Source organism: Lissotriton helveticus, chromosome 6 (genome assembly GCF_964261635.1).
Source record: "Lissotriton helveticus chromosome 6, aLisHel1.1, whole genome shotgun sequence".
NCBI classification, from domain to species: domain Eukaryota; kingdom Metazoa; phylum Chordata; class Amphibia; order Caudata; family Salamandridae; genus Lissotriton; species Lissotriton helveticus.
Genome location: NC_136067.1, coordinates 1306771684 through 1306843772, shown reverse-complemented (window position 1 = coordinate 1306843772; position 72089 = coordinate 1306771684).

Below are 72089 nucleotides of genomic sequence, written 5' to 3'. Positions count from 1 at the left end.
GTGTCAGCCCTCCCGCCTGCCGCCGCCTGACTCCCTTGACACCCTCGAGTTGGCGGTTGGACGGAGCGCGGTTCGAGGGCAAAAAACTACCTGACCCAGCATCCCTAGCGGCGAACGCCGCGTCACTTGCGCGCCAGGAGGCGCAGAAATAGAGCGTCACCCCGGTCGAGAGGGGGAGACCTATGCTAGTGGAAAACGCTTGCTGAAGGAACCTTGGCCGTTACTTGCATGATTGAGAACTTTCTTTATTGCGAGTGTCAGCCCTCCCGCCTGCCGCCACCTGACTCCCTTGACACCCTCGAGTAGGCGGTTGGACGGAGCGCGGTTCGAGGGCAAAAAACTACCTGACCCAGCATCCCTAGCGGCGAACGCCGCGTCACTTGCGCGCCAGGAGGCGCAGAAATAGAGCGTCACCCCGGTCGAGAGGGGGAGACCTATGCTAGTGGAAAACGCTTGCTGAAGGAACCTTGGCCGTTACTTGCCTGATTGAGAACTTTCTTTATTGCGAGTGTCAGCCCTCCCGCCTGCCGCCGCCTGACTCCCTTGACACCCTCGAGTTGGCGGTTGGACGGAGCGCGGTTCGAGGGCAAAAAACGACCTGACCCAGCATCCCTAGCGGCGAACGCCGCGTCACTTGCGCGCCAGGAGGCGCAGAAATAGAGCGTCACCCCCGTCTCGCGGGACGCCCGGAGCGAAGCCCGGGCAAAGGGCGGGCCCTCTGTGGCCCTCAGTGGCCGAGGTAGGCCGGGCCGGGCTCCGGTATTTTTAATTTTTTCTTTTTTTATTTCTTTTTTGTACTTTAAGTAAGTTTGTATAATATTTGCAGATTTGTAATCTGCGAGGAAATAAATCTGTCGCCTATACGAGCATTTACCTTCTCTCCCTGTGGAATCATATTTTATTGACTGTTTGTTAATACATTCTGGTTTTATAAGCCTGCTGCTGTGCTAGATTTTTTCTTGACATCATGACTGCAAAGAAATTACGTTCTGGGAGAGTCCTAGGGGGGAGGTCATGTGTCAAAACAAGATCTAACCCCCTGAGGAACAAATATGAAAATAGCGTACAACTTAAAGGACAAATGCAGTTACTGCAAATCTGGGAAAAAACTGTGAATAAACCCATCGAAGCTCCAACAACAACTGATGTTGAGATGATACCTCAGTCGAAATTGCAGTCCGATGTGGTGAAAGATCTTAATCTTGATCTAACGACGGAAATAAATAAGCCTCCTCTGACTCAGTCTAATGATGTACTTCTCCTAGCTTGTTCATCAAACGGAGCTGACTCTGATCTCATGTTAACAAATTTGAAAGTACTTCAGCATAATATTCATAAGGGATTACAAAATGCGGAGGAAGACATAGGAGAAGTATCTATTTCGTCCAGTATCGATCTCGAACTCTGTGGTCGCTACATGGACAAGAGAATTTTGAATCAGCCTGAGCTTAGTAAAACTCCTAATGGAGCAACGCCATCTGGATTACTGCTATATAGTAGCACTCCTTCTATCAAATCTAATGACATCCCCTCAATGCAGAGCGATTTGAAATTTCCACAACTTAACCTATCGGAGATCTGCCCTTTTACTGCATCCGGCTTTCCAAAAAATGAAAAAACGATTTCTGATTCTCTGATAGCACTCAAACAATTACTGTCTTCTATATTACTTTTACTAGGCAAATTTGCAGTTAGTTCTGATGGCATTTTGGTCTCAGTTACTGAGATATTGAAAGCATTGCTGGTTAAAAACGCAGAGAATGGGACTATTCCTTCTACTGAATCTGTTATCCAAAAAGTCGTAGACAACACTAACTCATTGAGGAAAAATGCTCCGTTGGGGATGACTTTAAAGGTTGACATTCATGAGCCCTCCAAGACCCCTACCCTATCTTCCTTAGAACAGAGGAAAGAATTAGAACCTACCTTGAAGGAAGAGAGCTTGGTAGAGGCTAATCAAACTGCTGGAAATGAACTCTTTCCCATCTTTAATCAGGAGAAAAAAGAACCTCAAGGAACTATGGAGACTAATAAAACAGTAAAAGTAAAAAGTAAAGGAAAAAATAGGAAGCTGGTTCGTAAGTATAAGAAGAAAAGACAGAGGCAAATTGTTTTCCAAAAACACATAATTACCGAAGTGCCTGATGTTATAGAAAGAGCAGATAGTTTAATATTGGATACTCCCAATAAAGAGGTAGTGGGTTGTATCACTAACAATGTAGTGGAAGGTACCCCCGCTGAAGGCACTATGAAAGGGATAGTTCCACGCTCTGAGGTAAATGTATTAGAACCCCAAACATCAGTTGATGAGGACATAAGAAATATGCCTATAGTAACACGGGTACTTAATCCAACTGCACCTATCTTTAGGCTCCAATCTGAAGTGGCTAAGAGTCCAACAATTCAGCCATTGAAAGCTCCTGTCACATGTGTGGATACTTTGACATTGGATTTTCTTCCCTTATTCGACTTAGATTTAAAATTGAATAGATCTTGGTTGCTTAACTGCTTTAAAGAAATTGAAAGCCTAAAACTTATTTTGTCAAATGATATTGATTTGGTCTCACCAATAAGATCTGAAAAGGGGCAACGAGCAAGGGTAAAGTTTTACTCTAAAATAATTGCTAACCTGGTATTCCAACAAGCGGAAGTATTTCAACGTAGAGGGATTGATGTGTTACCTGTTTTTAATAATGGACTGTGTATTTCCTCTAGAGAAAGAAATACAAAGTTGGGTTTTAGGCAGGAAGACCCGTCTAATTGTAATAAAGATCTAAAAATCTGGGTCTCTAGAGGTAAACGCATGGTCTCTCAGGTACTCCCTCTTCCTGAGAACATAGATACTCCTCTAACAGAAGACAATCAGATGTGGAATTGGTTACCAGGAGTTTTATCGAATAACACAACGAACAACTCACGACTATTTCAACATCTTTAACAGACAATTAAAAATTGTCTCTTGGAATGCTGCTGGCCTTTATAATTGCCCAGAGAAACTTGATTTTTTACTTTCTTTGAACGCAGATGTGCTATGTATTCAGGAAACATGGTGTAAAAATCTCCTATATGGGGGGAAAGATTATTTTGTTTTGGAGGCCCCCGCTACACCTTCTAAAAAAGGCCATGCAAAAGGTGGAATTGCCTGTCTGTTAACTCATTCTTTACAATGGCAATTTTCCCACTATACGGACACTAGTAATCTTTTCCAATCAATAACTATCAATAATCTAGCATCAGTGGGTAGGCGGTCTTCATTTATAATTATAAATGCTTATATTCCACCTGAGGACATTTTTAATACTGTTTTAAAGCGAATGTTTTCTTATGTAAAACAATTATTAGAGCTTGATGAGCCCCCCTATATCCTACTCGTGGGTGACTTAAATTGCAAAGTGTCTAACTTAAGTTTAAACATGTTTAGAAACAAACCTAAGGAAGAAGCATATAATATACCTCAAGCAATCTTCCCTACCAAAATAAAAACTAAGGAAAGATATTGCTTGAGGAACTTAGCTACCTAGAGGGGCTTATCGTAAATGGTAGGATGCCTTCTGACACTCCTGCTAATTTTACTCATGGGTCATTCAGGGGTGAATCCATTTTAGATTATGCAATTACGGACTATGATACGTTCTCTTTCATTCGAGATATAGTGATCTCTCACTCTTCCCTGAGTGATCACAATATGATCAACATAACTATCTCAATAAAACCTCCAGAAACTAACTCTTGGTCCCTAGTGAATAAAGGAGTTTCTATTAACTGTAAGTCTGGAAGATGTTTCTGGGACTCTAACACTATGAAGGATGTACAAAATATTCTTGCCCAAACTTTACTAGAATTAGATAAATAGCAGGGTATGGAATTTTTTCATCTCGAAAATTTTATGAAGACACTTACCATGATAGCTAAGAAAATTAGAAATCCTAAAAAGTTGCACTTTTCTCCTAGTACACTATTAATGTTAAATAAGGAGATAAACAAAATCGTGAGGCAACAATACCTGAATAGATCTAGGGAAAATGAGCATAAGTTAGCCTTATTAAAAAGAAGGAGGGTCAGACTGAGGGCTAAGTTAAAAAGAGAAAAAGAAGATTCTCTCTCTGGATTGGGTTAAGAGAGGCTTCGGCCTTTAACAAATCTAGAGAATTCTGGTCCATAATAGGGAAGGGATGTGGAGCAATAACAACTCCCATTCCTATCTCTATTGCAGAAGATGTCTGGATATTATTCATATCTAGTTTATATGCATCTAACGGAGCAGAGGGGGACAACTGGGAGCCAGCCCCAAGTAGAGAGCTTAACATAGATCTCCCGACCGAGAAATCCATAGCTTCCGTGATAAAGAGTATGCGCTCCTCCGGAGCAATGGGTCCGGACGAATTGCCCATGTCAATAATAAAGCAAGACGTCACCTCTTGGAGTAGAATTCTTCTCCCAGTGTTTCGTACATGTTTTATATCTAGATCAGTCCCCAACTCCTGGAGGGGAAGTATATTAATCCCCATATTTAAAAAGGGAGAGCGTGATAAGCCTACGAATTATCGTCTAATAGCTCTATTGGATTCAATAGGAAAAATATTCGCCAAATGTCTTTTAATGTTAATAACTGAATGGGTAGAACTAAATGGTATTTTACCCATGGAACAAACGGGATTTCGCAAAGAGCATGGAACTTTAGATAATTTGACATTATTACTGGTGATTGTGGACAAATATGTACGTGTTCGAGGTGGTGGCATATACGCAGCATTTATAGATTTCTCCACAGCGTTTGACAAGGTGGACCGTCCAACGCTGTGGAGAAAGCTGGCTGTATTGGGTATGCCAGTGTATTTACTCGAATTGGTAAAGTCTCTTCACTCGAACACGTGGTGTAAGGTGCTACAAGGCGGAGAAAGGGGTCTTTCTCAACCTATCCCCTCTCAGAACGGGTTAAAACAAGGGTGTATACTGGCCCCTATATTGTTTTCACTATATACGGCAGACCTACCAGCTTCCATTGCAGTTTGTGGGGGTTTAGCCCCGATAATTGGAGGGTCATCTATATCGGTTTTAATGTATGCGGACGACATACTTGTTCTAGATTTAACCCCGAAAGGTCTGTCCAATCGCCTGCATGCATTGAATCAATTTGCAGAAGCACATCATATGAAAATTAATATATCGAAAAGTAAAATCATGTGCATTTTTGGAAAGAAAAAATGTAGGTCTGGAAGTTATAGCTGGGCTATAGGTGGACAGAAACTAGAGGTGGTCAAAACCTACACCATCTTAGGTAAAATTATTTCAGCAAACCTAAGTGAGAAGCCCCATATTGAACACAATTCACGCAAAGCATTGGCCCATGGCATGGGGTTATGCTCCTTGTACAATGCTACAGGGAAGAGACACTTTTCACTATTTTTGGATGTATTTAGAGCAAAGATACCTGCAACTCTACTATACGGAATTGAACTAGTGGAGTTAAAACAATGGGGATTCTTGCAAAAAATGGAAGGAAAGGTACTAAGAAAAATTTCTTCCCTTAATACAGCGTGCTCTGTATCTTCATGCGGGCTGGAATTCGGACTCCGAAGTTGTTGGGTACAGGGGTTGGTATCCCTCGTAAGATGGGTAGCCTGTTTGGCCAGAGGTAAATCGGGTTCCTTACGGGAAGCCATTAAAAGGGAACTCTTGGGCAACTTTAACGAGTTTTCTTTGCTAGTAAAAAACTTTAGAAAAGCAGTATTTCTGTTAGAATTGGATGAAAGCACTTTATTCTTACTTACTCCCCTCGAGCTAAAGTCTAAATTAAAATGTGCATCTTGGGAACTCTGTTATAAACTGGATATGCTTGCCCAACCAAGACAAAAAGAAAGGGAATTACTGTTAAATACTTATATACCAAAGCTGGCCCAACAATATCTTATTTGGAATATTCCTCATAGAGTCCGTAGGTTATGGTGCCTTTTAAGGCATGATTTGCTTCCACTAAATCTCCTCTTAGCAAAGTGGTATGGTGTATCGCCAATATGTAATCTCTGTACAGGATCGTAATCATGTCTTGTTCATTTGTCCTGCACTGCGCCCTTTGCGCTATACATGGTTAAAACCAATTTGTCTCCAACTAGGAATTCTAAATGTAAAAACCTTTTTCCATGCACTTTACTGTCCTCCCAATGAAATGTTTTGTTTCAGAATTTTTACGTTTTTTAAAGGGTTTTTAGATATTTATTAATGATATACAGGGAGATGTTTGATGATTGCTTGACCGGTAGATAAGAAGTGTTTCCTTCTGTCTCGTTTTGTGACTTAATTGTAATTTTCGTTGCATAACTGTGTGTTTATTTTTATGTGGCCCTCATTGAGAGCCAAAATCATAATACACTTTTTGACTTTGACTTTGTTAAAACAAAAACTGGCAAAGCTAGAACTAAGGGCTGGTTTGATAGCTCTTGCACCAAAGCCTATCAGTACCTAAACGTAGCCTTAAATAAAAAGGACAGAAACACCAAGGAAATTGCAGCTCTCAGGAAGAACTATAACCAGGCCTTAAAATGTAGGAAGAACACCCTGAAAAAAGACCTCTGGGATCAATTGTATAGATCATGTACTCTTAGGGACAGCGCCGCCTTCTGGAAGGTTGTGAAGTCCCCATTCCTATCTGATACAACGGCTAATCCCAGTATTGATGTTGCGATTGACGAACAGCTCTGGGTTGACTATTTTGAGCGGATATTCAGCCTTCCACCCACCGCAACACAGTCAATTGCAATGGGGTCCAATTCAACACCTTTTCAGTTGCCGATTCATATTTCCCATGAGGAGGTGGAGCTTGCCCTGATGGCCGACGGGGTTCCAGTTGATCTTTTTACATTTAATAAGGATCTATGGTAGCCAATTCTAACTAGGGTCCTTCAAGCGTCCTGTGCCTTGGGACTTAATCACTCGTGGTCTCAATCAATTCTTGTGCCCATCTTCAAAAAAGAGGACCACCAATCACCATCTTGCTACCGGCCTATTTCCCTGTTGGATTCACTGGGGATAGTGGCTGGCCGCGTTATTTTAGAGCGCCTCCAAGAGTGGGCATTAGATAACAAAGTTCTATCCGATCTGCAATTTGGGTTTCGTGAGAACTTGGGTACAACAGAGAAAGCCCTTAATTTATCCTTAATAATAGGCAAATATGTAAATGCTAAAGGAGGGGCACTGTATATGGCATACGTTGATCTCTCAGCTGCCTTTGACTGTGTCAACCACAACAAGCTGTGGAGTACCTTAGCGGACATGGGAATAGAGAAGCCACTTATAACTTTCTTACGTGAACTCTACTCAAGCGCCACAGCTAGAGTCAGATACGGCCTGGGGGGTGGAGCTCACAAAGTCGTTCAGAGTGGAGCGCGGGGTAAGGCAGGGCTGCGTCCTGGCCCCTTTTCTATTCAATCTATATACTAACGGCCTGGAAAAAGCCATGATAGAAGGGTCCCAGGATCTGACCAAGATAAACAATCGCCCTATACTAGTTTTACTCTATGCAGACGACGCTGTAATTCTAGCCCGTACTCCCATGGAACTACAGCGTGCTCTCGTGAAATATTACACCTTCATGGCCAACCCCGACCTGAGGATTAACATTAAAAAAACTTTTGTTATGTCCGCAGGTTCGAGGATTAACAACAAGAACAGCAAGGCCATGTACATTGAAAATCAAAAACTAGAGAGCACAACCACGTATCCTTACTTGACATCGTATTTGACCATAAATGTTCCTGGAAGTATGCTGTTAAATCCAGAAAACTCACATTTTCGAGGACAACAGCTGCTTTAGCTTACTTTGCCAATAAATTGTGTAGACGTCCAACGTTAGAACTTTTGGAAATTTACAGGGCAAAATGTATATCCAGTGTGACGTACGGGGCTGGCATTTGGGGATACGCCAAGGTCGAGAAGGTGCAAAGGGTAGAAAACATCTTCCTGAGATTTCTATTGGCCCTCCGGCGGGGCACTTCGACCTATGCATGCCATTTGGAAGTGGGTCTGTGTTAGAACCGGGGTCTCTAGTTGGCAGGGGTATGCACCCTAGTCCAAGTAGGGAACACCGCTTCCGACCTGGTAGCTTGGCGCAGAGCAGCGAAGGCGTAACTTCAGAGGCAATGTGTAAAGTATTTGTGCAACACACAACGGCGATGACACAGTTAAAACACTCACAAAAGGAACACCACATCAGTTTTGTATAAGAATAAGAATTTCTTTATCTAAAAGATATGCGAGAACCAAAAGTAGGTAAATCCAGCTCCAGGCAAGATCAATAATAAAAAGGATTCCAGTTTCCAAGCAAGATCAATAATCAATAGGAATGAATCCAGTTCCCAGGCCTGATCAAATCACCAAAAGCTCAGGTGTGCCAAGGGCTCCTGCTGGTAATGTCTTTCTCACAGTGTCCCTGGATGGCAAAAGTTCACTTGAGGTAGGTTCGTATGGTCAAAATTAACTGGGGGAAGGTTCTTAGGCCAAAGTTCCCTTGTAGCGTAATAAGTGTGCCTCTCATAGAAATGATGCTCCCAGCGTAGGAAGTGCGGCTGCCCAGGCGCTGCTGGTAATGCTAAAAAATGCCCCAGTGTTAATTACCAAGTAATTATGCCCCCGTAGGCCAGTCAGTGAAGGACGGTTCCCAGCCAAGGACAAAGCTCACACTCCAGGTACCCGGCCAACCCGCACCCCGCCCCCTCGCAGCAGCCTGGTTGCACCGAGGCGTTACCTGGGGTGGTGGTTGCGGGCGCGGGTGCGAGGCTCCTCTCCCCCTGGGGCCTCGGGCTCAGCAGGCGCTGCACGGGTGGGGGTCACGGCCACACAGCGCTCCTTTAGCACAGCGCTTAACAGTGCCTCCAAGTCCGGGGCAACGACGGAGCCTCCTGCCACACAGTGCTTCGCTTCTCAGCGCTACACAGCACGCTCCGGTCCCAGTGGCAGTGACCTCAGGGCCAGTTTCAGACGGCTTGCGCCAGAAGCAGAGGCAATCACAGAGCCCTCGGGAGGATCACGGGGCAAGCAGTGCTGAGGGCAGGCACAGCGTTGCAGGGCAAATCTTGAGAGTGTTGTTGCTGTTCCAAAGGGCAGTCTTTAAAACGCTGTGGTCCAAGGACAGGTAGTTTCCTTTAGCTTAAAAAGGTTGCAGTCCCAAAAAGGCAATCTTTAAAAAGGTTGAAGACTCTTTAAAATGTGGTTCAAAGAAAAGTAGTTCCTTTGGGATGTTGTGGAGACACTCTGGTGGTGTTTTCTTCAGTCTCCTCTTGCAGGGCAGGATCAGCAGGCAGTAGGGCAGCTCAGCAGGTTGTGGGGCAGCAGTTCCTTGGAGCAGTCAGCCTCCTTCCCAGTGGCAATCCTCCTGCACAGCAGTCCTTACTCCAGCAGGGATTCTTCCAGGTCCAGCAGTGTAACAAGAATGTGAGGCCAGGACCCTCCCTTATATATCTTTCAGTCTAAGGGCTAGAAAGTGGTGGAAGTCTCTGGAAGGGTCTGGGGGCAGGGGCTTCTGGAAGAGTCCAGGGAGTTCTGGTATGTTCCCTGCCTTCCCTGACCTAGCTGTCACAGTGACGAGAGACAGGCCGTTAAGGCTACAGTGGGCAGCCCATCACAGCTCATCCCAGGGAAGAAGGTGTGAATCACCACTCCCACCTCCCAACCCAGGCAGGCTATCAGTATGCAGAGGGGAGGGGGGAGTCTGCAGAGCCTAATCTAAGTGTAGGCAGGAAAAGGTCCCCTTTATAAAAGTGGGATCCCTAGCGTAGTAATGTCCAAACCCTATAGATCATTGGAAAGGGTTCCCCCCCCCCCCGAGTCCAACAAGACCAAACATGACAGACTTATTAGGTCCCTGTCAGAAGTTATCCCATAAGGAGAGGTTCCCAATATTATCCTATGGAGGATTAGCCTCACTTCAGTAGCAGGGGCTTGTGGCAGATATGCCAGCCTCACAATGTTTATGGGGAGAACACCTGCACCTCAGCACTGTTTAGCAGTGGTGAGGCGCCCAGAGTCCTAAGTCCAACAAAATGTAAGGTAAAAATGGGAGGCAAAAAGGGCAAAAATGTAGGGGAGACCACCCTAAGGCTGACAGGTCTAACACGAGTCCCCCCCAGCTGAAAGTGGGGAGAACTACCCAACCTCTAGGGAGTTCTCATCACTAAGGCGGAAAAACCTAGAGAGACAGTCAGCATTGGCGTGGTCTACTCCAGGTCTGTGTTCCACCCTAAAGTCCATCCCCTGTAGAGAAATGGACCACCTCAACAATTTGGGATTCTCGCCCCTCATTTGCATGAGCCACCTGAGGGGCCTGTAGTCAGTCTGAATCAGGAAGTGGGAGCCAAACAAGTATGGCCTCAGCTTCTTCACAGCCCAGACCACCACGAAGGCTTCTCTCTCTATCGCACTCCACCGCTGTTCTCGGGGGAGCAGCCTCCTGGAGATGAAGGCTACTGGTTGGTCCCTTCCCTCCTCATTGAGTTGCGAAAGTACCGCCCCTATGCCATGTTCTGAGGCGTCCGTTTGGACAATGAACTCTTTGGAGAAGTCAGGGGCCCTGAGCACAGGAGCGGTGCACATGGCCTGCTTTAGAGAGTCAAAGGCTTTTTGGCAAGCCTCCGTCCAGATCACTTTCCTAGGGTATTTCTTAGAGGTTAGCTCAGTCAAGGGGGCCACAATGGTGCCATAGCCCTTGACAAATCTGCGGTAGTAACCTGTGAGGCCCAGGAATGCCCTGACCTCAGTATGTGTTTTGGGAGGCTCCCAGGCCAGGATGGTTTCTATCTTGGCCTGTAGGGGCTGCACCTTGCCCCCGCCTACCAAGTGTCCTAGGTAGACTACCGACCCCTGCCCTATCTGGCATTTGCTAGCTTTGATAGTCAGGCCTGCCTGCTGCAGAGCCTGAAGCACTTCCTGGAGGTGACCCAAATGGTCCTCCCAGCTGCTACTGAAGACAGCTATGTCGTCCAGGTAGGCAGCAGAGAAGGCCTCTAAACCGGAGAGGACCCGGTTCACCAGCCGCTGGAACGTGGCAGGAGCATTTTTCAGTCCAAAGGGCATCACTCTAAACTGGTAGTGGCCCTCTGGGGTGGCAAAGGCGGACCTCTCTTTAGCTCCATCTGTTAGGGCGATCTGCCAGTACCCTGACGTGAGGTCAAAGGTACTCAGGTATCGGGCAGCCCCCAGCCTGTCAATGAGCTCATCCGCCCTCGGGATAGGATGAGCGTCAGTCTTGGTCACAGAGTTCAGTCCCCTGTAATCCACACAGAACCTAAGTTCTGGTGTGGTGCCCGGTGGGGCAGCTTTTGGTACCAGAACCACCGGACTGGACCAAGGGCTGTTGGAGGGCTCTATCACCCCCAACTCCAGCATCTTAGTGACCTCACTCTGGATGCTGGCCTTCACCTTATCTGACAACCTGTAAGACTTGGACTTGACAGGGGGGCTGTCTCCTATGTCCACATTATGGATACACAGGTGGGTAACCCCGGGGATAAGGGAGAACACTGAGGCGAACTGCCCCAGGACCTGGCGGCAGTCCCTCTGTTGCTCAGGAGTCAAGGATGGTGAGAGGACCACTCCCTCCACCGATCCATCCTTCTCTTTGGAAGCAAAGAGGTCCGGGAGAGGTTCACTTTCCTCTTCCTCTGCCCCATCAGTCACCATCAGTAAGGTGAGCTCAGACCTCTCATGGTGGGGTTTGAGGCGGTTGGCGTGTAGCACCCTGTGGGGCTGCCTGGGGGTCTTAAGGTCCACTAGGTAAGTGGCCTTGCCCTTCTTCTCCAATATCTCATAAGGGCCTGTCCAGCGATCCTGGAGGGCACTAAGCTCTCCAGGCTCCATGACCCACACCTTCTGTCCAGTTTCTAGCTCCACAGGGTGAGAGTTCTGGTTGTACCATTCCTTCATTACCGCCTGGCTGGCCTCTAAGTTGTCAGAAGCTTGTTTCCACAACTTAGCCATTTGGCTACGAAAAGCCAGCATGTAGCTCACTACATCCTGGGGAAGCCTCCTTGGAGTCTTCTCCCACCCCTCCTTCACTAAACTGAGAGGTCCCCTAACAGGGTGACCGTACAAGAGCTCGAAGGGGCTGAAACCCACCCCCTTCTGCGGTACCTCCCTGTAGGAAAACAGCAAACAGGGCAAGAGGATGTCCCACTTTTTCCTCAGGCCCTCAGGCAGACTCCTGATCATGCCCTTTAAGGTCTTGTTAAATCTCTCCACGAGACCATTGGTCTGTGGGTGGTAAGGGGTGGAGAACTTATAAGTAACCCCACACTCCTTCCACATGGCTTGCATGTAGGCAGACATAAAATTGGTACCCCTGTCGGACACCACCTCTTTGGGAAAACCCACTCTGGTAAAAATCCCCATCAGGGCCCGTGCCACTGCAGGTGCAGTGATGGTTCTCAGAGGAATAGCCTCTGGGTACCGGGTGGCGTGGTCCACCAGAACCAGGATAAACCTGTGACCAGAAGAAGTCGGTGGATCCATAGGCCCAACAATGTCGATGCCCACCCTCTCAAAGGGGGTGCTAACGACAGGCAGAGGTTCCAGGGGAGCCTTCAGCTTAGTCCCTGTTTTCCCACTAGCTTGGCAGGTCAGACAGGTCCTGCAGAATGTATCTGAGGAGATCCTCATCTGCGGCCAATAAAAATGTGGGACAAGATTAGTAAAGGTCTTGTCTTGGCCCAAGTGTCCTGCCAATGGGATCTCATGAGCCAATTCCAAAAGAAAGGCCCTGTAGCACTGGGGGACCACTAAGGCCCTTGATGACCCATGCACAGGAGCCTTGGGCTCACTGTAAAGGAGCCCATCCTCCCAGTAAATATGATACTTCGCGGAGGCATTGCCTGCTGCTTGGGCTTCGGCCTGTCGCCTCATGCCCTCAAGGGAAGGACACTCCTTCTGTGCCCGGCAAAACTCCTCCCTGGTGGGCCCTCCTTCCACCTGCCACCCTGCAGGGGTAGGTAGGTCCCCCAAGGGAGCAACGCCCCTTCTCCGTGGACTCCGGTGCAACCTCCTCAGGTGCCCCATCCATCTCACGGGGTGACTGCCCCGGGGCGAGCTTCCCACGCCCGCGGGCTCCTCCCTTCTTAGCAGCTGGCTGGGCCATTTTTCCAGGCTCCAGCCCTGGCTGACTCCCTTTCCGGGCAGCCATAGACCGTGTGGTAGCACAAATCCACTCCGGCAACCCCAGCCTCTCCACATGCGCTTTGAGCTCTACCTCCTTCCAGGCAGTATGCTCTAGGTTATTCCCTAACAGACAGTCCACTGACATGGCAGGGCTCACAGCAACTCTTAAAAGGCCTGAAACCCCTCCCCACTCAAATGGAACCTGTGCTATGGGATAGTGACCCCCCCGGTTGTTAGCCATCACAACTGGATGGACTGCATCGGGAATTATTTGCTCTGGGGACACCAGCTGACTCCTTACCATAGTCATGCTGGCACCTGTGTCCCTCAGGGCCTCCACCCCCGACCATTGAGGGTGACCCACTGCCTATACTTAGTAGTATTGGAGGGCACGTGGACCTTAGGAACCATCTCACTGTCTCCCAGAGACACTAGGACAAGCCCGGCCCCCTCACTCCCATCATCTAGGGACAGCTCCTCCCCAAGCGCTACACTAGCTACCCCGGGGGTTTTACCTCCAGAGGCCTGTGGTGCTCTCTTGCGACACTTGGGATCCCCCTTGTAGTGTCCAAGTTCACCACACTCATAGCACTGGACAATTCTGGGCTGCTGACTTTTGTCAGGATAAGTGGGCTTCTGGTGGCCAGATTGGGGCTGGGACCCAGACCCTTTCCCTTGTGAATTATTTTGGGGGCCTTTGGAGAAATCTTTCTTTTTATCTCCCCCCTCTTTCTTCTGGTGGGAACCCTGACCACCCCTTTGGGAGTCCCCCCCAGAACCCTTGTTGGACACCCTGGTACTGACCCAGGTGTCTGCCTCCTCCGCAAGCTTCCTAGGATTGGTCAACTTGCGGTCAACCAGGTGTTGGCGCAGCTCTGGAAAACATTTCTCTAGAAGGTGCTGTCTTAAAAACAAGTTATACAATCCTTCATAGTCATGCACATTGCTGCCCCGCACCCAGCCCTCTAAAGCTTTACTAGCGTAGTCCAGGAAATCTACCCAGTTCTGTGTGGGAAGTTTGTGGCTATTCCTAAACCTCTGCCTATACCTCTCAGGGGTAAGACCGAACCTCTTAAGCAGTGCTTCTTTCATAACAGAATAGTTGGTCTGGTCTTCCTTTTCTAGGCTAAGGAGTGTGTCCCTAACTTCCGGAGGTATGTACTTGTACAGACCACCCCCCCAGTGACTCTCTGGGACCCCATGGGCTCTTAGTGACACCTCATAGGCAGCTAACCACTTATCAATATTATCCCCCACCTTAAAACTGGCCATCACATCTTTAGGCATAAAGACCCTGGACTCACTTGAAGCTTCCGTAGGTATGCTGCCACCACTCTTGATGCTGTTCGTCCCTGCTTGTAGGGCTCGAATTTCCAGTTCCTTCAGGTTGAGCTCATGGGTAAGTTTCCTCTCCTCCATGGCCCACCTTTCTTTCTCACGCTCCCTTTCCAATTTGGCGAGTTCCAATTTAAACTGTCTCTCCTCTCTCCTGTCCTCCAATTCCTCTGAGGACAGGGTCCTTACTGACACACTACTGCCTGCCCTGGAAGGTACCCTTGTACCTGGTAACAAGTTGCCATTTTCCACCAAGGGCAGTAGGTCAAGTTCTCCTGTGGCCCCTTGCTCCGCTCCCTGCCCGTCCCCTTCTCCATCTCCTTCTGGGTGGGCCGTTACCCATGCCCTCAAGGCTTTCTGAAGCTCTGTCTTCTTAGCGCCTCGCTTAAAGGGCACCCCTTTCTCCTCGCAGAATTCCTTGAGTTGTGCCACTGTGTAAACTTCCAGATTGGCCAGCTCGAATTCCATCTTGCTAGGTAGGGCCTCAGGCGTTTGTAGAGAAAACCAAATAGGACTTAGGCAAAAGGACTTTTAAAAAGAGCAGCCAGTCAGGGAGAATTAAAAAAAAATTCAAAAATGCCAATTGGAGAGGGTAGACAAAAATTCAGTAGAGTCAGGTGTAGGGTTGCGGTATACACTGCGTCGCTGCGTGGTGTTACACAAGCACAAGTCCTATCCCACCGCTCGATCGCCAATGTTAGAACCGGGGTCTCTAGTTGGCAGGGGTATGCACCCTAGTCCAAGTAGGGACCACCGCTTCCGACCTGGTAGCTTGGCGCAGAGCAGCGAAGGCGTAACTTCAGAGGCAATGTGTAAAGTATTTGTGCAACACACAACGGCGATGACACAGTTAAAACACTCACAAAAGGAACACCACACCAGTTTTGTATAAGAATAAGAATTTCTTTATCTAAAAGATATGCGAGAACCAAAAGCAGGTAAATCCAGCTCCAGGCAAGATCAATAATAAAAAGGATTCCAGTTTCCAAGCAAGATCAATAATCAATAAGAATGAATCCAGTTCCCAGGCCTGATCAAATCACCAAAAGCTCAGGTGTGCCAAGGGCTCCTGCTGGTAATGTCTTTCTCACAGTGTCCCTGGATGGCAAAAGTTCACTTGAGGTAGGTTCGTATGGTCAAAATTAACTGGGGGAAGGTTCTTAGGCCAAAGTTCCCTTGTAGCGTAATAAGTGTGCCTCTCATAGAAATGATGCTCCCAGCGTAGGAAGTGCGGCTGCCCAGGCGCTGCTGGTAATGCTAAAAAATGCCCCAGTGTCAATTACCAAGTAATTATGCCCCCGTAGGCCAGTCAGTGAAGGACGGTTCCCAGCCAAGCACAAAGCTCACACTCCAGGTGCCCGGCCAACCCGCACCCCGCCCCCTCGCAGCAGCCTGGTTGCACCGAGGCGTTACCTGGGGTGGTGGTTGCGGGCGCGGGTGCGAGGCTCCTCTCCCCCTGGGGCCTCGGGCTCAGCAGGCGCTGCACGGGTGGGGGTCACGGCCACACAGCGCTCCTTTAGCACAGCGCTTAACAGTGCCTCCAAGTCCGGGGCAACGACGGAGCCTCCTGCCACACAGTGCTTCGCTTCTCAGCGCTACACAGCACGCTCCAGTCCCAGTGGCAGTGACCTCAGGGCCAGTTTCAGACGGCTTGCGCCAGAAGCAGAGGCAATCACAGAGCCCTCGGGAGGATCACGGGGCAAGCAGTGCTGAGGGCAGGCACAGCGTTGCAGGGCAAATCTTGAGAGTGTTGTTGCTGTTCCAAAGGGCAGTCTTTAAAACGCTGTGGTCCAAGGACAGGTAGTTTCCTTTAGCTGAAAAAGGTTGCAGTCCCAAAAAGGCAATCTTTAAAAAGGTTGAAGACTCTTTAAAATGTGGTTCAAAGAAAAGTAGTTCCTTTGGGATGTTGTGGAGACACTCTGGTGGTGTTTTCTTCAGTCTCCTCTTGCAGGGCAGGATCAGCAGGCAGTAGGGCAGCTCAGCAGGTTGTGGGGCAGCAGTTCCTTGGAGCAGTCAGCCTCCTTCCCAGTGGCAATCCTCCTGCACAGCAGTCCTTACTCCAGCAGGGATTCTTCCAGGTCCAGCAGTGTAACAAGAATGTGAGGCCAGGACCCTCCCTTATATATCTTTCAGTCTAAGGGCTAGAAAGTGGTGGAAGTCTCTGGAAGGGTCTGGGGGCAGGGGCTTCTGGAAGAGTCCAGGGAGTTCTGGTATGTTCCCTGCCTTCCCTGACCTAGCTGTCACAGTGACGAGAGACAGGCCGTTAAGGCTACAGTGGGCAGCCCATCACAGCTCATCCCAGGGAAGAAGGTGTGAATCACCACTCCCACCTCCCAACCCAGGCAGGCTATCAGTATGCAGAGGGGAGGGGGGAGTCTGCAGAGCCTAATCTAAGTGTAGGCAGGAAAAGGTCCCCTTTATAAAAGTGGGATCCCTAGCGTAGTAATGTCCAAACCCTATATATCATTGGAAAGGGTTCCCCCCCCCCCCCCCCCCGAGTCCAACAAGACCAAACATGACAGACTTATTAGGTCCCTGTCAGAAGTTATCCCATAAGGAGAGGTTCCCAATATTATCCTATGGAGGATTAGCCTCACTGCAGTAGCAGGGGCTTGTGGCAGATATGCCAGCCTCACAATGTTTATGGGGAGAACACCTGCACCTCAGCACTGTTTAGCAGTGGTGAGGCGCCCAGAGTCCTAAGTCCAACAAAATGTAAGGTAAAAATGGGAGGCAAAAAGGGCAAAAATGTAGGGGAGACCACCCTAAGGCTGACAGGTCTAACAGTCTGCCTTACATAACAGACTTGATCAGGATCCAACCCCTTCTCCTATGGCATCGCATTTGGTCATCTAGTGAAACCACTCTGTGCCAGGGGTTCATAGAGGATTGTATTTCCCTAGATAAGGCCCAAAAAATTGCTTGGATCGCTCATATTAAGAAATTCCTTGGCGAACTTGGCATGTCACAATATTATCCTTCCCCTATTTTAATTACCGTAATACCGAGAAAACAATTTAAAAAGATCTGCCTGGCTCACTTAGAATCTCTTAGACTGTCCAGAGAGGTTAACAAAGTTACAGTGCAACACTCGCTACAAATTCAAACAACTTTGGTGGTCCAGCCCTATCTAACTTACAATCTATCAGGTTACGATAGATTCTTGCTAACTAGGTTCAGACTAAACATCTTTCACCACCTGGTCACTTTCCCGAAAATTAACACCTGGGAAAAATCGTTAAAATTGTGTCCTTGTGATAAAGGTTCCTCTGAAACGACGATCCACACAACACTGTTTTGTAAATTCTATCAGGATCTGAGGAAACAATGGTTATTACCGCTTTTAAAAATCTTTGGCCTACGCAGGTGCCGTTCGGCACTCCTTGCCCTCCAATTTTTAGATGCTGAACCTTTTGCCAAACAGATAGCAAAATTCCTGAAGCTGGTTGTTTAACACAGGAAGAACCTGGAGTAATTGACAATTAGCATGGGCTGTTCCTCTTCTATCTGGAGATTCTTTGTAACTGATAAATTTAAGTCCTGGTTGTGTGTTCTACTAATACCGGTGTACGGAATTTTAACTTGTATTTAACTTGCTGTTTTTAAGAACAATGTTATTTTTTTGTGTACGCACTTAGCACTTTATACATCTTATATTGCAAGTCTCTTGTTAGGAGTCATACCCTAAGAAAATAATTGTTTGCTCTTTAAATTATGGAAGCTTAAGAGAACTGTATGCTGCTAATCTTGAATTTTTTATCCTTGTGATATTTTACCATGTTGACCATATTCTTTTTTTTTACTCTTTTTTATGTATTTGTTAATATATTGTGCTTTTATGGCTGTCTTTTTACAACCGAATAAAGCTCTTTTGAATTTGAACTAGAAGAAATGAAATGTTGCTCCCTTGTTTCACCTTATGCGGAGAGGAACACGGTTTGGACACATTCCAAGATTTATACCGTGTTGTATATCTGGGAATGTGTCAAAATCTATGGGCGTTGTGTGGGAACATCTACAGCAAAGCCCATGGAACACCTATTTGACTGCGATTAAGGCAAGGTAATGACTTGTGCTGCTTTGCTTTACCCCATGTCTACGAGGCCATGAAAAACCACACACAAAGGCTTTGTGTGAACTTGTAAATAAGGGTTTGCACACTGCACCTCCAGAGTATTACTAAAGAGATACTTCAGCAGGGCAAATGTGCCACAAGGGGCTTGTAAATAAGCCCCTAAGAAGAAGAGAAGTCTGTAACTGCAGCATGCCAATCTGAGTTGACATTTTATGGATGTGTCTACATCAGCCTAATGAGCTGCCTCCAATGAGCCTAGAGAATCAGTCATGCAACCATACAGTCTATGTCATGGCTTTAATCTGAGATTCACCATGCCGTGATCCAATAAAGAAGAGGTTTAAGCTTTGCTAAAGAAGGTATTTTCTCAATGACAAGGCCCACATCAAGAGGACTATAGTTATACTAGAAGGCTGACACAGTTATATGTGCAACATCCACCCCCCCTGAACAAGACACAGATGTCTGACATTTCCAAACAGAGTAGGTAAATCAGCCCATCCTACTTTACTCCTCAAGCAACATCTCTCGCAAGCACAACTTAAGTACATCCCTGTGTACAGCAATTGCATCTTTTATTGTCTTTTCCCCTCTGCCTGAGTGCTGAAAAACAGGATTCCTAACTTTAAATAGTAGTGCAAAGAACAGCAAAAAATAAATTCTTTTTTGTGTGGATTCTCATGCAACATGTGGAGCAGGTCCATATAGTTCTGCCTACTGAGGATTTCCATGTTCCAGTGGGAATGCACTGTATATGCTATGTAGTTTGTGGTGTTCTTGCAACCCTCACACAGCATGTAAAGTGCTGTTTGACCTGCTGAACGGTAAAGAGATTGTGATAAAAATTTTTGGGACGGGGTGGAAATTGCTACCATATTCTTATTTTTGCTCACAAGTTTTAGTTTGAGTTGCTGAAAGCTTGGTCACTGTGTCACCACCTCCTTCTCATATAATTCAGCACCTATGTGAGTACTGCTGACAAACGGTTGAATGCAGAAAGTGGTGTTTTGACTCTCGACAAGCACCATTGATAACGTCTGCTGCCTTGCATCGAAGGTGAAGAGGAATGAACAGGTCATTCAAAAAGTGGCAAAGAATGAGTGAGATCACATCGGAAAATCAGTAATGCTACCACCCACAAAACTGATCCGGTATAGAGATAGGGACACTACTGCTGAGTTTCCTTTTGCAGAATCTCAGTCAGCTCCACTAGCAGAAACCCTTGACCTGGTACCTATCTGCCACTGGGCACCCAGGTAATAGCATTGGTCTCCGCTTTCTATTCGAGTGTGGCAACCTTTATTGGATTTCGGTGCCTGGCTTGGCTGAGCTGGTCATGATTTGGCAGAGGAGCTTTACCGGGGGACTTGAGGCCAGAACTTCTGCTGACCTAGCAGATAGGTAGGTCATGTTAGTGACCCTTTTAGAGTGTTATCATGTCTATAGGTCTTTGATTACGCTATTGTTTCAAAAGTCAAAGGTAATGTCAACTTTTCTGCAGGCTGAAACAATCATTATTATCATGAAATAAAACCCCATACTACAAGCCTGCCTCTTTATTTGGACAGACTTGCAGTTATGTTAACAACATTATTATAATTAAATGCAAAGAACTGTCCTCACTAATACATATCACTAATACATATATTTCCTTAACCAAACCGCCCTCCCTTAAAATCCAAACATTGCAACATTCCTAACACAAATGCCTTTGCCATGTGACAGCATTTTCTTATTCCTTTCTCTCTTCCCTTGCTTTCCTCAATCTCTCTATCTTTCACACACCTACAAATCATATCTAAGTGATATCCCCTTTATGTTGCTCCAAATCCTCAAACGATTCTTTCCCTCCTTTGGGTCTCCCCTCAACCCACGAGGGGTGGATACATGCGCACCCCTAAACCCCCTCAAAAGGCCGCTTAAGAGGCAGGTAGAAGACCAAAAGCAGATTGAATGTCACTTTGTTACCAATTTAGCTCCAAAACCATCACATCTTACCAATGATAATACATCATCCATTGGGTGCATATGGCACCTTAAAATCTTCTTCTGCAATGTAAATGTGACTGAGTCGCCTTCAAGCTTTGAAAGATGGTGTACGTTCTGCTATTCACCATTAGTCTTTTTGGGAACTACATACACAGGAGAATTCCTTAAATCTGACAATGGGCAATTCCAAAATGGTCCCTTCCTTCAATTCCTTAGTCAGTTTCTGTGTCACAATATGTGGAAATTCCATAGCTGAGTTGAGGGTTTCTGCCCACCTCTTAAACCTGGATCCTTGATAACCCAAATGAAATCCTTCCTTATAATCCCACTCGAATTTTACGACAGAATCTCTGTTAGGGTAAAATTGAAGTCACTAACTCAGCCTATCCACCTTAACCAGAATTAGAGACTTTTGGCAAAGGTAGTTGCTGAAAGACTCTCTCTCTTGCCGGTTTCCACTGTTTGCCATTGTTAAAAGCTACAAAACACTTTGTGAGTGAATGTCTTTCCCCACATCTGTAACACTCACGTCTGTACCAGCAAAACTGTCTGGCGCAAAAACGTTGGTTAAAACCTGAACATGCTCGTGAGTTAAAACCCCGACCTCCCCCACTGAATCCCGCCACTTGCTGAGCAGGCCTAGCCAGAAAGGGCTGAGAAGTAATAGGTAACCCACTTGCAGTATGTGTTGTTGCCGGGGTATTCTTTTAAGACATCTATTGCAACCATAATTCTGAGTCAATATCACCCATGATTTATCATTGTTCAAGCTGAACCACACCCAAATTCCTCATTATACTTTACCAATGCATATCCACCAAAATACATTAGAGCCTTTCTGATGAAGGACGTGGCCCTTAGGGGACACGCGAGCTACTTAAAACCACCTGCTATGCCTTCCCAAGAATGAAGAGTCGGTCAGACAGTAGAGAATACAAACTTCCGCGTTGATTGGCAATACTCTGCAGAGGAGTCGAATCAGACCTGCACACTAAGATGTCTGCCAAGGGACTGGCCCCCTAACAGCTTGCAGCACATAATCCTTCCTCCAAGAAAAGCCAATCAACAGTGGAAAACCTCCGTCCTGGGCCGAACATGAACAAAGAGGCACAGTAGGATGAGCTAACATCTGCCAGAGGGCTACACACTATCAGGAATCCAAGGCCACAGTGCTGGGTGTTGTATTCAGATGTGCTTGTTTGCTCTTCTTACCTCTATTCCCCTGTTGTCATGGGACTGGTGGTTGCTCTTCTTACCTCTATTCCCCTGTTGTCATGGGACTGGTGGGGTTCTAGTTCTGTTTTGTACAGTTGGTGCCTCTCTGGACTGGTGAGAGGTGCGGTGGCTCGTTTCTCTTCACATTAAACTAACAAACCTACCAGAAGACTTCTTCTCATGTTTTTCAAAGTTTGACACAACACTGGGTCCCAGCTTCTCCTAACATGGGAGCAGAAACTACACATTCAGTTAGGTATGCAGAGACAGAACCGCCCATCCATTTGCAAGGAGAGAAAATAATAACGAAATGCAATGCTCTGCTGAGGCAAGCAATGGGAGCAGTGATGCCTACCTTGAGCACAGTTTAGGCAGCCCAATAGGGATTACGAAATGCACAATGGAGTCCCACTCGCTAACTGAAGCCTGCGCGTTACGGTGATAACTCAGTGGGTTGCACAAGGTGAATACAAATGGCTTTCATTTAGCCACACATTGCTAACCTAATATAGCATCAAACAAGTGCATTGTGGGGATGGGATTTTCAAACTTAACAGACCCTCCTTTTAGCATGGGTGGCTAAATGCTTTATTGGGCTATCCAGTAGGGTCTTAACAATTCTAACTGGGGAGAAAGTAGTTGCATAGTCACTCAAGTTACAAGGTGGAACATAGCAACACATGAATATCAAAATCTACTTAGTATTTAACGTTAATGGGTATCATATCCTGTATCTTTTGCACCATCATAGTAGAGACTTTATTATCATCTAAATATTTATACAAATTTCTGCATGTAGGGTACCCTCCTTTCCATCTGATCTAGGTGTATACCCCCGGTGTACCACTATATACTCCAACACTGATGTCCTTTCCTTAACAGTTAATGTACTTATGCAGTAGATGCAACATACTGGGGGCAGTGCATACTGGGCCTATTTTGTTGTGTCACATTGTTTTACATTGTACCTGAGGTGCATTACGTAGATGGGTCAACAAAAACAGTGGGGAAAAGAGAAAAGAAAAACAGCACTTGCAAACCATCCCCTCGGATGCTAAGTACGAACTTAGGCAAAGAAAACATTATGAGGCAGGATCTAGGACTGGACCCCAATCTGCGCAATTGTATTATCTCCTTATGTCCTCCGGTGCTCCCCTGCGCGAGAAGCCAAAGTAGCAAACATATTCACAAGAGAAGCTGGTGCTGTATGAACTTGGGAATGTGTAGGAGAAGCATGTTCCTAACACTAATATTAGCACAATAACAACTATGGATGCAACTTGTAATTTCTATGTACTGACCCCGCTCTGAACAGGGAAGTGCAAAAGGGCTATTTTTCTCATCAATTGGGTGACCAAACGGATACATGGTGGTAGGGAGAGAAATACAACACAATGGAATTGGTGGCCAGGGAACAAGAGGATGGGCAAAACACTTCTACCCAGTGTCTTCTCAGAGAGCCATCACTGGTAGGCTCCTAGGTTCATCTAATGGAGGTGCTATTGAGCACAGGCAGTGGAGCTGTGTGTCTAGCTCGGGTCCAGATCCCACGTGGCAGGTCAAGGTATTTCTCTCTCTAGAAACACTGTCCCTTGGCCCCATTCGTTAATTGTCCAAATAATGCACCCAACTCTCTTCCTTTAATCTATCGCTGGTACCTTAGACAGGGGACCTGCACCCTATTCTTAATCCATGAAGTCCATCCCTGCTAATCCAATTTTACCTTGGGTGTACATTGCACCTTACACAAAGGGGTCAAAGGAGAAAGGGGGGTCATATTCAAGAGGGACCAAGGGGTAGAGACTCAAACACAGGCTTGCCCACAGACTAGGTGCAATGACTAAGACTCAGGCACAAGTAGACCAGCAGGCTGGGACTCTTGGATAGCCCATCTCTCTGTGTTTTCTTTTCGGTGGTACTACCTCGTCCAGCACTTCTTTGCTCTGCAACTTTGCCTCTGTCGTATTCATAGGTCTTTCAGAACAAGCAGGCAGGCTGTACATAGTGTCCGGACCCCTCTTTCTATGACTGCAGGGTGTCCCGGACCTATAAGTGAGTAGAATGCAGAGTTTTCATTAACTGGCAAAGATGAAACATTACACAATTTATTTCTCTCTCCCAACACCAAGTAATGGGGTAAACCTTACTTCCTTCACTAAGCTGTGAAAGAACAGTTCGGACATAGTATGGATCACTGCATCAGTCCACTCCCATATTATTCATCTGAAGAACTTCAAAAAAGAAAATGTGTGGTGTGAAATTATTGGTGGGCATACAGGTACTCTTCCTAGTAATGTGCAAAATGTGCACCATATACAGGCTGAGCAATGTCTCATCCTGACAATGTGCCTTACTTTCAACTTAGACATCTTGATTCCAGTACTCACCCAGCAGGCCCTGTTACAAACATTCTCTCATTTTATTTTAATTGTTTGCTGCAAACACATTATTCCTGCCCATGTCATCTGATGCAACCCAGTTACTCAAGCTAACTAATAAAGGATTTGTGATGTCTCTACATCTGTATGTAGTATTGCAGTATCATGAGCAATAACGGGTGTGCCACCTGTGTATTCAAATGAAAACCACCGACATATAGTTTCCCTTAAGGACGAGATTCAGGGAACATCAGTCTAGTCTACTTGTCCTTTCATCTCCATCTCAATTCCAATTCCATCAATTTACAGAAAGGAGGGGCAGTAACATGGCGTACTTCTCTAATCATGACAATTTTTTGGACAGTGTTATTCTATAGCCAATTAGACGTGCACTGGTGAGGTGCTGTATCTCTGTTTATTCAAAAGCATTTTCACTGCATCTTGTGAAATGAGTGGCTAAAGCAAGCCCATCCGATTGTCTTATGGAAATGGCCACGTCATGACCATTCCTAGACAGCTCGGGTGGGCGCAGAAGACAGAAAGCGCACAACAAGATGTCTTGCGTACTTACAACACAAAACCGCATACAACAATATATGTACCAAGCACAGAAGCCAAAGAAGAAAAACACAGTTTCAGGTGTTAGGCATTCAGAGGTGTTAGGAATTCAGAGTTAAAGGTCATGCACCCCATGCACCACATTTAATGTGCTAGTTACCCAAGGAGCTAATCTTCTACCCTCCTTCGACCGTAGGTGACCTGGGGACACCAGAACAGACCTTGCCTTCACCATTTGGCCATCGGGCAGAGCAGAGCCGTGAGGGAAACGGCGGAAATTATCCCGGGAGGCACCGGACGGACGGGACCACAATCCCCAGCAGCCCCTGGGGCACCAGCGCTCCCGTGACGTGCAGGAAGCGCCCGGAGGCGCTGGTAAAAGGCTGACCCCCACGAGACCAGGGGGGACACCAGAACAGACCTTACCTTCACCATTTGGCCATCGGGCAGAGCAGAGCCATGAGGGAAACGGCGGAAATTATCCCGGGAGGCACCGGACGGACGGGACCACAATCCCCGGCAGCCCCTGGGGCACCAGCGCGCCCGTGACGTGCAGGAAGCGCCCGGAGGCGCTGGTAAAAGGCTGACACCCCCCTCGCCCCCGCGAGTCACGCGCGGGCGCGCCCGGAGCTAAGCCCGGGCAAAGGGCGGGCCCTCTACGGCCCTCAGCGGCACGACCGGCCAGGCCAGGCCACCCCCCTGATATCTCCTGCATATTTCATAAGGTACTGTTCCCAGTTCAGTTCAATATAGTTTTTGTTATTTTAAGAGGCACTGGCCTCCATTTCCATTACTGGATGGTTGACTGACCTGCATGGTACATTGTTGCCAACATTGTTTGTACTTACCAGATTTGTGCCCTGAGGACTATCACAAACTATTTTAACAATCATGGGGAAAAAGCTGATTCCTGCCCCGGTTGAGCCAGTGAATACTATCGACTCATACTTGGTACAAGTAGTTAGTAGCATTAACAATAAGAGAAGGCAATCACTTGGGCTAAGTCAATCACCTATCTTGCATACAGATAGCCCCTCCACAAGCATTCTAAGCACAGCGACACCGGAGTCACTCATGGAAAAACAACCGTCAGTTTCCGCAGAGCAAGATCCTCAAAATAATAGTATTGAGGTAGCGGCTGATGCCGACGCTGATGTTGACCTATCAATAGATAGAACTGATTTAATAGATCTATCAGATAGTGTTTTTATTGATGTGAACCATCAGCCAGCTGTTCCGGAGGAAGATTCACAATCCTTGCAGCCCTCAACACGGGCAGTTAGAGCCTGTAGAAGACTTCAAGCTAAGAGGGGGGGGAGACAATTAGGAAGGAAAAAACCCGCCACACCACCCACTAGGCGGGGGGGGAGACACACGGAGCCCGACATTGATATAGAGGCCAAATGCACTAGTGATGACGATCTCTTTAATAGGATCCAAGAAATGATAGATATCAAGATTAGGACAATAATTAAGCCCCTCATCGGGAAATTAGACAAAATAACATCTGAGGTTAAAAAACTGGGTGGGGTACATATTAAACTAGTAGACGAGGTTGAGAATCTATCCTCTCTCGTCACAAATTTAATACCCACAGCTGTGGAGGTGACCCCACCCGAAAGAAACTTGCAACCCATGCAACAAGGTCCGCTGCTCTTGCCAGCGTTGCCTTCTGTACCTATTCCTGGTCAGGATGCTGTCGTGGACAGTAGAGAGGGCCAAAACAGTACCCCTGGTGCAGCAGTAATTATACATCAAGAGGATGTTTCAGCCCAATTTGTCGTGGAAGCTTCGCCAGTAGTGCTGGTGCTGGCGAACGTCCCGGTCCTATCACAAGGGAAAAAAGAGTCTAATCAAGATTTAAAAGACAAAGCATTACATTGGCTCTCCAACAATATGTATATGGCACAACAAGGGCTTGATAAATTGGCAGGGGATATTGTCATGACTAGGAGGGTCTCCTGGATTGGCAGTAAGCCTAAAAAGTTCCAGGGGGACTGTGTAATCCTAAACTTTGCCAATTCCGAGGTCCTCCCAGACATTTTGAATAATGTTTTCCCACCCCAACGCCGTAGCGGCTCTATAGTTCCTCTTACGCTAGAGTTTTTCTATGATGCGACCCGGTTTGCTACTATACCCATTATTCCAAGTCATAAAAGACACGCTAACCCCAGTAGCTGGGGCGGGGGTACCACATCTCAACATTCAAATGACTGGTCCAAGCGTACAGTATATCGTGAGCTGGGTAGACTTAATTATCACACAGAGTCAACTAATAGGCAACCCCTTGCATATGATACAAGGCCTAATGGCTGGGGTTCCGGCCTTATGGGCCATGAATATAGCGCGCAGGGATTTAGGCCCTCACAGTGGTTGAGAAATGACCACTTCCCTACACGCCCATATATTCCACAACCTATGTGGAACCCGGCTTCATACGGACAGGGTCAGGTGGCTACCCCATTTGAGTGGGGTTTTGCCACAGGAAATAGGTTCGGTCCTTTATCGGACCTGAATACTTGTGATTGACTCGTTCCAGGAGTTGATATGGACAGGGAGGTGTTGAATAACCCAATAGCAATATGTGGTGATTTGAATAATTTTGAGCAATCAAATATTCTTGCCCCCAATGTAGTATCAGAGTCTCAAGTGTCAATGACCCCTGCACAGCAAGTCTTTGAATCTTGTATTGTGGTTACGGCAGATTTGAGTACGGGGGGAGAGGGCATACAGAGTCCGTGTCTAGTTGGCAATAGCCATGGCATTTCATTGCAACTAGTAGCGGAGGGTGATTTAGAGGTCATAAATGAATTAAGGGTACCCACTAATTCCTGCAGGATTATTAGTTGGAACGTAGCAGGCTTAGCTGCAAAACGCCGGGATAATTCCTGGTCTAGTTTTGTCACTAAGCACCATATAATCGCCTTACAAGAAACATGGGACACATCCAGCAATCTTTGGTGGGATGGGTTCACCTGCTTTACTAAACCAGCAGTGGCTAGCAGGGCAGGCAGAGCTAAAGGTGGCTTGGTGATTTTGTTTGCATTAGATTTAGCGGGCAGCTACAGGGAGATCAGTACTGACTCTGACAATATCCTTATGATTGAAAGGGTGATTAACAAAACTTGTAGGACTTTATATGTAAATTTCTACAACTCAGGGAATTCTGAATATAGCGGTCGCAATATCTCCAGTTTGGACAACATTTTAAACATGGCAGTACAGAATACCGAGTTAGTTTTTGAGTTTATTTTATTAGGCGATTTTAATATTCATTTATGTAACCTATCATGTAAGGGAAGAAGTACAATTGAGTTTGATGATGCAGCCTTACAGGGCCCTCATTTCGAACATTCTGCTGAGGGCCAGGAGCTTGAGGATCTGTTGGCTAATTACGACTTGTATGAACCGGATAGTGGCTTGAGATTGCCAACTTTTACCGGCACTCAAAATGGCACAGTGATTGATTTCATCTTTGTCTCACAAGGAATCATAAATCAGACCATGGCTTATCGTACAGTTGCTACACACTATAGTGACCATAACCCAGTTTTACTCGAAGTGGCCTGGGGAGCCCAGATGGGTGCGCCACCAAGGAAACAAAAACCGGCTCACCCACTGAGGACCACTGATCAAGACCGACGAGTGAAGTGGGCTAAAGTGATTCCGGAAAATTTCTATGGAAAATGTTTTCCTAATATCAAAGATAATGTGGAGATCTGCAAAAACCCGGGCACGCAAGGTTCTCACATAGTAGCGGCTTATGAGGCAATCTGTAATCAGGTATCCAAGGATCTTTTAGCAAAACCATTACAGGTTGGACAAGGACACAAGCGATGGTTTGATTCTGCATGCTCAAAAGCCCATAGAGATTTGCTGGCAGCCTTAAAAAAGACTCCAAGGGACAAAGATGTAATCCTGAGCTTAAGGAAAAACTATAAGTCTGCCGTCAAGAAACGCAAAGACACCATCAAAAGCGAAACATGGGACAATCTCCTCTCGGCAGCAGTGCTGAAGGACAGTAGGAGATTTTGGGAGATTGTCAAACAGCCCATATTCTCTGTTGACAGCAATGCACCTATGGACTGCGTGATCACAGATGAAAAATGGTTGTGTTTCTTTAAAAATGTTTATGGGGGTGACGAAGTCGGTTGTATTGATGTTCGATTAACAAATGTGGATCCTCATCCTATCATCTTTAACCCACAAGAAGTGGAGAAAGCTATTCTGGCTACCACCAAACACAAGGCACCTGGTCCCGATGGAGTGCCTGCTGACTTTTTTATGTACTCTCCTAAACTGTGGGCTGAGGTTATGTCAAATGTGTTTAATGCAGTTAATTGTAACCCAGCTCCTGCCTCGTGGGCCAGATCCACCATCGTCCCTATTTTCAAAAACAAAGGTCAGCGGGATGACCCCGCGTTTTATAGGCCTATATCCCTCTTGGACTCAACGATAAAAATTCTGGGCAGAGTTCTTTTATCCAGATTGAGGGAGAATGTTGAGGGCTGTGGTGGGTTGTCTGACCTACAATATGGTTTTAGAGAGAGAAAAGGGACGGTCGAACAATGTATTAACCTGCATCTACTCATCTCAAAGTATACGGTGGCCAAGGAGGGTTCTGTGTTTTTAGCATTTATGGACCTATCCTCGGCCTTTGACCTTGTCAATAGGGCAAAACTTTGGACAATTCTTTTAGAGATGGGTATTGATGAAGCTTTGGTAACGTTCATGGCAACCATGCACCAGGAGCTTTTTGCAGCTGTCCGAGTGTCAAACAACGGCAGATGTACCCCGCTTTTTAAATCATTAAAAGGGGTCCGGCAAGGCTGCATTTTAGCGCCCACGCTTTTTACCATCTACATCAATGGCCTGGGGGAATTTCTGCGAGACCAGGACGCGGACGTACCACGTGCAGGAGGAGTCCATATTCCGGCACTCCTGTACGCGGATGACGCGTGTTGATCGCTCGCACTGGTGTAGGTCTGCAGCGTCTTTTAGACGCGTTTGGCTCGTTCATGGATAACCTAGATCTTAGGGTTAATGCCGCGAAATCGCATACTATGGTTATGGGCCGTGAACGTTTCAAAAAGAAACATAAATCATTTTTCTGCAGAGGGGCCTTGGTTGCCAAGGTAACCACATTTCCCTACCTGGGCGTTTTGTTTGACCAGAATGGAACGTGGGGGCCACAGATTAGAGCTAAGAGGCTGGCGGTCATAAGATCTTCCTCAGCGCTCCTGGGCTTTGCTGGCAAGTTGGGTGCCAGGCCCATGGAAGCCCTTCTGAAGATCTATAAGTGCAAGCCTGTCGCTATTGCCCTGTACGGATCCCCTTTGTGGGGGTACGTGAATCTTGACCCAATCCAAAGGGCAGAAAATAGATTTATAAGATCGCTTCTCTCTATCCCCCAGTCAACTCCGACTCTTTCCATACATAAAGAGGTGGGTTTACCCTATCTGTCAGACTCATTGAGTTTAGCACCTCTAACTCTGTGGCTGAAAATGTGGTTGAACGAAGATCTCCCTTTGAACCACATAATATTGAAGGATGTTTTATCACTTGATAAACATAGTAGCATCCCATGGTTGGCCTATTTGATCAACTCATTTACCGATCTGGGTCGCCCGGAACTCTTTTTATGCCCAGATAAAATTAGAGCTTTGGACATAGTCCTTATAAAACAGTCATTCAGGGTTATGAAGGAAACGCGTCGTGAAGAAGCTGAAACGCAGAAGTCAGCAGTTAGGGCCCATAACTTTTTGGTGAGCGAACCATCTCTTGCATCTTACCTCATTTTTGTCACAGTCCCTTACCACAGGTTTTTATTAACTAAATTTAGGTTTAACCTGATACATTATTATTTAGGTTCTTTTACATCTTGGCAGAAGCCAGATTTAGCCCCCCCTTGCAGTTGCGACCATTTTTCTGTTCAGGATACAATGCATTTTATTATGTTTTGTAGCTTATACCATGAGCAGAGAAGAAAATATTTGCTCCCTATCCTGAAAGAAGCAGGCTTTACTCAGGTGCGTCCGGCGTTGTTATATTTACAACTCCTGACTAATCCCTGTACAACTTTTTGTATTGCAAACTTCCTAGTGGCCGCTATAAGGGCAAAAAGGGGAGGTTAGTTGTCGCCTTAAACCTTTTAAAATTGACCTGTTTTTCTTTGATGGATTGTAAAATGTATTTTCTATTTATTCTTGTATATAGTATTTATAATATAATATGTATTTAGTTTGATGTTTTTAGGTAATTGAAGGGTCATTTATGTATATATCCCCTTCAGGGTTTTATTGTTTTGTTTCTTTGTATGACTTGTAATAAGTCGAATAAAGATATTCTGACTGACTGTAACCTCCTAATGACAATACTTACCCCTTTCAAAAACAAACTCCATGGTCAGTCAAAACTAAAGATAAAAACAAGTTGTTGAAAAATGTGTGTCTCTAGTTGGCAGAGGAAGGTACCTTTGTCCAAATAGGGACCCTTCCCTTCCCTCCAGGCAGCGTAAGGGGAATACATACTTTAGATAACCCCTACTCACCCTCCATAGTAGCTTGGAATGAGCAGACGGTGTCATTCGAATGGCACTATACAAAGCATTGTACCAACACTCACAATAACACAGTGAAGACACCACAAAAGGACACTACATAAAAAGCTCACCCTCTTCCTCTGTCACACTGAAACAAGACAATCAATCCACAAGAAGACAGAAACACAGATAAGTTGGACAAGAACATATCAAACACAGACTTTAAAAAACATACTTACTTAAAGATGTATTATCAAATGTTGTACTCATTCCTTTTCTCTATCTTATCCCTATGAAGGATATAGTCGTGAAATATTACAAAAAATCCCCATTCCGGCCTAACAGCAGGACAGCCCTTCACTAGTGAAAAGGGAACATGGTATCTTTTCACCACCAGGACATGCCACACACACCCGCACAAATCTACGTTGCACATACACTGCACCCTGCCCAGAAGTGTACCCTGTGCCTACCAAAGGTGTGTCCTATATACAAACTGCACACAGGCACTGCAATGGCAGACCTGAGCCATCTTTTCCGGGCTACACTTGTGGGTGGTACAATCAACGCTGCAAGCCTACTAGTAGTTATTTATTTACCAGCCCTGGCACAATCAGTGCACTGCACTAGGGCTCTACTAGTAAAACCAATATGCCAATCAGGGAGAACCAAGCACAATATCAAATTACACAGAAAGCACTCACATTGTGACACTGATCTGCAGTGGGAAAATACCCAAAGCATCTAAGCTAGCAAAAACGAAAACCAGCACATCATCAAAACATAGGGGGTAGAGGCAAAAAGGTCAGGGGAAACAACGCCAAGGATGCCATGTCTAACACCTTGCAACTGTACTGCCCGGCAACTTTGCTGTGTCTAAAATGATGAGCAAATACCTACCTTGTATTTTTAAACTTTGTATAGATGCCCTGTCTTTCTACATGGTCCTAAAAGGCGCAGCTTACCAGCCAATGTTATTGCAAACAAAGGCCTATCTATAAGCAATACTGCCAAAGAATGCTCTTTTGATCAACGACAAAAAAAAATATTAAGCAGCCGAAAAAGCATAATAACAGCTAGAGCATCAGACAACTGGAGGGCCACATTTTTATTTGTCCTTTGATCTGCACACAGGTCACTCACACATTTTGAAAACAATTGAAATAGTAGGGACTATTACAATGTACCAGCCTTCTTCTCATCAACATTTTTCTCAACCAAATCCGGAATCATACACAACAATGTTTGTGAAATCTGCAGGAATTCCAGCTCTACATCGCCTGTTGCCCACAAAGTGGGTGGCACAATCGCAAAACTCGGGAGGAAAACAAACGCTACTCTCTACTTACATTAAGGCTTATCATCAGACATTCACCTGCCTGAAAGCAGTGATAATAGAATGCCAAACCCATCACATGCTCGCCGTAACTAGGCATTAACTGGAATGAAATGGTCACAATAAAAAGGGTCCAATTATCAGCGCAAGAGAGCGCGAACATTACCTAATGTGTCCGACACACCCATCATTACACTCATAACAATGTACTATGTTAAAAACATAACAGGAAGAAACAGTATACACCAATTACTTCCCAATATATACAACCAAGTCGCTATAGCAAAAACACAATAAAAAAATGAATCTGCAAATAAACAATCAAATACCTCATTTAAGACACAAATCCTGTTCACTAAAAGCTAAATAACATCTTGGTTCTCTCATCTTTCCTCTGACCGCCAGAACAGCCTAAACATCACAGCAGGAATAGATACAGCAGAAAGAAAAAAAGGACAGCATTTGCAGATTGACACTTCTGAAAACACTGCTACAGCTGTCTCCTGCTAGGCCTCTCTAAACTGTACATATGCATTTCAACACACTTTTCATTCTCTGCAAACAATTGTCCTGAACAAACCCTTTCTGTACCAACATATTTCTACTTCATTCTTTGTCCAGCACTATAGTACCCTTCATCCTTCAGAATACCAGCTACCAGCTTTCAGTGGAAAACTAAACAATATTTAATGTATGTGCAACATAATTTGATCAGAGAACAGCAATCCAATAACCAACTGAGTCACAAAGAATCTCATGCCACAGGCTTCAGTACATTCTATCCCACAACGTTGTGGAAACTCTAGATAAACACTTTCACAAAACTCATGAACCAATTTTTAGCTCCTGTGTTGTTCTTAGACTCTGTAACCAATGAACATCCTTTGCTAGCACTCTGCCCTAGAAAGGTTCGCGCTGCGCATCTCTGCCTGTCTGTGTCAGGAGCTGGGCATGGCCCCCACCTTCCTTTCTTTCTTCATGGAACTCTCTCTCCAGCATGAGCCCCCTCCTTAGGAATTCCTCCCTTGTCTCACCAAAGGCCATAGCAAGACTGCCACACACTGAATTCACAAGCTACATTTTTCAACTCCAGTGGCGGCTCCTCGAGGGAGTGTTGTGGGGAAGCGGGGCAGGGGAGGGGCTGGGTGGAGGGTAGGAGACTACGGCATACGGCCCAATGGAGTTAAGTAACTAAATAAATATATAAAACAAATCACATTATACGCGGTGCATCGCCATTTGGCGTAAATCATTGCCCCGCAGCGCTCCCTCGAGGAGCCGCCACTGTTCAAATCTGAAAATCCTTTAATTTAAGACCCTCTGCCTACAGTATGCTTGAAACACTTTTTCTATATTGAATACACATTCTATTTTGAGCAAATACAAATAAACACATCTACTCCAATGAGTCATAAATTAACTTCTGAACATTGTACCGAATTCCTACATGCCAATTTTCAAAATGCGGTCCGTGTGTGAAGCTGGAAAGCTCTAAATAGCAACACACTGCTCCCTTTCTATAATTCCTGCCTCCCCCCTTTCCATAGAGAGACCAAACACATTCAGCGCTACTGAATTACGAGTGTGTATTTCACCTCTCCTTACTGCACCTTTAGAATGCGTGCCTGTTCAGCATCAATATGTATATTTAATCGTCCCAACCCTGTTTTCAATTTAAATGTACATCACTCCCTTACATTTTTCTCATGTTGTACTCTTCCTATGTCAAAACAAATATACATTCTTGCTAGTATTTCTGATCAAACCAGATTTTTTTTTTTAATGATTTTTTTAATCCTTCAAAATTTAAATTGTCATCAGGAGGCACCAGCTAACCTCCTTTTAATGGGCATCTGCAGAGCACAATGACAACAAAAGACCAAATGAAGCTAATTCAAGACATTTTCAAGAAGGGCCCTCACTCATTTTGCCTGGCAAAGGAATTGCAAATACTTTTACCAGTCCTGAGACTGTGTCAAACAAAAAACTCCTCAAAACACTGCTTGCTGAGGCAAGACATCCTTACCTCCACACGAAGAGCACAGTCGTTAATCACTCAAACAAGCATTTTATAAGCACCACCACCGATGTCGGTCCACAAACCTCATAGCACCCAAGCACAACAATCAAACCACAAGTCAGCCCGGAGACTGCATCAGAACAAAATAGTCCAAAGACTGCACCAAGACAGTAGACAGGCTGGAGACTGTACCAAGTTCAAGACAGTCTGGAGACTGCACCAAGCTCAAGAAGACAGGCTCTAGCCCTAGGCCTTTTCAAGCATAGACCAAATTACGAGCTGGCCTGGCATATTGTTTACAAACAGTTCCAAGCCTTTTAAAGAATGGGCCGAATTTCCAGTTGGTCTGGTAGACTATCCATAAACACTCTGTGTCTCTTAAAGGGTCCGCAAACCCACCAAGTTCAATCAAAGACAGCCCAAAAGACTGTATGAAGTCACAGCCCGCATGCTTGTGTCGTTCAAGAATGGCGCCATTTTTTCAAGAATCAAATCACTCACCTGGTCCACTCAGGTCATGTCAAATTAATCTCCACTGCCAATTCTTCGGACCCAATTGGTCAACTCCAAGGTTTCGCTTTCTCAGGACCCCAGCCGGTAACCACCAGGCGAGGAGCTGCCCAATCAGCTGGGCAGAGCAGGGCAGCTGCGAGAACCGAGCTCAGTCTTGTGTGGGGTACCCGAACCTGCCAGACTGACCATTCGCACCCCCGACTCTGCAAATCACCCTTAGGGGGCGCGCGGGCTACTTGCTCCCACCTGCTATGTCTTCCCAAGAATGAAGAGTTGGTCAGACAGTAGAGAATACATAGTTACATTTTAATTGGCCATACTCTGCAGAGGAGTCCAATCAGACCTGCACCCTAAGATGGATGCTGAGGGACTGGCACCCTCACAGCCTGTAGCACATAATCCTTCCTCCAAGAACACCCAACCACGCCCACAGTGGAAAACTCTCGGACTGGGCTGAACATGAACAAAAAGGCACAGTAGGATGAGCTAACACCTGCCAGATGGGTACACACTATCAAGAATCCAAGGCCACAGTGCTGGGTCTCAGCTTCTTCTACCGTGGGAGCAGAAACTACACATTCAGTTAGGTATGCGGGTACAGAACAGCCCGTACATTAGCAAGGAGAGAAACAGCCATGAATAAAAGAGAAAACACCAATGAAATACAGTGTTCTGCTGAGGCAAGCAAAGTGAGCAGTGAGGCCTAACTTGAGCACAGTCTAGGCAGCCCAATAGGAGTTACGAAATACAAAATGGAGTCACACTCACTAACTGAAGCCTGCACATTACAGGCATGATTCAGTGGGTTGTAAAACATGAATACAAATGGTGTACATTTAACCACACATTGCTGACCTAATATAGCATGAAACAAGTGCATTGCGGGGATGGGATTTTTAAACAAAATACTGATGATATCCATATATTTCTCCATTGCCACAGCCCTGTCACTGTGCTTCCCACAGCAAATGCTAGCATAAATCAGAAATGCTGAATAGAGAGTCCCTAGGCCTCCTTGCCAAATCCCATTTCTCCTCCTTTGACCCTTCCTTAGATTGAACATCTCTATGCAGCAACTTAAACACATCTTCTTACTCCTGATTCCATATTTTGTTCTTAGTATTTTCTGTTAAATGAGACCTCAGAGGCATCACGATACACATATAGGGAAGTTTTGTCTTGTGTTTCTGTGTTTTACCAACTTATCATTTTTTTTTGCATCTTTGAAATTTCACACTGTATTTCTTTATCACATGTTGACTTTCAAGGATTCCACAACCAACCCTCACTGAGTATGGGGCACATTATGATGGCGGACGGACCTGAGTCCGTCCAGCACCATAGAGTAGGAGGGAACCTCCGCATGGCCTGCGGAGGTCCCTCCAGTGCAATTAGGATGTGACCGCCACCCTGGCGGTCACATCCTCTATTTTTAACATTGCGGCGGGTGCGGCTTCAAGCTGCACCCGCAGCAATGTTAAAAATGCACGCATTGCATTTGTATGTAGAAAGTGGCAGGCACCACGCGGTGCCTGCCACTTTCTTCATACAAATGCAGGGGGGGGCCCCGCAGTGAATAAAAACTCATTCATTAATTAATTGGATATAAGTTAAAAAAGTTATTAACATAATATCAAATAAAAATAGTAAAAGTTTCACACAGTGAAATTCAGGTAATACCCTATAAAAATCGAATTAATACTGCAACAGATTGGAAATCTGGTAGCATAGGAGCATGATTATTCTATATTGATGCAGGATTTGATCTGATGCACCAAGCCCACTTTGGGAATTTGGCTAGGGGAATAGCATAGCGAAGTGAGGGATCAGACCTCAAAATTCTTAAAGCTTTGCCTAGTGCTCAAGTTTTTACATAAAGGCATTAGCCAGGTCTTTCACGGGATGGCATAGGCAGGACATACAAAAAGAACATGTGGATAGGTTTCTATGTGTTCAGCACAATATGGGCACTTGCTATCTCCCGAATCTGACCAAATTAAAGTAAAGGATTTTAATGGTAAGGAGCAGACTCTAAATTGGAAATAGAGTTTTCGGTCATGGGGGTTTGGCGATAGTATCCCAATATGGTTCAAGGTGGGGACGAGGTTTAGCTAACATGAACCCCCCAGTCAGGCCATACTATCACTCAGCCTGCTGGTGTTTTGACCCACCATGTCCCAGTATTTGCTCTTCAGTACAGCTTTAGGCACAGACAACAGGTTACTCGGGTTCTCCCATAAATTGTTCACACCCATTGAAGCCATTGCCCCCTTGATACCAGCCACCTTATTTTATGGTGGCGATCAGCAGATAGGACATCCCTGAGTCCACTTGCAAAGCTTGGTTGACTCAGGTGTGACCCAAATTCGGCACCAATATAGCAGGAGAAGGAGCCTTGCTATATCTGCTAGAGGATGCCTTCCCATGCCACTAAGCAATGGGTGTGAGGGAGTACTCTTGGAGAGACTAGAAATCGCACAAAAAAACGTATTTTCAGTGGTGGTCAGCTGAGTAAGATAACACAAGGAGATGATGAACGGAGTGATAAAACTTTTCAGACATTAACCCCAGTCACAGATCTGGGTTGAATCCATCATCGTTCTTTAGCTCATCCCAGTTCAGACACAGCTTTATGCAAATCTGTCTTGACCATGTGCCTCATGGGAACAGTCCATCCTGAACTGCTGAGCCATATCTTCACTGGACCGGAATCCAGCGGCAAAGTGAGCAAGGGGCCCACGTCTGGGCATTCCCTGCCAACTTAGGCCAAACAAAGCAAACAAAAGGAGATGATGGACGGAGCGCTGAAACTTTTCAGACACTCACCCCCAGTCACAGATCTGGGTTGATTCCATCATAGTTATTTAGCTCACTTCACCACCCCAGTTCAGACACAACTATATGCAAATCAGTCTTGACCCTGTGCCCCATGGTAACAGTCCAGCCCAAACTGCCAACCCATGTCTTCCCTGGACCAGAAACAAGCATCCTGGGACCGGTTTCAGTCTTACAGCCATTATCAGCCAGGGTAGCTTGAATCCAGTGGCAAAGTGAGCAACCGTGTCAGATATCTATACCCCTATAGTACAGAGCCATAAAAAACGGAGCTGATTACCTTGGCATTATATATCTGTACTACAGGACTAACTGGTTTAGTCAAGGACAAGCTAATTTTTTTTCTTAAGGCACCCACTAGCTGTCTGTGTTTTAATGCCATTTTTCTGATATGGGATCTCCATTTCATTCTTTTCTCCATGGTGACACCTAGGTACATAAATGCATCTACTTACTGCAGTGCCACACCCTCCATGGTAATTTCCCCGCTGTATGATTTGATGTTTTTTAAAAATCATATGTTTTTTTTTGTCTGCATTGATCTTAAGCCATCTAAGTTTGCAGAAATCTTCAAACAAGGCCTACAAATGCTGTAGTCCGCTCGGGGTCTCAGAAATGATAAGGATATCATCCGCAAACATGAAAATTGGGACCTTGGAGTCAGCAAGGGACGGGGCATCAGTAGGTGTTGAGGCTAGAAACTTAACAGCCTCGTTAAAAAAAGGAAGAACAATGTGGGTGCCAAAACGCACCCTTGACGCACTCTCTTATCGACCCGGAATGGGTCAGTGATTTCCCCCTGGGCACCCCAAGAGCAGGGTTGCGGTAGTCAATCATTTTCTCAAAGAATAGATGATCTAGTGTCAGGAGGAGAGACAGTAGGGGGAGGAGCAGATGAAATTGTCTCAGGAAGTGAATGTTTAATATGGATATTGGAATTAGTTAAATGATGGGTGCGTAGATCAAATGCGACCACATTTTCAGCCAATTCTTGGTGATGAAATGTGCGCTCTACAGTATCTGTGGAACCACCCTTGGTTAGAATTCTATATGCCAACAAAAAAGGATTTGTTGTGATATTGCTCTTCCTCTCTCTTCCCTGGCCGAAAGTACTCATAGAGGGGGTCCCTTTGATATGTTGATAGAATTCTATATGCCCCTTTGATATCCTCCCTAATGATAGACATCTCATAACTTCTTGGTAAATGCCCTTATGGGCGGTAAAAATAAGCAAAGATGCAGAAAGTATGGTGTTCCTAAATTTTAGGAACAACATACTTTCTGAATGGGCACATATGCTGGACCTGTCCAAAAAGCCCAGAGTCCCTCCTTTGTGATCGGTAAAAATAATCTTCATCAACCTAGAACATGAGTTTGGAAGTATTAGGGGTCATGGCCTTATTTTAAGGATAGTAAGGCAAGTTCCTATCTCCAGGTTTTAAAACTAACATGTATATGGAATATCAAACTCACTTGTCATTTCAGTAAAGCTCTTTTTATGCCTTGTGCATATAGAACTCTTCAATTAGTGCATGTTTTAAAGAACTCTGTACCATTTGTTTTCTTTTTTATTGGCCATTTTGTACAGTAAAAGTACAGTAAGACGTTGCTCTAATACTAACATTCTTTGGCACAAAACGTCTATTAAAGAAAAATCATGATGATGAAAATGAAATAAAAAAAGTAATACGCTGTATATTTTAAGTAACTAAAAGAACAAAAGGCATAAAGTTCAACTTAATATTTAATCATGGGTTAATAAATATTGTATTAAGATATTAACTAAATACCACATAGAATGTGAAAAAATGTAAGTGTAGCTTTTTCTTGGAATTAGGGATAAGGTCCAGTAGAAAAGCTATCATAACATTCTACATGTTCGTGGCGTTCAGGTCTCTCCAGTAATAATACTTGAGAGTAGATTTATGAACTTGTCACACAGTGCAGGGAAGAAAGTCACTTTGCGGCGCTACACTGCTTGACAGGGAAAGAGCAGGAATGAGCTATATTAAAGTCAATATCCTGCATTTCTGTCTTTTCCCCTGCACTGGCACACTTTTGGCAGCCTAACACTAATGCCGGCACCTGTGCACCATGGTGCAAGGGTGCCTATGTTGCGTGTATTATTGTTTTATTTTACAGGAAGTGGCACTTAAAAGGCAAATTCTTCTTTCTACGCATGCTGCAGAATGCAGCACACATAGAAAGAGGAAGCAGCAAGGAGAAATAAAGATATTTCTCCTAATTACACCTCTCCTTGGAAGGGGTATCTTTTTGTTGCATTCCCAGGTTTACCAATTCTGCTAATCTGGGAACGCGTCAAAAACTATGGGAGTTGCGTTGGAGCACACACACAATGTCCATTGAACACCTTCCCAGGGCAGAGAGAGGCAACAGAGTGATTTGCTCTGCAGTGTTTTACTCCACATTTATGGAGCCATTAAGGATCATGCAAAGTGGCCTTATGTGGCTACATAAATCTCGCTTAAGCTTTGGACTATGCATGTACCACGTTGCATCGTGAAAACACAATGCAAACGGGATCATAAATAGCCCCCTGTCAGAGAAGTGTCATTGTGTCATTCAAAATGTCACAATGTACTTAGCATGCCTGAAGAGGTTGTAGTCTTCATCTGATCCGCTCATGAGCTTTTATTCGACAGACTCTGTGGAGTTGGAAACCTACACTCAATTTTTCATGTTTTTTAATGCATAGTCCAACAAAAGAATTGTAGAGGATTTCACAATTATTATTATTTCTTTCATCAAGCCCAGATTATAACACTCAGCCAGTATCTTTACAGATGTTTCACAGTTCAGCTGCTTCTCCGCGAGAAAGGAACAGGATTTTGACCTATTAACACTGACTTGTTTGTTGTTTTTAGTGTTGGCTGTACAAGCTAATTTTGACCTCTGTTTTCCACAGTTATCAACTAGACACAACACATAAAGTTCTACATACTACAGGAGCCACACAACGAACGATCAAAATATACAAAAGCAGACAAAGTTACCAATCATGCCAGTCATTAGATCATGAAGCTAGTTTACTGAGCTCAGGTAGACAGTCTTCAGATGAGTACAGGACACTAGCTAACTAGGTAAGAAAAATAAACTCTTAGAGCTTTAGAAATTCTCCAGCAACTGCTATTAGGAATGTAGATTCAACTTGTATTTTTCTTACTGTACATCTCATAAATTGATTGTTGAAATTGTCAACCATTATAATTGATTTAGTTTGGATTCTATCGCTTTTCCAGGTGTATAACATACCATAGTCCCATAAATCTGGGTGGAGCTTCATGAACATAAATCACATAAGTTTTAAATTTGAACATATAGCTAATTTACTGTGAATAGACAGCTTAATCAAAACAATAGGTTCACTTAGAAGTTGAGTGGAATGGCCTGGACCTACCACGTGACCAGTAAACAAGATTGGTTATTGGGTGTTCAACACATATAGAAATATAGATGGGTAACTGAGAGTATGGGGGTGTTTTTCACCCAGGGGTTCAGAGTGACATCGAATAGACAACAAGACTGAAGGTCGAGTTGCCAAACATGTCACTTAGAACCCGAAGATGAAAAACATTTTGCAACTCATAGTAACCCATCTACATTTTTCTGTTCTATATGACCCATTAAATCATCTGTCCCTGCACATAACTGCTAGGCTAAGGCAAAGGACTAAAGGAATCCATGTATAATATAGCCTCTCCTTCCTGTCCCAAATGTGAAAAAAATATTTTACTGCCATTCTTAGCCAACCAACCTCTATCACATTCCCTGCCATCCTTCCCCACCGTGAAGCTGTGCTTTCTGATTTCAGTCAAAGCAGACAGGCTCTCAGAGAGCTCTATTAACCTGGCCTTGAAAGCCTTTATGAAGTAGCAACAGTGGGCATTGAGTTTTGTTATGATCTTTTTCCACAACATAGCAGTGAATTAACAGATTTTGAATCTGTTATGAAAGATAAATGTTTCCTAGGGAAGTCATGCACAACATATAGAATTGTAGGTTGATTATATTTAATTATGGGGATGTTTTTCACTAAGGAGTTTTAAATGACCTCAAAGTGGCAACAAGAACACAAAGTGTGTTGTCTATGATGTCACTCAGAACCCTGGTGTGAGAAATTCCTGTAATTCACTCTTTGCCCATCTGTAATTTTTTGGTATGTTTGGCTCCAGAAAAATATCCTCTTGCTTTCAACTGCTACGCAGGGGCAAAGGAATAATAAGGGATTCATACATAATACCTGCGTCCTTCCACTTACCCGCACCACTCTGGGTGCTTTTCCTTCCCTCCCCTCAAGAAGTTGTGGCAACCCTACTTTCAAGTACTGCTCTGATAGGCTTGTGAGACCCATTCCAGAGCAGCCTGGAATTCCTTCGTGATGTAGCACCAATAGATAACAGTTTTTATTAGCAACTGTTCCTTCGTCATAGGGAAGAACTACCTAGACTCTGGCGTTCAGTCTACCATTTCTCAATGAGAGCAGCACATAACTTACAGAATTATAAATGGGTAACAGTTAGCTACAGTAATGTATTTCACAAATTGGGTCTCAGTGACATCAAATAAACAATGAATTTTCCAGTGTCACTCAGAACCCTGAGGTGAAAAATATCCCCGTAACTCACAGTTACCCATCTATAATCTCATGCTTTGTATGGACCCCCCAAAATCAGGTGCCCCTGGTTATAAGTGGTAGCTGAGTCAAAAGTAATGGGGGACATTCATAATGTGGCTTCTCCTGGCTATCTCAAATGTGAGAAAATTTCTTTACCTACCATCCTTAACTAATGCTCACCAACTTTCTTGCCTTTCTTCCCCCTCTTGAAGCACTGCTCTCTAGTTTCAGTCAAATTAGACAATCAGAGTTGTGCTGATAGACTCTCAGAGAGCCCTACCAGCCTAGCCTGGAAGACCATTATAAGGTAGCAACACTGGGTAACGAGGTTTGTTATCAACTATTGCACTTCATTGCAGTGTAAACATTAGAGGATTTCCATGAAAGCCATGCATTGCATATAGAATTATAGAAAGGTAACAGTGAGTTACGAGGATGCTTTTCACAAAGGAGTTCAGAGGGACATCAAGTAAACATCTAGAGCAAAGATTGAGCTGTTGTTACTGTCACTGAGAATTCCGAGGGGAAAAACATCTGCAAAATTCACTTTTCAACCATCCATCATTTTATGGTATGTGTAGCCCTCAAAGTCATCTGTCTTGTCTTTCAACTACTAGCCAGGGACGGAGGAGTAATGGGGGAGCCATGTATTACATGGCTTCTCGTCTGTTTCCAAAATGTAAAACAAAAATACCTTCCTTCTGCCAGTCACTCCACCACTCTCTATGACCTCTCCTTCAGAAGCTGTGATCCATGCTTTTCAGTAGTGTTCTGACATGCTCTCCGAGAGCCCAGCTAAATCAGCCTGGGATTTGTTTATGATGTAGCAACAGTGGATAACAGCTTTTGCTACATCACAGCATTTCAGGGACTTGAATTCATTTATTTCCACTAGTGGCTCTCTACCACACCATACATAATAATAGGTTTTAATGTCTGGGGCCATATTATGTATTAGGGTGCAATTTTACTGTTTGTATCGGGTGCACCTTAAAACAGGTGCGCTGGGTGCAAGCGGAGAAAAGTTGCCCTATTACATAAAATGTGCTGCCCCCAGGGTAGATGCATACTCGTGCAGGCCTGGGGGTAGCACATTCAAGTGAAATATGGAGCGGCTTTGAAGCAGCCTCTCTTCGTACTTCACTGTGAAGGACGCAACCCACCTGCACCTTGAAGGCGCATTAGGGAAGCCCTTTACCCCCTGCAGAGTGCTGCTCTCAGGTGGCGCACGGTGAGTGCACCTCTTGACAGCTTCTTTGCCTCTGTGCCCGCATCTGTAAAATGGCATGGGCACAAAGGATTCCCTCATTTGCTTGGGGCATGCTCCCATGAAAATGAAGAAATGCCCCCTCCACATAGCGCTGGTCTTTCATGTGCGCCAGAGCTATCGGTTTTACAGAAGGGGACGCACAAGCGCTGCGGTCCCTTCTGTAATTTAAAAGACCCCCTGGAGCGCGCAAAGCAGGCACGAACACTTGTTGCTCCCCTATACACTCTCTGAAATAGGGCTCCTGATCTAATTAGCAACCTCTTGCACCATCTTCCAGAGATCTCCAACTGAGAATATTACCAAGAACATTTATCAACATGAACGTGTGACATCCAGAAAATGCTCCATAAAAGAATTGTACTATCAGTGGTTAAGAAAGACAACTCCTCATATTTTTTAAGTTATTAGCAATGACCATTGAATTTTACCGATTTGTTATGCTCAAGCAAAAACAGGAATTGAAAGTAATGGATTACCAGCATCAGGTATAACCCATGCCACTCACTTCTGAAGCAATGGATCATTTCTGTTGATTTAAAGAAGATTCGGAGCTATGCATCACAGAAATTATAATCACAATCACTAATCTATTTTCAGTCAATAATGAGAGTTAAAATGTTTTATTATTTCAATATTTTAGTAAATTTAGTTACTCTGATGATATAATAAATGTATTAAAGTATGTTCCATAAAGTAAAGAATCCCTATTTTAAGAAGTGGGTGAAACTGGAATCAGTGAGAACCCATAAAGAGTTTCAGTTCAAAAGAGGGAGAGAAACGTATAATGCTTTAGCATTAAAGTCAGCTCAAATAGATAAAAAAAAAAAAAAAACTTCCATAAAAGGATGTTGAAGAAAATCAGTAGAGTCTCAAAACTATGCGACATAATGTCTGGGTCTGGGTAAATGCATCTGGACAAGTGGGGATAAATGGTTTAAAAAGAAGTGGTAATCAGAGTCTAGGTCGGCTCAAGTAACATGGACCAATATAGTCAGCACATTTTATCAATAGTACAGAATTCAGTCTTCTTCACCTTCAGCCAGCCAATCAGTGTTCGATGCTTTTATGGGAACAGGATCACTCCTCATCTTCTCACAGGAATACAATAATCCACAGACAGCAATATTAGGTTTGCAACTAAGTTGTATCAATCCTAACTTAGGGGGTCATTATGATTGCGGAATTCCCGCATCCTCCGGGCCGGCGGAAGCCACCGCCGGCCCGGAGGATGCGGGAAAACCGCAGCGGAGCCTCCACAGACCCACCGCCAAATTAGGATGGCTGGTGGGTCTGATAATCTGTCCGCAGCTTTTCCGCCGCGGTCGGAAGGCGACCGCGGCAGAAAAGCACTAACATGTCTGGTGGTGTCTATCAGACACTGCCAGGCATATTAGGATGTCTGCAATTCTATGCTTTTCCACGGCGGCTTTTCCGCCGTGAAAAAGCATACGGACCTTCACTTCGGGGGCCCGTTGCGGGCCCCCTGGGTGAAGGGGTGGTGGGGGGTGCACATGGGGGGTACCTATGGTACCCCCCTGCATTTGCGTGCACAATGCAGCAGGCACCGCACGGTGCCTGCCGCTTTGTGCACGCAAATGCTGTGCATGCATTTTTTACATTGGGGCGGGTGCAGCTTGAAGCTGCACCCGCCGCAATGTTAGAGATAGAGGATGTGACCGCCACCCTGGCGGTCACATCCTAATCAGATCGGAGGGAACGCCGCAGCCCATGCGGACGTTCCCTCCTCCTCAGGGGTCGTGGACGGACTCAAGTCCATCCGCGATCCTAATCGACCCCTAAATGTGGCTCATTCTCCCATTGAGGTCTACTTTCCCACAAAGAAACTAGGGGGCATATTTACAAGAATTGTGGTGCAGGGCAGTACAGCTAGTTACCTTTGCTCCATATTTTTAACGCCATTCGAAGACACGCAAAGTGTCTTTGCATGGCTTAATAAATATGTCTTGTAGGATTGTGTTGTGTGTGTTGGGTGAATATGATGTCAATGAATGGCATGATATGTGCAGGCCCGACATTGATAATATCAGTAAATGCAATGTGAAATTATACCACCGATTTTACCTGCACAATTCTCATTTAAGCAATGTCTTTTTCCTTTTTTTATTTGCCCTGATATGCTTCAGTATTTCCGACAGAAACCTCCAAGTTTCCCTTTTTATTTGGTAGCCAGCCCTTTAAGAAACCTTCGAGATGATAGTATTTAGGTAAAGGGGGTGTTGACTGCCATGCTATCTCCCAGGGTGTTGACTGCCATGCTATCTCCCCATGTGGCTGTAATCTTTAGCCTAGTTCGACAGTATATCGGCTTCATAGTCAGACTCAAAAATCTTTATCTTCCATTGTTCAATTCATTTGTCAAAGGTTTCCATAACTTAGCCACTTTTACTGAGAGAGAGTGATTTAATTCCATCCCATAGACAATAAATATTGACTCGAGTCAATCGGATTTTGAGGTTGTATCCTATGAATCCAACATTTTTAAATCAGCCTCCTTCCCAATAATCTATACATATAAAAACGAATGTATGTCTGTCTGTCTGTTTGTCCTTTATGCATTACAACACCATTCATCCGATTGCCATGAAACTTTGGGAAGTTGTTGAGTACACTCCCGCGAAGGTTTCTGGCATAATTTGTTTTAAAATATCCTCCCCCCGGGGTCCTCATAATCTTTCGAATACTGATGTACGCACCAGACGAAAAAAACAACAAATCGTCTATCCACAAGCACTCAAAAAATTAAATAGAATTAAAACACCATTCATCCAATCGCCATGAAACTTTGGGAAGTTAGTGAGTACACTCCCGCGAAGGTTTCTGGCATAAAAATGTTTTAAATATCGGGCCCCCCAGGGCCCTCATAATCTTTCGAATACGGATGTACGCACAAGACGAAAAACAAAAAATCGTGTATCCACAAGCACTCGAATAAATAAATAGAATTAAAACAGCATTCATCCAATCGCCAGGAAACTTTGGGAAGTTGTTGAGTACACTTCCACGAAGGTTTCTGGCATAATTTTATTTTAAATATTGTCCACCCAGGGCCCTCATAATCTTTCGAATACTGATGTACGCACAAGACGGAAAAACAAAAAATCATGTATCCACAAGCACTTGAATAAATAAATAGAATTAAAACAGCATTCATCCGATCGCCAGGAAACTTTGGGAAGTTGTTGAATACACTCCTGCGAAAGTTTCTGGCATAAATTCTTTTGAAATATCTGCCCCCCAGGGACCTCATAATCTTTCGAATACTGTTGTACGCACCAGACGGAAAAACAAAAAAGCGTGTATCCACAAGCACTCAAATAAATAAATAGAATTAGAACGACACTTTGAAATGTTTTCCATATTAAAATAAATAAGTTTCAATAAAAATGACACAATGTAAATTGAATGTTATCATAATGAGTTTCCATGAATTTCCTTTCTTCGGAGATTGCAGCAACGCGCGACTGGTAAGCTAGTATTAGATAAAACATCAGTTTATTGCCATAATCTAATTTCTATCCAACTTCTGCTAGCAACCCAAAAAATATTTGGACAAGACTTACCTCAATTTGCCATTGCAAGAGGTCATTCACAAACTTGCATATGTCCTTCCAGAAGTCCTGGTTGAGGGGACAAGTCACAAACATATTGATAGCATCAGTGATCCATAAGCCGCATTTCTTTTGGTTTACCTTATTTGATCCCTTTAGTTTCACCAGCCTTTTTTGTGACAACTAAGCTCGGTGGAGGGAAAATAGATAATTGATTCTCACATATGCAGGTTAAACCACCCTTTATAATAACCAAAAGGATACTTGCCACAAGTGATTGAGATTTATATTCGTTGTTAATTCTCCCCATAAGTAGTTCAGTATACTTTGCTCTTTTTCTGAGATATCATAATTAGCTCATACCAGGGTGCCATCATCTACTTTTGTTGCCATCTTTTAATCAAATGTTCTTCCAGGTCATCTGAACCACCTTTGTTTTCTCCTATGGACCTGGCCCAACTAAATTAAAGGAATATAAATTTGGACAACATCATCGTGGTTACTTGTTGGAATTGCTCTAAAGAGCATAGCTGCCATTCTTGGTTAATCTGACCCCACTAGGTGAAATTGGCTTCTCTTAAACTCTCAACCAGCCTGTATTTTAGAAATTCTGGGGATCCCGGAAAGTCCCATAATGGAGCATACTTACTAAAATATGGCAAGTTTGTTGTGTGTTAAATCTGTGTTCACAATTGAGTCTTCACCTGCATCACCTTTAGCCTTATTTTTTAAAGCACCTTTGGTGTCCAAATTTGAACATAAATTTGGACCCCCCCTTTTTTCCACTTCCTTTAGCGAGGTCTCCCAAAGCTGATCATTCCCTGATCCCCCATTATCAGATAGAAAAAATTAAAAAAGTTTTAGCTGAAAGGACCATGCCTTTAATTCGAAATCTGGCAGTGCAATGCCCCCTTTATAATACTGCTCTCGCAACTTCCTTCTTGCAATTCTTGTGCCCTTAGATGCCCATATAACTGCCATGAAGCTTTTGGAGCCATGTATTCTTAAAATGGAGAAGTATCATGTTAAAAAGGAAATCACATTTTGGGAGAAATTGTCAGTTTAAGTTACTTTCACCAAGTGCTGTATGAAAACGAGGAGATCTGTTGTTCCATCCTGATATTATCAACAAAAGATTTGATATACAAATTAAAAAGCAACGGGGAGAGGGGGCATCCCTGCCTGGTCCCTCTTGTTATTTTGAAACCTGATGTAAAATTCCTATTTAACAAGATCTTTGTTGATAGGGCTTTATAAATCCCCGATATAGCCTTGCAGAACTTATTACCCATATTATAATGATTAAGCATGGTATAGAGATATTGTAAATTCACCCTATCGAAAGCCTTGGTGGCGTTGAGCATAATAATTGCCAAGGGTGCTTTAATTTCTATTGCCAAATCAATTGTTCCTATCAACTCATGGCCTAGGTGATGCATAAATCTACTTTTATAAAGCCCTTTTGGTCTTCCACTACCAGGCATCAATTACATTGCTTTATTTACTCACCAGAATACTAGCATAGAGCTTATAGTTACATTTCAGGAGCAAATATGGTCTGTAAGATTCACAAGATCGTGAAACTTTTCCTGGTTTTAAAATTAGTGTGACTACTGCTTCCGTTTAAGATTTTGTTTAGGGGCAGCTCCTTTTTCCCACATTTCTGTGAAAAGCTGAGTCAATACTGGGCATAAAGCATCACTTAATGTAAATAAAATTCATTTCGAAGCCCATTAGCCTGGACGCTTTTTTTTCACCTACTTTTATCAAGGAGTATACCTCATTCTGAGTTATCTCCTCCTCTAGAGTTTATTTTTCTTCAAATGAAAGTCTACCCACTGTCTGCCCATCCAACTATATGTTCACCAGCGCCTCCGAAACACACAAATCCTCTCTATACAAATCTCCAAAGAACTTTTTGTATTCAAAGTAGGCTAATTTACTGGCTTCCCAGTGTGCACGAATCCTGCTTTCCAGAGTAATGAGTCAGTTTACAATCTTGTATTTCTTTATCCAACTCCTCAGTGGAGTCCCCCCTCCTCCCCATTTGCTCTCTACTTTTCTTCTAGTGCCACTTTTTCGTACTCCATGTATTCAACCATCTTCCTATATTTCTTCCAATTTTGTGTAGATAAACTGATCAGAGCCCCCCTTATAAGGGATTTAAAAGTGTCCCAAACTATGTGTTTAGCTGCAGCAGCACAATTAATCTCAAAGAATTCAACTTTTCTTTCTCTTAAAGTATCTATTAAAGCCTGGTCATTTAAAAAGGAACAATCTAATTTCCATCTTCTTTCCTTTCTCCCTGCTTCCTCTTTTAACTCTAATATGACTGCCATGATCAGACGAGAGGGCAGGTAAATTCCTCACTTCTTTAGCATCTGCTATTAGAGACTAGCTTACCCGTCGCGCGTTGCTGCGATTTCCGAAAAAAGGATATTCAAGGAAACTCGTTATGATAACATTCAATTTACATTGTGTCATTTGTATTGAAACGTATTCATTTTAATATGGAAAACATTTCAAAGTGTTATTTTAATTCTATTTATTTATTCCAGTGCTTGTGGATACACCATTTTTTTTTCTGTCTGGTGCGTACATCAGTATTCAAAAGATTATGAGGGCCCTGGGGGGCCGATATTTTAAAAAAATGTATGCCAGAAACCTTCATGGGAGGGTACGCAACAACTTCCCAAAGTTTCCTGGCAATCGGATGAATGCTGTTTTAATTCTATTTATTTATTCGAGTGCTTGTGGATACACGATTTTTTGTTTTTCCGTCCTGTGCTTACATCAGTATTTGAAAGATTATGAGGGCCCTGGGGGCCGATATTTTAAAAAGATGTATGCCAGAAACCTTCGTGCAAGTGTACTCAACAACTACCCAAAGTGTCATATCGATCGGATGAATGGTGTAGTAATGCATAAAGGACAAACAGACAGACAGACAGACATACATTTGTTTTATATATATATATAGATGTGTCCAGTAAAAAATAGTCAATCCTGAAGTGGTGATTGTATTTTTTGTTGTGATAAGTATATCCCTGTTCAGCATTATGTTTTTCTCTCCAAATATCATTAAGGCCAAATTGTTTCATCAAAGATCTAATGTATGCATGCATTTTAGGACAAAACATTGATCTGCTATTGTTATATCTATCCAAATGGTAATCCATCACTACATTGAAATTTCCAGACAAGATAATCAGACAATAAGACCTAATCAGCTCTGAACTTATAGATTGTAAGGGCTCTATGTCATGCATATTTGGACCATAATATTCTACCAGTGTATGAAGCTTGTCATATATTTTTGTTGTTGCAATGGCCCATCTACCCCTCTTATCCACTTTCCAATCTAAAATAGATAATTCAGTTTTCTTTTTATTAAGTTGATCATACCTTTCATGTGGAAATTTTGTTCAGAGCATACCATTTGCTCAACCTGTTTCTAGTTAAAAATACCTAGGCATTCTACTTTAGATAAATTTGACACCTAAAGTATCATAATTTGAGCTAAGGCATCCTCAGTCATTGGTTCTACTACTTCTATCCTGTAACTCGTTAACATTCCAGGATAGAATTTGTATTCTTTTGCTACCTATCTGCATGTTACCATTGTAGGGCTTCATATCCGTGGATGGCTATTTAGGCAATTTGACTTTTTTATTTTATTCCCTCTATGTTCCCCACCCCGTGTACCCTCAACCTCATACTTTGTTCCCTCATTTCCTTGGAGAACACTACCCCTACCCTCTTTGGCTAACCCAGCCATTTTGGCCCTACCAGTGGTCAAGGGAAATTTCACGTAATACCACCAAAAAGGTGAAAAAATATTAATTTTATGTAAAGAAAAAGAGATAAAATGTTACTGTTGCCTAAAATCGCGGACAGTATAAACCGATTCCCCCCTCTTACTCTATTTCATGGGACCTAGATTCAATTTAAGCTTTTCCAGTAATGTGTCTGCCTCTTCATGATCTTTCGAGTTATGGATTCTATTTTTTATCATCACTCACAAGGTGGCTGGAAATTCTTACTGGGCAGTTTCTCCCATGTTTTTAAATTCATCCGTTCTTGTTCCAAGCTCCCATTGTATGTTTAACGTTGATGGAAAAATATCTAATCTGACAATAAAAGAGAACCCTCTTCCCAGTTAGTGCTCCTGCTTTCAAGGCCATATTCAAAATGTGTCCTTGATAGAATATGTAAGGAAGTTGACTAATATTCTACTTTGCTTTGTTTGGTTTGCATCCTTCTTGAAGAGGTATCAATGGGTCTTCTGGATATCCTGCATCAAAGTTTCTGTGAAACCCTACCATGCACCACTGGATTTTAGTAAATCTTCTATAAAAAACTTTTATATCCTCCATCTCGCTCACTTCGGGCAATTTTAAAATTCTGATGTTGTTTCGCCTTGCATTATTTTCCAGAGATTGCAATTGGTCTTGGCTTTCCTTGTAATTTCAGCCTTAGCCTCTTCAGCTCTTGCCTGCCTTGTGTGATGCTCTCTTGTTATTACACAACTGGGTACTCGAGTACCTGTGTCCTTTGAGATAGAGACTCAAACTTTTCTACAAGTCCCTCGTAAACACCTTGATTTTTCTTCTGATTTGTTTGAGACGTAGCTAATCCTCTTCTAACCTTTTCTGCAAGAGATTTCATGAGCTATTCCAATGGGTTTGTCTGTACATCTCACTCTATGGGGTTTTGTGAGCTTGGCCCTGAGTGGTATTTCCACCAATAGGGTCATAAGATTGTGTTCTCCTCTTATTTCACCTAACATATCAATGTTTTACTAGCATTATCAATTTTCGCTCCTGCTTCCAAGTCTCTTCCCTTGCCTGCATCCTCATTAAGGTCATCTTCAGCTAAGCATTGGCATCTTTTCGGACTAACCATAATCTGAGTACCTCTCCTGTTTAGATCTAGGGCTGTCAAAGTGTCTCTAGGCTCCTTATCCAGTGCCCCACCGACAGTTGATTTGGACATTGCGTTGAGAGGATCGGTAAGGGAAGCTTGAAAGGGTGTCTGAAGATAGAAGGCTATTCTCAGACTCAGAGCTTTTGCCCACAGCTTAAAGTAGGATCTGAGAGAGGGGTAATTTTGAATGTGTTAAATCTCAGAGGGAAAGACCGTATTTCCCAATCTTTGAAGTTGAAAGGACCTGAGTAACCCTTGCAGCCTCAAGCTGGCCACACCCCGCTTCTTTGCAGTGCAATAAGATTTTTCTCCCCTTCCTTTAGTGCCTTAATTATTGTTTTTATTGAGCCCACCTCCACTTTATTTCCCGGGGAGGGGTTGCTCTTTCAGGAAATTAGGATCTCCCCTGGCATTCCTTAATGTATATCTGTTTAGCTCCTGTGCCTTCTGTCCCTCCCCTTTCATTAGCCGGACCCCAATTGTCTCCTTACCTGAAGCAATTCCTCTTCTTTAAACCTCTATCTGTATGGTTGAGCCTATTGGAAATGGTTTGCTTTTCGCTGCCATCCATCCCATGCAGCAGCTATCCAGGAGAACTCCCTGCAGGTCCACTGGCATGCAGCCCAGGACTGAGGAATCTGTTTGAACGTAACTGTTCCACCATCTCCAGACGACCCTGGAAGTGAGCCTATGTGCTCTCCTCACTTCCTGGGCCACCCTCCTCCAGCTTTCTCCTTCTAAAATGCCTTCCAGCAGCACGGTGGCACCCATCGGCCATGCCCAGCCTCCGGGGCACTCTTGACTGCCACTGCAAAAGTCTGCTCTCCTTCAACCACCGCACCCCCTAAGTGTAGGTCTCCCAGTTTTTAACTCTCTCTACTTTCCAGCATGTTAAAAACTCTTTTCCGCTTTTAGGCTATATTTAGAAGTATGCGCTGTTTCACTAAAACAGCATACTCCCTTTTCTGTGGAGAGCACTCGGGCATACGCTAGTTGTCTGCCATGTTCTCCCTGGCAACACCTGTCAATGCAGTTTTAATATATACTGTAACTTGTGCCCGCAGAACAGCACCGACATCAGCAATAATGATACCAATGTATTCTGTGACCCATGGTGATATGATACGATTATTGTTGGGAATAAGAACAATGTCAATGTACAATCAAGCCAGAGCAACATAACTTTGTAAATGATATCAATGTACAAAATTACCACTGTATATGTAATGCTGATAAATGTCAATAAAGATGACACCTGTGGTTGTCATATTATTTTTTAGAAGTCAGAGATACATGGTCAGACAGGTCCTGTGAGAAGTTTCCATGCCTATCGAGTAATAGGTCACAGGTTGGGTCCCCCATAAACTGAAGACAAACACGTACCTAGGGAAATTCCTGATCGATTCCACAGGTAGATATTTGCACCACATAGACACCAAGACAATTGGCCACAATAAAACCCATTTGGCCAAAGGCTCACATTCCCCAAAAATACATCAAAGCTAGATATCTCATGTAGATAGGCACACTCAAGCAATCAGAACACGGCACGCAATGATCTAGCACTCCGCATGCCCGACATCTGGACAAATACAAACTAGCCCACACCAGCTCGCCTCAAAGTCAAAAGCCATCTGTGTCCTTATATGATTTCTGAGATTTTTGACTTATAACTAAGATGCTTTTTTGGAATAAAGGAGATTGATTTATTGTACCTCTCTTGAACTGTATAAATTGATAGCTAAATCTTTGTACATTGAGAGATTTTGAGCAGACACATTCTGTCCAGACGCTCAGCGTTACATTAAACTAACTTGTTCTTGTTTTGCCAAACCCTCCTGTCTTTTCATTTATTTAGGGTAAATGAATTTCCAAGCAACAGTAGTGCATGCTCCACATTGTGTGGTGCAAGCATGGCACAAAGCTCTCATGAATATGCCCCTCTGGTGTCTCTAAAAGATCTAATTCAGGTTTCAGATCACAAATGCCTTTAGTGAATTCTAGAATTTTCTTACTTTTGTCGGGTATTTAGGAACAACAATGCTGAGCTTTCAGCATCTCACAGGTTTCATCTTTCTCTGCGGGCAAAATGCTTAATTATAGGCAATTTTGTAAAACCATTGACCTAATAGCCATTACTTCCGTATTACAACTAATTAAGTCACAGAAGTACTGGTTGCCAGTTTGCCCACAACTGTTGAAAGCTTTCTAATTTTCTCATCATTCAAAACAATTCCTTCTGGTGGTATGATTGCTCCAAAAATGGCAATAACTAGATGTGTTCCATCACCTTTGCTACGTGTATGTCTGTGTGATGGTGTCATTGTTAAAGCCTCTGTACTAAACACATGATACATCTTAAGAATCAGCAAAGCTCATTTGCAAATACCTTTGCAATCAGCTTTTAATTGAAAATAAGCCCCTTTTCCACAAACGAAATAAACTCTTGAAATGACTGTTTCTGTTTCTAATATTGGCCATGTGCCTCCCATAATTTCAAATGTGTGTTCACAACTACTAATCCCTACATGTCTTCTACTTTGAGTCCTTCATTTACAAAATCATATTTCCCATTTGGTCTCGGTTTAATTTTAATTTTGGATATATCATTTTCTTCTAACATTCATCTTCTTCTTTCTCCCAAACATTGTTCACAACATCTTCCATTTTGTTTTTACTGTGTGAAATGTTTGTACTCCTTCCCTCTAAAATCATAATGAATACTTTCTCTAAGGGTCTTATTAAGCAGGTTAAATTATTTTCCTACGGCATAACACTATCTATGGGAATGGATTGATTAAAATAATACCAGGCTTTGTCCACTTCTTTTGTCTATGGGTTTAGATTCATGCCCTTCTGTAATGGAACTCTGGAAATAAACAAATCATTATTAGAGTAAAAATATTCAAAGTGTTCTTGCCTTTATACTAAGCTAAGCAAAACACTGCATGTTATTGCATATGACAAAGGTATATGATGGTAAACCACCTCTTCAGCAAATAATGAAGATAAGTGGGCACAGACATTACAGTCCTTTGCATCCAGCGCCTGTGCGTATTCTTGATCTACTTTGAAACAAACAGTAATAGAGTAATTTTCTTTCATGTACCTCACAAATGCATGCATGTGGATGTTGCGGTTTCATGTGTAGACATGGGCTTCTCTATATCTGTTATGAAATCCATATTAATGTTGTAGTTAGCACTAATACTGTTACCAAAAATGTTATAGCAATAATAATTCTTCATCTAGCTCAATTAGAAAACACATGCTTTTCTGTAATTAGATTGATAAACAAAATATATAGCAGCAGCATTTCACAGTTTGTTTTTCAGATTGTTACTAACACGTCTTAAATTATTATTTTGCAGTCAATTTGTTTCAGCTTTAATTACAGTAAGCTTTGTATAGTCATCCCTAATCCTACTCTATTTTCTTCGAAATGTGTTATCCCTACTCTTCTACTGCATCCTTGGGCCTAGTAAAATCTTTTTAAAACAAAAATTTGTATTTCAGTCTTTTGCAGCGTTTTATTTACCAATGTCTCTCAAACCTTTGTATGTTTTCAGAAATCTTTTTCAAACAGCTTTTTCACAAATTTGTTTTAGGCTGATGTCAGGGGGGGATTCAGAAAGCTCAGATCTCAGATGAAGCAATTTTTCCATCTCATATTTAACATCTGATTTGTGTAGTATGGCTATTAATTTGCAGAATGCCTCTGACAACGAACTTTTGCTCATTTTGATGTTCTTGGTTTCTGCTGATCTTCGGTGTCACTTATACCTCTTGATACTGTCTCCTCAGCAATTGTTGGTGGTATGCGATCCACTGACACACTCAGTCTCAATTTCCTTTGTCCATAATTCTGTGGTCATTCAGCATTTTGGGTGACTCTTCTTGATCCAGTACTTGCTCCTTCACCCAGATAGTCTGATTGTTCTGGTGTTTTCTTAACTGTTCTCTCAAGTTGAGATTGTGTCTCTTCTTCTTCAGAGATTTCAATGCCACTTTATGAAATCACAGGACCCTGGATTGGTGCCACTGTTTGTCATCCTTCACCCCTCTCTTCTCCCTGCTGGTGAGTCTCAAACTGCATTACTGCTAGAATTGTCCAACTGGTTTTCTTATTTTTAATTTTTTTTAATTTTTAATTTTTTTCGTCCTCATATATGCCACCAGAAGATGTCTGCTCTAGATGGGATCTATCTGAGCCTTTCGCACACACAAACTTTGATTCCTCCCCTGGAGTGTGCGCGTGGCCTACAGAATTCACCCAGAGGTAGGCTCCTCGTCCAACTCCCAATTACCTCGATACCAGGGAGGACAGGACCACAAACCTCTGGCATAATCATTGGACTTAGATTATTTTTCTGACCAGTCTTTTAGTGCAGACCAGACCTTGCTTGCACTCTCTCCACCACACACCTTATCTGACTGACTGATCATCATGATGTTCTTTAAACAGTCAGCAAATCTTGGGGGGGCCTTCGACTTCCACTCTCTACATATTTCTCTCATAGCGATAACAATCACGTAGAACAGAAACTGTGAGGCATGATTATTCAGTGAGTACCCTTGTGGTAGACCGAAAAAAATCAATCTGGAGCAACAGGTAATTGGTGTTAAGAAAACCTCCTCCAAAAAACCACACACCTGCCTCCAGTAGCTGGTAATTTCTGGGCAATCCATAAACATATGTATATCGTCAGCTGCCGGAAGGTTGCATCTCGGACAGGTATAGTTTCCAGCTGATATCCTGGATAGTTTAGAAGAAGTCCAGTATACCCTGTACGCTGTAAATAGGTGATTTCTTCTGATGTTGGCTGGTTTGATTATCTTTTGTGACATCCTGAATGCATCAGCCCAGACTTTCTGTATCTCCTCTGAGCTCCCGGTTAAAACATTGCCCCAGAGAGACATTATTTCTGAATCTAGACTGTCTTTTGCAGCCACCAGAGTAGTATACCAAAACACAACCTTCCGCTTCCAGCCTCTCCCTCTACTGATGAAATCCAGAATCAGGGTATCCTCCTCCTTCCCCATACACTGTCTTCCCCACCATGATGACAATTGGTAATACTTGAATCTCGTGAGGGACCCTCCAGTTAAATTTGCTAAAGATTCCCAATCTAAGAGCCGAGTGTTAACACAAAGATCCCCCCACTTTTCCAAGCCTGCTTCTTTCAGTGGCTGTGCCAGCCGGTCTAACAAACAAGCCGGAGTGCCTGGGGAATCCCATATTGGGGCTTGCAGGTTGTAATAGGGGATCCCCAGAATCTTCCGGATATACTGCTAGATTTTAAGTGCCGCCTGTAAAATCTTTAAGCAAACCTTTTTGTAGAATTTTTGATCCCCAAATTTATAGAGGAAAAATTCAAAACCTTGTGGCTGGTCCGATAGCATTGCCTGTAAAAAGACGACCATGCGAGGTAGAGTCTAACTTATTGGCCAGAATTCTAAAATTCTTGAACTGGAAGGCATAACAGTAAAAAAGCAGGTCTGGTAAAGCCAAGCCTCCCAACTTCAACCCCCTTCTCAGTTTCCTCAAAGCTATCCTGGGGTATTTTGTGGCCCAAATGAATGATCCGATCTTCCCTTGGAGGCTAGCAATATCCTTGGGATTAAATGATAGGGGTATGTTGTTAAACAAAAAAGTTATTTTGGGGAGGATAGTCAATTTAACTAAATTCACTCTTCCATAAATATTCAAAGGTAGACCCCCCACCTGGATAATAACTTACTAACTTCCTTCACCACTGTCAGCCAGCTGGTATCTGGCAATTTCTGTGTAAGGTAAATTCCCAAATATCTAATTTTTTGTTTGGCCCCCTGTACCGGGGCTACGCTATTCCAGCTCATTAGATCTTTTTTTTCTTTATTGATTTTATAACCAGATACCCTACCAAAGTCTTCAGCTAATTTAAATAATCTGGGAATAGCCTCAGTAGGGTTAGCAGTGTAAAGGAGAAGGTTGTCTGCATATAATGCTGTTTTTAGTTCTAACTCCTCCATTTTAAAAGGTAAAATAACGGGGTCCGATCTCAGGGAGCGTACAAAAGGCTCGATGTATACATCAAAAAGGAGCGGGGACAGGGGACAGCCCTGCCTCGTACCTCTGGAGATGTGAAACCAGTATGTCAGACCACCATTGATCAGGACTTTGGCCCGGGGGCTCCTGTATAAGGACCCAAACCTTGTCATAGTCTCCCAGAGGAACAACCAATTAACCTGATCAAATGCTTTAGCAGCATCAATCGCTACAATGGTGAGTGGCAGTCTTCTCTCCTCTGCTACATCAATTGCCCCTATCACTTAAAACGTAAGCTCGTTGAGCTGCCGGCCAGGTATAAACCCCCTTTGATCTGGATGAATGATTGTCTTAATAACTTTGGATAGTCTGGTTGCTAGTATTCCAGAAAATATCTTCAGATCGGAGTTTAGGAGGGAGATGGGTCAATATGACTCGATCTTTTGGAGATCTTTGTTTGGTTTTACTATTAGGGCAATAGTAGCCTCCAGCCATGAAGGTGGAATATCACCTCCTTGTAAAAAAATTCTATTAAATAGTGACATAAGCACGGGCAATATTTCCTCCAAGTTATCCGCATACACCTGTGTCGGCAAACCGTTGGGGCCAGCGGCTTTACTTCGGCTCATCTTCTTCACTTGCATCCTTATCTCCCCCTCTGTGATCTCACTGACTAACAAGATCTTATCAGATTCACACAAATGGGGCAAATCCCTCAAGTCAAACCAAGCCTCCTCATCTTCAACTCCAAGACAGCTATCTTCTTGGTATAGCCCTCTCATAAACCCCCTTGCTTCCTCCCTAATCTCTTCTTCCTCAATTATCAGTACCCCTGAGTCCCGCTGGATTAGTGAATCAATATTATTCCTGCTCCTCTCTGTCCTCGACTTCCAGGCCAGGAGAGCACCACACTTCTCCCCATAATCAAAATTCTTCAATCTGCTAACCTCCCACCTATCCTTAATAGCTTTATCACGTCTCGCTTTAAATGCTGATTGAAGTTCTACAAGTTCTTTTTCTAACCTCGGGTTGTTATCCCTATCTATGAGGGCCGCTAGTTGTAATTGTGATTCTTTCTTTTTTATGGCTTCAAGATCATCGGTATCTCTTTTTTTAATAGATCTCCTCTTATAAGTCATCTGTAAACTCAGTATACCTCTTAAATAGGCCTTGAAAGATTCCCAAACCAATTGCACAGTGCCTGTACCTATATTAAAGTGAAAAAACTCGATAATACTTTCTTTAATCTTGAACTTAATTTGATCATCTAGCAGGAGTGTTCTATCCAAAGTCCATCTTACTTCTATGGGCCTGATCCTAAAGTTTATTACTAGTTCCACCACTGAGTGATCAGAAAGACCAGCTGGAATATGGGATACCGACACTATGTCTGGCATTAGGACGTGATCTACCAAAAAATAATCAATTCTCGTGTATCGCTTATATTTTTTGCTGTAAAAGGAATATTCCCTTACAGCGCCATATTTAGCTCTACAAACATCTTGTAAATTATGATGTTCCTAAGAGCTAAGAAATAATTCTTTGGAACACAATATTTCACTCTGAAGTGCGATCTAACTGATTATCGAAAACTAAGTTAAAATCTCCCCCTAATATTACTGGCGCAGTGTATTGTAATAAAATACCCCCTAATTTTAGAAGAAAACTAGAATTATCTTCATTAGGACCGTAATGCACTGCGCACGTATATATAGAACTAGCTGTGGAGAGGACTGCCACCAACCATCTACCGGACTGATCAGTGCCCCTTTTCTGGGCCTTAAGCCCCTTCTTTGCTCTAATAATAATAGCTACCCCCCTAGAGATTCCCTTCTGCCTATAACAGTACCTCCTGAACCCAACCTAGTTTACCAAAAACGTGTTCACAAAGTTTAGTCTCTAAATGAGTTTCCTGTAATAGGTAAACATAAGCTTCTGTATTTTTTAAGTATTCACAGACCCTAGATTGTTTTCTCCTCTCTCTTATGCCATTAAGATTCCAGGAGAGAAATTTGTTACCGATTACCCTGCTAACCGCCATGACCGTAGCTAAGCCTAACCCAAAAAGTGCCCACCTTCCAGAGCTCTGACCAGCATGACAATTTTGCAACATATGAGGACATTTTTTCATTTTAACCCCCCACCAGTGACCCCTCCCTAACCCTCCCCCAGGGAACCCTCCCATCGTACCAGGCGCTGGTTTCGCCTTTAGGGAACCCCTACACCAGCGGCACTGCGGCTTTTCATTTTGTTGAGCCACTATGCATTTTTGTTTTGTATTCTTTTTATTTATCAGTGTCTTCTTTCAATAACCTTTTTAAAAAAAAAGTTTTTATGCCTATTTTATTTTATTTTATTAGCCCTTCACCGATCAACCTATTAAAATCTCCAAATAACTCGGAATCTACACGAATGCTTAATCAAGTATTTTCTCATCTGGGACAAAAGATTATCAACTTTCTCGGGGTTGTTACAATTATACATGTTCTTGTTCCACATCACCTTTAGGAGTGCAGGAAACTTCATCTGTACCTGCGCACCCAGTGACCTAAGTTCTGGCATTCTGGAACCTAATTCCCACTGCCTCTGAGCTGTCCGGCCACCTATGTCAGATCGGATTTGGTACGGATTGGCCCGATGATGAAGGGTGGATCGAGTAAGGCGCCTGCTTAAAATTAATTCTTTAATACTAGGGGCCCGATGTAGGTAGGAATTTACCGGTCAGTAACGGGCAAATTCGGCCGTTACCGACTGGTAAATGCATTTTCCAATATAGGGGGCATGTATTTACAGATTCGGTATTTTTACCGAATCTGTATTTACCGAATCGGTAAAATTACCGAATTGGCAAATACAGACTCAGTAAAAATACCGAATCTGTAAATGCAGATGTAGGTGGAGCTTTCAACAGTGCCACAGGCCCCTGAGAATTCGTTATTTACCATGTAATACTATTGCACGATAAATAATGAATTCAGGTGTACACGCACATCTCTGCATGTACACCTATGCCATGTGACACACAGACATGCCCTTAGGGCATGTATGTGTGCCACATGGCACCCAAGCCTGACATTGGGGTGCTACAGGGTGTCAAAGTGACACCCCGTTCCCCCTGCCAGGATTCGGTATTTACCGATTCGGTAAATACCGATTCGGTATTTCCCATTGATTCCTATGGGCTTCAAGGCCCATAGGAATCAATGGGAAATACCGATTTGGTACTTACCGATTCGGTAAATACCGAATCGTACAGAATCGGTAATTTTAAAAGAAAATGTACCTACATCTGCCTACTTCCAATTTACCGACTCTTAAATACCGAATCGGTATGATTCGGTATTTAAGAGTCGGTAAATCGGAATTACCTACATCGGGCCCTAGAAGTTCGGAAGTTAACAAGAATTTTTCTGGGTGCCTTCCGATCAGGATGTAGCCTAAAACGGTCTCTATGAACCCCCTGAATCTCCGCTTCGAGATCTATGTCCGGCCGATCCTTCAAAACCCCATCTTGTAGCAGTTTACAAACAAACCCCTTAATGTCTTCTACTTCCTCTCCCTCGGGAATTTTCAAGATTCTAAGGTTGTTCCTGCGGGTTTGTATCTCCAACCTTTCCATGTCCATCATAAGAGACCGATTTTGCGCTTTTAAGGTATCAATGTCCTTGGAATTTCCCAGCGTGGACTCGGATAACATAGAAACCTTACTCTCAAGAGAGCTAGTCCGGGTAGATATATCATCTAATTTGGTCTCCAACAGATCAAATCTATCATGCAGACTTTTTTGATTAGTCTCTGAAACCTAGAACTTACTCAATAGGTCTTCCCGTAGTGACTAAAAGGCCAATTCTGTCGCCTTCGGGCTCAATACTAGCTGCACCCGTTAACTGCTGAGGGACAGTACGATCTTGAGCAGTCAACTGAGGTTGTGCCTATGCCTGCGCCGGAGTATGAATCTGGACCTGTACCGAGGCCTGAGACTGTGTTTGAGGTTTCCTGGGGTCATCCAAGGGCAAGAAAGGGTCCGCAGGCTCTACCATGACTGGAGTCCCTTGTGTCTCTGTTGTGGGGAAAACAACATCACTGGGCACATCTGGTACTATGCCAGCTGAACCCACACACAGCCCTGCTTCTGGGTTTAGCGGACTCCCCACATCGTGGATAGAGCCAAGAGGTGTATATGTGTTTCCTAAAGTCAGGGTAGATGGGTCAGAAGCTTGATATAATACCCCAGCCTCTGTTGACGTCGCCCCCTTCGGGCCCACCAAATGCTCCATAGGCTTAAAATAGGTCTTAAGCGATGGAGTGTTCTTATGAAACTGTAACTGTTGGGTCACCTTAGTGCTTCCGACCTTCTTGGTCCCCCACTTTTTCTTCTTTTTATAGGAAGTTAACGGGGTTTCCCCCCCCCTTCTCCAATATTTCAGCAGAGTCTAATACCCCCTTTGACTTAAGATCTTGTTTAGGCCTCAACTGATATCTATTCCTGTTCTTTGACCGCTCTGCCTCAATCTCGCTTGGTATATACCCACTGACTACAGGGAGGACTGTCAAAGAAGTCGGCCCCCCGAACTCCTCAATTATATTCATGGTGTCCACCCCCCGCTTAAGGGGTTAACCTCTTGAACTGGTAGGGCTGCTGCTGATGACTCCAACTCCAACTCCATGCAGCCTCCCCTTCTTGAAACCTCCTTACCGGTGTTAGAAGTGTAGAAAGATGTAGCCGCTGAAAATCGCCCCCAGCAGACAGGTCCTCTGAACTGAGTGGGCAGGAGTGTTATCCGAGCACGGTTCCACAGACTCCTCCAGTGCTCTCTGACCGACCAGGTCGCCTCCACCACAACCGCTTCTGCCTCAATCGACGTAGAGCAGTCCTGCCTGCAGATCGAATCCGTGTTCCCCACGTCCTCAGCCCCCATGTGCTGCAGGGTCCTAACGCCCCAGAGCGTTATGGCGTGTTAATACACTGCAGGGAAAGAAGAGCAAAGGTAATATGGCCCAAATATGCACAAAAGATAGCCCAGAGTCTCTCACCGCATCTGTAAGGTGAGGACCGCTGTCCTATAATCCACTATTTTGCCGCCGCCGCAGCCTGCAGTGCCGCTGTGTTACGGAGCTCCGCGACCTGCGTTAGTCTGCCGCCGCCATGTTCCCCGGCTCACCTTCCTATATGCGAAATTTGTCCAACTTGTGATGGCTCTGTTACTATTGCTCTTGGTTCTGGCACATAGAACACTATCTCTTTGTATGGACATTTTACTCTGTGAGTCTCAACTCTCTCTGGTGAAACGTTTGTCTCTCCTTTCTCAACAATGTTACCCAAGTATTGCAAGTTTTTTGCCAGTATTGCAGTTTACCTGGAGACACTTTATTTCTGTTCTCAGACAGGTGATTTAATAGTGCAATCGTATTCTGTCTACAATCTTCTTGTGTATCTGATGCCACAAGTAGCTCATCAATATACTGAATGAGAACTGAATTGTAAGGCATCTGCAGAGATTTAATGTTCTTTTTCAAGATATGGTTGAAAATGGACTGACTCTCTGTATGCGTGTTAGACTTGTCATACTTAGGGAGGTCCTCCCTCAAAATGTATGCCTGTTTACCTCCTATTCTGGTGTATCTTTGTATTGGCCTAAGGACTCTGAGCAGATTACTTTTGCTGACCAGTGCTAAGATTAATGTGCTTCTCCCCTGTGCATGGTGATATTGGCTTATACTTGTTTGGCATATTTTAGTTTATCTATAAGCCCCTTGTAAAGTGGTATACCATATACACAGGGCCTGTAATCTAAATGCTACTAGTGGGCCTGCAGCCTTGGTTGTGCTACCCACACCAGTACCCTTTCAAACCTGTCTCATGTGTGCTATTGCATGGACTGCGTAATCAGTTTACTGCCACTTTGACTTGGCGTTTACAATTGCTTGCCAAGCCCAAAACTCTCCTTTTATTTATTATACATAAGTCATCCTTAAGGTAGGATATAGGTAGCCCTAAGGGTGGGGTGCTGTGTCAGTAAAAGGTAGGACATGTACTTGTAAGTTTTACATGTACAGGTAGTGAAAAATAGCTAAATTATTTTTTTCACTACTGTGAGCCCTACTCTTCTCATAGGCTAGCATTGGGAATAATTCCTGATTAGAAAGGCATAGCTGTAGCATGTTTCATACCTTTAAAATGGTAATGATAAAACCTCTTTATTGGTAAGGCTGGCTTTAACATTACAGTTTTATTAATGACACTTTTAGAAAGTGGACGTTTCTCTGCTCTTACTGCTCTGTGTGCCTTAACCCCTTCGGTGCGGATGACGGCTCCCGCCCGTCATGAGTTACAGTGGGCGTGTTCTGATGATGGCCGGGTGCCGTCATGACCACGCCCGCGATCGGAATGTCCAGCACCGGCGTGGAATTCGGGCCGCAGCCAGGGGGGTTAAAGGCTGTCTCCAATACACATCTAGGATGGGTCATAGCTATTCTGTGTGCATTTTCTCTAGCCAGCCACACCCACAGGAAGGATGGGTGTGACAGAGAACTCATCTACATTCATCTACATTCTGATAGTTCTTCCTGAGCAGGAAGAGCGAGGAGTGCTGACCTCCTGAATAGGCAGCATCCTGTTCCCACTCAAAGGGCTGATTACCTCCCACAGATAGTTTAGCTGACAGGACTAGTATGAAAGGGGGCATGTGCACTTCGATCGCCTGCTTTGAAATCACCCCCACTTCAAAGGCGCAACTGGTAAGTACTTTGGCTCTGACCCTACCAAGACAGAACACTATTGGTCCTGTGAAGAACTCTGCCAGATGTAAAGACTGCTGTGACACAAGGATTGCCATTTTGTCTGACTATTTCTCTGAAGGAACTGTGTTCTGTTTTGCTGAGCTATCCTGCTGCTTGCTGACCTGTTCCCTGCTGAGTACAAGGACTGGACTCATCTCACTTGAACCCAGATTGACACCATGGGCTTGCTGGCTTACCCCTTGTTTTGAAGTCTCAGGCCATTAAAGACTCACTTCAAATCTGCAACAGTGCCTCAACTCAGTCATCTGTGAGTCCTGCAAAGTGGTGCCAATCCAGTCCTGGGTGAATTATGGCATCCAGAACCATGAAAATTGATGCAGTGAAGACTTGCTCCAATCGGATCCAACACATTTCACTTCATCACCGACTCAGGAGCCGACCGACAACATCCCCTCAACAGACAACTCTGCTCATTGATGACAGGCAGTGTGGCTTGATGGTGATGCAGCACCTGCATCATAAAGGAGTCGCCGGCGAAGACTTCATCGACTTCACGGATCCACGCCGACGCTTTATCTCAATCCATAGACTCGACAATGATGCGGCATCACCTTGACTCCTCTCATTGAGGCTTTCAAATAGACGCTTGCTCCATCCAAGGTACTTTCTAAGCATGATCTGCAGGAGTCCTGTAGCTGGCAAGCTATGCATTGTGGTCGGCTTCAACTTTGCATTTTTCCTGGTCCTGTGCAACCTCAAGTAACCCCTTAGTGCTATTGACTTGAAGCATTACTTTTTGATTTACTCTTTAAAAATTATTTAACTCTAGTTCTACTTATTGGCTATTTGTTTTTATGGTCTTGTTGTACACATAAATGTACTCTCTATTTGTCCAAACAAGTGTGGAATACTTTTTGTTTGTGTTGCTCATATACTTTACACATTGCCTCTTTAGATAAGCCTGACCGCTCTGAGCCAAGCTACCAGAGGGTAAGCAGAGGTTAGCTTTAGCGTTTAGTGTGGATCTAGCTTACCCTGACTAGAATTGTGGTCCCTACTTGTACAGAGTGCATACGTCTGCCAACTAGAAACCCAGTTTCTAACATTGGTGATCAGCGTTGAGGATAGGACCTGTGTTTATGCAATACCATATAGTAACTCTTTGTTCAGTACAACTCTATGCTAAGTCCAATTCGAGTCTTTTTCTATTCTTCATTTTTCTACAAAAACCGTGTCTCACTCTAAAGAAGAATGCAAAACCAACAATTGATGGACAGAATGCAGAACAATGTCATACATTCACCCTAGTACTGAGATCTGGGCCTAAATCCATGTTTTGTTTGCACTCCATACCACCCCAGTTCAGACATGGCCATATGCAAATCAGCCTTGACCCTGTGCCTCATGGGAACAGTCCAGCCCGAACTGCCAAGCCATGTCTTCCCTGGACCGGAATCAAGCATCCTAGGACCGGTTTCTGGCTATCAGCCTTCTTCAGACAGGATAGCTTGAATCAGTGGTGTGGAGAGCACGGGACTCACGTCTGAGCATACCCGTCCCACTCGGGGTGACAAATGCAAAACCAACAATTGATGGACAGAATGCAGAACAATATCATACATTCACCCCAGTACAGAGATCTGGGCCTAAATTCATCGTTTTTTTGCACTCCACTCCACACCACCCCAGTTCAAACATGGCCATATGCAAATCAGCCTTGACCCTGTGCCTCATGGGAGCAGTCCAGCCCGAACTGCCAAGCCATGTCTTCCCTGGACCGGAATCAAGCATCCTATGACCGGTTTCTGGCTATCAGCCGTCTTCAGCCAAGATAGCTTGACTCCAGTGGTGTGGAGAGCACAGGACTCACGTCTGAGCATACCCGTCCCACTCGGGGTGACAAATGCAAAACCAACAATTGATGGACAGAATGCAGAACAATGTCATACATTCACCCCAGTACAGAGATCTGGGCCTAAATCCATGGTTTGCCATTGTGCAACATTTCGTCCCTCATCTTGTGTGTTTTGCTGTTCACCCTATGTGGGAAGGGTATGCCCAGACGTGGGTCCCGTGCTCACTAGGCCACTGGAGTCAAGCTATCCTGGCTGAAGACGGCTGATAGCCAGAAACTGGTCCTAGGATTCTTGATTCCGGTCCAGGAAAGACATGGCTTGGCAGTTCGGGCTGGACTGTTCCCATGAGGCCCAGGGTCAAGAATGATTTGCATATGGCCATGTCTGAACTGGGGTGGCTTAGTGAGCAAAATAACGATGGGATTAAACCCAGATCGGTGACTGGGGGTGAATGTTTTGCCATTGTGCAACATTTCGTCCATCATCTTGTGTGTTTTGCTGTTCACTCTAAAGAAGAAGCATCTCCTGTAATTGATTTTGAGTTGGCCAGGTTAGAATCTTACACTGTTCTCAAGCTGCAACATTTCTGTAAGGACTTTCAAGTGTCAACAAGGGGTTTCACCTGGAAGGTGAAGCAACAGAATGCTTTGAAAGCCTGGGCAGAGACCCAGAAAGCAGGGGTGGGCCATCCAGGGGAGGCTTCCAATGTGGATTTGGGACTTCCTGTAGAAGGCACCAACAACTTACAAGGAGCAGTAGTGGTTACCAGGTCAGGTATTAATGTCTCCTCCAGGAACCGGTCACTGGAGGAATTGTCAGACAGGAGGGAGGAATGGAAATTAAAGATGGAGCTTGCTATGTTAGAGCAGGCTCGTGAAAAAGGAAGCTGGCCAGTGAGTAGAGGAATTGCCACAAAAGCTGTACATTAGAGCCCTACAAGGTATGGTTAGCACCAGCAATGATGGCAGCATTGGCAGTGTCCACTGGTCAGTGCTAAGTCTGGATACCCAAAGACTTGGTGCCCAGTTATGTTTTTGAGGATGACATAGACAAATGGTTTGCCACCTACGAAGCGCACATGGTCCAAGAAAAAATTCTGGGCAGTAGTGTCTGTAGGTATAAATGGCCCTTGTGGAAATTCCCTTGTGAAATTCACCACCATACCAAACCTTTCTCTCAGAACCCAAACAGAGTACAAGAACTGGCTGTCCTCAAGCAATGGAACAGAAAAGAAAGCCTGACACAAGTCCACAACAGTGAATCACTCTGCGGTGCATGGAATTTGGAAAAGTGTGGGGGCTAAATTTGGTACCACAGGACAACATGGAACAACAATGCTAATACTCTTGCAACGATGCTGCACAATCATCGAATTTACGGTTAGGTTTCTGTAAACCTATGATTGAAGAGTTGCAAGGACTTCCAACAATTTCATTCAAAATCCCTTTGCTCAACATGTCTTCAATTACAGGGGTTTTTCCTGCAACTGTTTCTGGGGTCAAATTTGATGGTGGTGTTCTGGGATACACAGCATTCGGTTTTACTGTGACTCAGACAGGTTCTACACTTTTAATCAATCTGATATACTTCTCTGTAAAATCCCATACTTCTGAGTTCACAGTTTCTTTTACATCAGGAGGCAAGTCTTCAACTGCCTCACTGGATGCAATCCTACAGCTGTTATTTGTTGAACTATTTGAAATTTAACATCTGCATCATGCATTTGAAATTGAACACCATCCGGTGTACAGTAAATGGTGCGATTTAAGTTGTCAAAAAACCTCTCCGCTACAGTCAAGTCAAGTCAAGTCCAAGACTCTCAATTCTTTATTGTTTATGTTAATTAAAACCATAACAATGTCACAATACAAATAAAGTATCAATAGTTTGACAACAAATAAATGATTTAAAATGTACATAAAAGAGAAAAAAAGAAAAAAGACATGTTAAATATTTGTACTAAAAGCCGTAAGTGATGTCCTTATCATAAGACCAATTAAAATGTGTTCGTAATTCTGTGTCGTCTGATTGTTGTCGAGTTACGGTTTTAACAAATAATAACATTAAAAACATTTTTAAACAATTTTTTAAAAATTGAAATAATGATCCTAATCATTACTGTGTTGGCGGTGCCATGTAGTCCTTCTCATAAAATATTAGAAATTTCATCATTTTACAGGTCAGCTGAGGGTCTGTTGTACCAAGTCCTCTAATGATAGCAGATCTACAAGTTCGGATCCCTCTGTCTTTAAAACCATTTTTTAGTAGCAAGACGCATTCCAGTTTTAAGCTGGGGCAGACACATATGAGATGGATAAAATCTTGCCATGCTACACCACATAAGCTACAAGATTTGACGCCTATATGCTTCCATGCTGGCTGACCAGCCAGGCTTGGTAGTACCCCAAATCTAGTTGCCATTAGCTTGCGTTTCAAGTGGGGCAAGTATGTTGTACCGAGGTATTCCGCTGGTCGGAGTGATGTATAAGAATGGAGGACCATCCAGCCATGGGATCTTTTAGCTAAGGTACATTTGTCTTCCAATGATGATTGTAGCTTAGCCGTCTTGTTTCTTATGCTACGGAAGACTTGGAAGGAAGGGTTCTGCGCCCAAAGTTAATTTGTCACGGTATCCTTCAATGCCATTTTCAGGAATTTTCAGTAGCTTGAGTTTGGATCTTCTTCCTGGGCTCGCCACAGGGCGTCATTTAAGATGTTAGATCGATTCTGCCAAAGTTTATATCACTGCAATTTTTCTCCCTATCACCTGTTTGATAAGGCCAAATTCCAGTCGGACCTGTGCAGGGGATGCTGTCTGGGGTAGACTGAAAACTTTTTTGTAGATCTTTGTTTGCAGAGAGTCTAGGAATTTTCCGTCTTTGCCATTTAAAACTATGTTTGCATAGCTTATTGCAGATAGTAGCTTAGCGGCCATCACCGATATTAGTGGCGTGAACGAGGATGACATAGTTTCTTTGCAATGGCACAGAAAGCATAAATAATGCCATTTCCTTTTTTTTCCAGATATTGTTTCTGAAATTGAAATTTTAATCTATTGTCTATGTATACCCCCAGGTACTTATACATACTATTCCAAGGTTTGTCTCTCCCAGTTTGAATTGATACTGATACCGCGTGCAGTTCGTGACTGACATAGTTTTTGTTTTAGTGTTGTTAATTTCGAATGCATTGGTGTTAGCAAACATTAGCATTAAGTGCTCTTTGTAGGCCTATTCGGGTCAGACTAAACAAAACTATATCGTCTGCGTACAAAAGATGCGTTATGGGCACTGTTCCCAAGTGTGCAGGGTGTGAATTTGCCTGATCCAGTCGGGGTAAGAGGTTAAATAAGTGGGGGGCTAATACACAGCCTTGTTTCAGTCCAATCTCTGTTTGTATCTTTTTGGACAATTTTATACCATTTGCTATTTTCATACGGACCCACGTGCACGTATACATTGTATAATGGGTCATTGTTTCCGGGAGACCCAGAATCTGTAGTTTAGTCCATAACAACCCGCGGTTCACACGATCAAATGTGGCTTTGAAGTCTATAAAACACAGTTGTAGTGGTCTTCGCTGGCGTTTGCACTTATCTGCTATTGTGGCAAGGGCTAAAATATCTGTTGTTGTGCCACATCCTTTTGCGGAATTCTGTTTGGTTAAATGGGATTTGCCCTTTGATGTTGGACCATTCTACCAAGTCCTCCAGGATTAATGAGGCAAAATATTTCGTTTCCACATCCATGAGTGCAATTAACCGATAGTTTGCCGGGTTTGCCCTGTCACCTCCCTCAAAGATCGGATTAATGATTGACCCTTTCCAACTTGAGGGAAGGATATTTGTTAAACTGATTTCATTGTAGAGACCTGATAACGATTTTTCGGGATAAGCCCTGAAGATGGTCTGGGGGATGCCATTTGGGCCTGGGGCCCCATCGTTGCGACCCTGTTTTTATAATTCTGGAGATATCTTCTACTATGTAGTATTGACTTTCCAGGGCTAGGGTGGTACAGAGATCTTGTGATACAGGGTGATTCATTTCATTTGGATTCTTTATTCGATGATTAAAAATCACCATAAAAGTACAAACATTCAATATACATTGCGTTCATTACTTTAAAAAAAAACAAAAAAAAAACATCAAATTAACATGTAACCTGATGTAAGTACAACGACAAAGTCCCAGTGAAATAAATAAAACATTATGATCCATTAAAAACAATCACAAAGTTCTCACAGTTCTCACAATTCCCCCGCCCCTCTAGTTGCTCTTAGTCGGACAGCTACTTTAGTAAAATTAATGATACAGCACAATGTAAGGGGGTCCGACGCCTGCTGTAAAAAAATCAAAGCCTCTTTAGCACATTTTATATTTGATTTTTTCAAAATGTCTACCAAGAATCTATGCCTGGGTTCAGAATAAAATGAACATATCAATACAAATTGAAGGGAATCCTGCGGAGACCTATTGTCGCAGCCGCATGTTTCCTTCTGCTCAATAGTAGGTGAATACCCTAATGGTGATCCCAATAAATATGGTAAAAAATTGAGCCTAAAATGGGTCATTAAAAACCTTTCCTGTGCATTGTGTAGCAAACATAGGTAAGGTTCCATTCCTTCAGTAGTCTTTACAAGGTTATATGCGCACACCGTAATTTTAGCCCTTTCTTGTTCTATTCTCTGTGCGGCTTTGTGTACAAAAAACGCTTTTTTGACAATAGTCTTATGGTGGGGAATGATCGCTGTCAGATCGGTAAAGAGATTCCCTAGGCCCAGAGTTACCAGTACTGATTTTACATAACTGAGCCACGGGATTCGCGACCATTTTTCTCTGCCCAAGCAGTCTTTCAACTGCGGCCGTGCTCTGATGACAGAGAGCTGCAGCGGCAGGGGAAGAGCAGCAGCAGCCCCCAGGTGTCCTGTGTGAGGGGCGGACAAGCAAATACAGGAACGGACACAAGAAATGCCAGAAAACGGCAACAAGCGCAGGTCAGCGCTACGAAACCTTGCCAGGTGAGATCCCCCGCTCTGCTGGTAGATTAGCTGAGTTTTATGCGCGTCCAGGCGCAGCGCGTGCACAAGCGGCTTCCGGCCGCAAAGGCTGATGGTCCCAGTAGTCTTTAC